The 72,089-nt window shown below is 44.5% G+C and overlaps 1 protein-coding gene across 1 annotated transcript; it reads left to right on the top strand.

Moving 5' to 3' along the window:
* Nucleotides 1–25,582: 25,582 nt before the first annotated feature.
* Nucleotides 25,583–62,415, top strand: LOC124775361 (protein odd-skipped-related 1-like). Its single transcript, XM_047250193.1, has 2 exons — nucleotides 25,583–25,785; nucleotides 62,205–62,415. The coding sequence occupies exons 1-2, from the start codon at nucleotides 25,583–25,585 to the stop codon at nucleotides 62,413–62,415; spliced, it is 414 nt and encodes a 137-aa protein (XP_047106149.1).
* The last annotated feature ends 9,674 nt before the right edge of the window (nucleotides 62,416–72,089 follow it).

The raw sequence follows: 72,089 nt of genomic DNA, 5'->3' as shown, positions 1-72,089 counted from the left end.
AGTGTTTTGATACAATGTAGCATTGGTCCCTCGAGACACGTTACCGAGTACCTGCCTTTCGTTAGACTTCTTCCTTCTCTCCCTGTTGCTGCACAGTCACAACGGTATGTGCTGTGTATCTTGTTTGGAAACAGATTTGTTTAATTCACTCGCAGCATTTGTTATTGACAACAATACTGCACATTTTACTCTTGGTCCTCAAACTTGCTCCGGCCGTTGTGGCCTAGCGGTTCTAGGCGCTTTAGTCCGGAACCGCGCTGCTGCTACAGTCGCAGGTTCGAATCCTGCCTCGGGCATGGAAGTGTGTGATGTCCTTAGGTTACTTAGGTTTAAGCAGTTCTAATTCTAGGGGACTGATGACCTCAGATGTTAAGTCCCATAGTGCTTAGAGCCATCTGAACCGCTCGGTCACAGCGGCCGGCCCGACTCATTCGGCTTCAGTCTACTGCGACATCTGCAAGAGCGAGAATAGAATGTGCGATTTACTCCATGCAAAACTTTAATGCGGAGCTCGCTCCCTCCACTACGTGCCTTTGTAAAACGCCAGGCAGCAGTGGTGAGTTAGTACTTCGTATCATTTCTCAAATGACATCTGGATCTCTTCAGAGTGGTATATTCTGTGGCTTCTGGATACTAACAGACTGAAGGCACGATATGAGCTCGGAGCGTTTGCTACGTAGAGCATGGTTAAGAAAAAGCAAATGACAGTTTCGAGTCCCGAGCGTACATTCAGCTTTAATCTGTTTTGATACTTCATTGCAGCTTACAACACGTTTCCCATTTATGGGTGCGCAAATGGTCACAGCTTTGTTTAATAGGCGCAACAGAAATGCTGAAAAATCTTAACTGGCAGATATCACTCGGGAGGCGCCGTATATCTCGCAGAAAGCGTACTTCGACAATTCCAAGAACCGTCTCCGCAGGTAGGTACTACAGACTACTAGCTTGTGGCAGGAAAGGTCGTGATGAAGTGTTAAGAAGTTGCCGAACCCATTGAACTGGCTGCTGATTTGGACTCTCCTGAGATAGTCCCCCTTCATATGGTTTTACCTCTTTATCACACTTCTTCCCGATTTCATTTGAGAATCTCAGTGTTTCGGTAAGATATTTTAGTAAACCTGATGCTGATCTTAACATTACATTTTGAAAGACGATCCAAGTTAACAGCCATAATTTAAAAAAAAATATTGCGTGTCAAATAACACAATAGCACTTGAAAGTCTTTTAAAGCGTTTCAGATGTAAATTTAATGACGGAGATGACTTTTTCGCCTATTGTTGGCAACTGTGTCACAGACAGCACCCTTTATATAAACATGGAACGTTATGGTGCAGTTCTTATGCCAGTAGAACTCTGTTCACAAGGTGCATGTTTGAAATTGATGTCTCGTAATGTTTTGTGTAGCTTTCCTCGGTATATTCAAGAGAATACTAGAATAATTACTTCAACAAAGGCATGACCAATTACTTAACTGTACGTACGTGGAACTAGTACCTCGTCTGTAGTGATGAGATCTAAAACCATCAGGTTTATTCTTTTTATTACATTAAAACAAGCCTCCGATGATTACAGTTGGGTGTTCGTGTGGGTTCCCAGTGCAGTATAATCTCACACATGTAGTTCCTTAGCTACATATCCTGCATATAAAGGCAAATAAGGAATCAGTTGTGGAACTGAGAACAAAAGACAAACGTGGCAGATAGAGTCCGGACCTGTGGAAAGCTTCTGACATGTTACGCAATATTGTTCACCGTGCCTTAAAACATGTCGCCGTTACTAGGTCGCTCATTTAGCAACGTTACCTGAGTATTGAAGATACAAACACCTGGGAGGAAGGCTAGACCGTAGCTCCCCGTCTACAGTTGGGCCGTTACAGTCGGAACATTAGCTCAGGTGGAGAACAGTGTGGGAGGGAATCGCCTGCGATCTTTGCGGAGGACCCGTCCCAGTATTTACTTTGATCGTTTTACAGAAGGTGCAGAATTCGGAAATCAGAATGATCGCAAGGAGATTTGAATCACATACGTCGAACGTCGAATGTAGTGTCAACTGCCGCACAGGTTGCTCGGTGAGATACTGGCATCCGCAAATAAGGGTGTAAGGTTTGGAACGTATTGCGCAACGTAGTTTGTGTTCTCGTAGAACATCTTCTCATCAGTGTGCCAGGATTAGCACTTTATTAGAAGATATTACTGATTCTTTCGATATGGCCTAGATTTTTCTTTGTTTTTTCTTTTGTTTTAGCTCGATATGTTTTTGTATCGTTTTGCATCTCTACGTGAAAGACTGCAGTATTATCGGTGTAGGACGTCGGATAGTTAGAGCTCTGCAGTGAAGCGTTCCTCGTCGAGAGTTCACGACAACTTTCTCGCAGTGATGCAAGTCTGGTTAGATAGCTGGTACGTAAGGATGATTAAAGTTTAACGTCTCACCGATACAAAAATCATTGAATGAGAAAGGAAATCACCCATTTGCTTTATGTCACTTGAGAAACCATGGAAAATCGAGTAGCAGAAAGAGAAAGGGATGAAGATTTAACTTCCTGTCGACGACGAAGTTACTAGAGACGGAGCGAAGCATGTATAGCAAAAGTTTCGGAGTCGAAATCTTACTAGTCTTCTTGAAGGAACCATACAAGCATTCGACTTAATCGCTTGGGGAAATAATGGAAAGAGCAGGTAGTGTTGCTAGAAGCAGATTTGAACCCTGCTCTTTCCAAACTCGAGTAGAGTGTGTTAAGTTCTCTGTGGACACTGAAAGAACGGGAGACAGAGTACCAGCAACAAGCTAGCGCTTCCAGTCGGCATTTTGATGATACCCCAGTACTGCAGACGGCAGATTATTACCTTTGAATGCCATAGATCTGTTTCTAAAATCGAGTAGCTCAGTTGTTAACATGTTTCTCACGAAATGTAGAGGTCCATGCCACAAGTATGTACAGGCACACATTGGGTCCACTCGCTGAATGGCACCTTGATCTCGACCACTGTAGCTCGTAGGCTAGACGTTGTTCTTGGTTGCTACCTCCAAATGAGCCATGTAGCAAAGTGGTTAATGTGTAGCTAAGTGGTTAATGCACTGGAGATTCATTAGAGAGAAATAGGGTTAAAATGGCGATCCGACATTCTTGATGAAGGTCTTTCATGTTTTCCCTAAGTCGATCAAAGCGAATTTAGGGATGGTTCATATGTCTAAACCCACAAACACACCCCTCAAGGCACCATATGCCGAGTCGCAGAGAGTACCCTGTACTGCTGCTAATTATTCCCCTTCCTGTTCCACTCGCAAATGGGCCAAGGGAAAAATGACGGTCTGTGTGCTTCCTTACGAGCCCTGATGTCTATTAACTTTCGTTTCTGGTCCCTCCACGAGAAGTGCACTGGTGGCAGTAAGATCGATGTGCATTACGTCGCAAATACCGGTCCTCTAAAATTTCTCAACAGCGTTACACGAAAAGAACATGTTCCACTAGGGATCCCATTCCATGGAGCATTTCCGTAAAGCACGCATCATGATCGAACCTACCGGTAACAGATCTCAGCAGCACGCCTCAGAATTGTCGCGTTGGTTTAGTTTACACTGAGGTGACAAAAGTCCTCGGATACTTCCTAATATTGGCTCGGGCCTCCTGCCCAGCGTAGTGCAGGAACGGAACGCGGTATGGACTCAGCAAGTCGTTGGAAGTTCCCTGCAGAAATATCGAGCGACGCTGACTCTATAGCCGTCTATAATGCTAAAACTGTTGCCGGTGCAGAATTTTGTGCACGAACTGACCGCCCGAGCAGGTCGCGGTGGCCGTGCGGTCCTAGGCACTTCAGTCCGGAACCGCGTGACTACTACGGTCGCAGGTTCGAATCCTGCCTCGGGCATGAATGTGTGTGATGTCCTTAGGTTAGTTAGGTTTAAGTAGTTCTAAGTTCTAGGGGACTGATGACCTCAGATGTTGAGTCCCATAGTGCTCAGAGCCATTTGAACCATTTTTTTGACCGCCCGATTACGTCCTACAAATGATAGATGGGTTTCATGTCGGGTGATCTGGGTGGCCACATCATTCGCTCGAACTGTGCAGAATTATCTTCAAACCAATGGCGAACAACTGTGGCCCGCTGACATTGTTCGCTAATACGCAATCCATGAATAGCTGCAAATGGTCACAAAGTAGCCGAACATCCATACCATGTAAATACAGCCCACACCATTAGGAAGCCAGCACCAGAGTGCACAGTGTCTCGTTGACAACTTGGATCCATGGCTTCGTCAGGACAGCGCCACACTCGAATCCTACCATTAACTGAAATTGGGACTCACCTGACAAGGCCACAGTTTCCCAGTCTTCTAGACATTGATTTCTGCTGTTATTTCATGCAGTGTTGCTTGTCTGTTAACACTGCCGACTACGCAAACGCCGCTGCTCTCGGTCGTTAACTGAAGGCCGTCGGCCACTGTGTTGTCCATGGTGAGAGGTAGTGCCTGAAATTTGGTGTTTCCGGCACACTGTTGACACTGTGGATCTCGCAGTGTTGAATTACGTAACGGGTTCCGAAGTTGAATGTACAATGTGTCTAGATCCAAGTATCATTTCGCGTTCAGAGTCTTTTAATTCCCGTCGTGCGGCCAGAATCACGTCGGAAACCTTTTCACACGAATCACCTAAGCACAACTGACAGTCTGTATGTGTGCATATCGCTATCCAATGACTTTGTCATCTCAGTGCACAGACATAAAATAACGACACTTTCGGTACAGTACATCGTCATCAGCAACCAGTCGCAGAATGCTGTTCAGCCTGTCTTTCAGATCGTTTATGTTCGTTTGGAAAAGAACATGGCTCATCTCTTTAGCGAGCTTTTACCAAACTTGCACATATCCATAATACTCTCACTATCAACATGACGTTAAAACCTAATCATCCTTTCCTTCTTTGCTAAGTTCGAACACGAATATGAGCTTATTCTGTCTGTAGGGTCCAATTTTACAGAAAACGCTTTACTTTGTTTAAATCAGGTGCAACAAGGTTAACATTCTCGTGAAGGAGAAGCTACAAAAGGGCAGGCGTGTCTTTAAAAAGGCATTCTAGTGTCCTCTCGTATCCTGTTGGCCGGGTGTGGTTCATCTAGTCGCTACAGTGGTCCCTGGAAAGCCCCTTTCGCTCGTGAAGAAGCTCCGCAGTATCCCTGGAAGAGGCGGCTGCGGTGAACGGTGGAGCGGCCGTCCTTAGCGACCGGATCGCCCGGAATGTGGGATTTTCGCACGAGCGGGCAAAAGCGGTCGCTTCCTGACATTCCGTGCGTTTGGAAAGGAATCGGCGGCCGTGGCATTTGGCGCCCCCTCGCTCCAGAAACATTCAGCGCCGGCCGCCCCCGCGACCTGTCAGTTCCGATCAGGCCGCCGCCTCCGCCGCTGCACACTGCGGTGTTGGCTCGCCTCTACACGGACAGCGGACAGCACGCTGCCGAGTCCCTGTCCCCTTCCACTGCTGTCGCCGCTTTGCTCTGTCGCTACCTGCGTCATTTCGCCCTCGTGGGTAAGACACCTGATTGACTTGAAGGCCTACTGTGCCTTCCCCTAGACCGCTGGCCTCTATTTTCTGTATCAGATGGTCGACAACAGATAACATTGTGCTTCACTTCTAATTGTCTAACTAGGGACGTTTCAGTACCACATTCGTTACTGTATTTGACATCCATACCAGTACCTAAAATTCCATCGATACCTCGACAATATCGGACACGTATTGATGGTTTATGTTTTTTTAACCTTCTCTTTAATTCTTTAGAATACGAGGTGAAATATAGAAATAATGTTTTCAGGAACCAACTGGAGCATAAAATCAAAGAGGAACGTATGTGATAAAGGACAAATATAGGTCTCGACATATATTATGTTTCCCACACATCATAAACTTTTCTTTAAGGGGTAAGCATTGATTTACAATCAGCTTCATTTTAAGACAAAAGCTCTTATTTTTAATACATGGCAAAGTGTAGAGCTTCTTCTGTGTTTGCATGAACAGCTCCCACTCGTATCTTTTTTTTTTTTTTTTTTTTTTAAATGTAGGTCTTACACCTTATGTGGTAAATTATTTATTATTTGCTGGATGTGTTCCAATCTCTGTCCTCCCATACAGTTCTTATCCTTTACAGTTCACTCTAGCATTGTGGCTGAGCGGTTCTAGGCGCTTCAATCTTGAATCGCGCTGCTGCTACGGTCGCAGGTTCGAATCCTGCCTCGAGCATGGATGTGTGTGATGTCCTTAGGTTAGTTAGGTTTACGTAGTTCTAAGTTCTAGGTGACTGATGACCTCAGATGTTAAGTCCCATAGTGCTTCGAGCCATTTGAACCATTTTTTTTCACTCTAGCATTACAGAGGTTACTAAAAAGTGGTTCAAATGTCTCTGAGCACTATGGGACTTAAAGTCTGAGGTCATCAGTCCCCTAGAACTTAGAACTACTTAAACCTAACTAACCTAAGGACATCACACACATCCATGCCCGAGGCAGGATTCGAACCTGCGACCGTAGCGGTCGCGCGGTTCCAGACTGTAGTGCATAGAACCGCTCGGCCACTCCGGCCGGGTACAGAGGTTACTCCCTGATGTCTTAACGCGTATCTTATCATCTTGTCCCCCCTCTTTTCCAGTGTTTTCCGTATGTTCCTTTCTTCGCCGATTCTAAGGAGAACATCCTCATTCTCCAGCTTATTAGTCCAACTAATTTTCAGCATTCTTCTGTAGCACCATCTCCTACACAAAATAGAAACTCGATCCACTTGGGAAGGTAACTGGTATTTATTTAATGTAACTGGTACATGTTGCTGGAATCTCTTGTGTTTATTGTGCACTGCACGTGGCATGTAATTTTTACCACTACACTTGTGTTTCCTGTATAATTACACAGGAGGTCGTTGCCTTTTAATTCTGATTAAACTAGCAGTGTAAGGTTATTTTCTGCAACACCATTCGATACTTCAGAAATATATATTTTGACATTTCGTTGGTTTTCTTATTATCAGTAGTCACAATCATATGTAAGTGTGTAAATCACAACGCTTTCGCCGTCTGACTGATTTAATTTCTTTCTGAACGCACTACTGCAATTTGGGTTTTGCAGTTGTTGTCTGCTATTCGTTATTGTCCTTTCGAAGTTAGTTACATAGGAAGAAAACCATATGCTTTATTTCGCCATGCAACGATTGTGTTGTTAATGTCACATGGTTTTTTAGAGTATAAATATGCCAAAGAATTAGTCAAATGGCGAAATCTCTGTAATTTAGATACCTCTGATATTGCTAACGACACACAGAAAATTTCTGAAAACGAGGGTTGGAACTTAAATAGTGGCAACTATTTATTCACAACCGATACAAAAGAGTTACATGTTTGCACCTGTTACTATCCCTCAGAGTAGTCACCAGCGTTGTGTAAGACCCGTTGCCAGCGATGTGGAAGGCGTAACATACCGTTAGCATAGCCTGTGCTGTTGATGTTGCGAATGGAGCGGTCTGCTGAGTGTCGAATCTCTGGAACAGTTCTGAAGCGAATGCCACGAAGTGTTTCCTTCATCTTCGGAATGAAATAAAAGTCACAAGGACTTAAGTCCGGGCAAAATGATGGGTGGATTGCGCAGAAAGTGTCGCCGCTTCTTTCCCAAAGCTAGTCGCAGGTGATGCTCCAAAAACGAACAGTAATACTATGCATTGACGGTCTGTCGCGGAGGAACGTAATGAGTTAGGATAACACAAACACAGTCGTACACGAGAATCACCAGTAACTTTAAGCTAGACCGCTCCATTCGCACCATCAACAAAACAGGCTACGCATTCCACATCGCTGGCAACGGGTTCTACACAACGCTGTTGTCCACTTCGAAGGACAGTAACAGGTGCAAACATGTAACTCTTTTGTATCGGTTGTGAATGAATTGATGCCACTATGTAAGTTCCAGTCCTCGTACTTCATACCACATGTGTCGTGACAAAAGTATCCGCACTCGCTCACATCACTGACACCGGAATGTTTTCAAGAGTATCGGTAAAGCTGCTTTGGTCAACCGTACATGAGACTAATGAAGCTATAATTATGGTCGCAGAAAGAAAACGGTTGTTGTTTGACTTTTATACTTGTTCCAGCATGCAAAGAGTGGACGAAACGTTAATCGTTTCACATTGTGTCCTTCGTTTCTGGGTGTCGATGTAGTTTTGGCAAATTTACGTGATTCGAACGATAGTTATCCGACTGATTTGACATCCTTTCTCTCTGAAAGTCTTCGGTATTGCCCAGAAAAGACATTCAGTTTTCTTGGTAACCTATGCTGAGTCCACTCGTCTCTCTATCTCTCTTTATCAGGTTTTCGCAGTGTGCTACTGATTTTCTCAAACAAAAAAGTAAAGCTTTGTATTTTACATCGGTACTAAGATCCAGTTACTTAACCTATGTGATGTCACAGAGTGGGTGTACCTAGCTTTGATAGTGAGAGAAAACCTGTTCTGTATCGGTTGGCATGAGGTGTCATATCTGCGATAGTTTAGCAGACTGTTTTGATAAAATAATCATGTTGTGTAACTGCGGGACTTTTCTTTGCCCTGAGTCAGGAATGTCAGCTATAATCTGATTTGAAACTAATGTAAAAAATCGGAAGTTCTCGATGGTTACTAACTTTGCATCAGTTATTCGTTGTTACACTTGTCCTGCAATTGTTTCGCTCACATCTGGTCTTGTTTTCGGTCATTCTCGTGGCTAACTTTGGAAACGTCCGCAACCTACTTCTGCAACAACCATTCTTTTTTTTTTACCATTTACAGCACTGCACTTCATTTGTTTCAAGTATTAGTAACTGTCCGAACAGGCTTCCAAGGCTTAACGGAGCCGACCGACCGCCGTGTTGTCGTCAGCCTAAAGATGTCATTGGAGGCATGTGAGCCTGACACCGCTCTTCACCCTGTTGTCGGTTTACGAGACCGGAGCCGCAACTTCTCAATCAAGTAGCTTTGGAATTTGCTTCACAAGGGCCGGGTGCATCCCACTTGCCAACAGCGCTCGGCAGATGCAGTCGGTCACCTATCCAATTGGTAGCCAATCCCGACAGCGCATAACTTAGGTAATCTGACGAGAACCGGTGTTACCACTACGGCAAGGCTGTTGGCTTGCATTATTACTGAAAATAGATATTTGTCATTGTCTTCATCCAGATAATTCTGCTGATTTCTCCGTGGAAAGCCGAAATCTACCTGAAACACGTGAAACGTATACGCTAGAACTGAACCTACCAGAAGGTGAAAAACTTCGTTCCTACGTGGCGGACTCAAATTTGCAATGCTGTCGCAGCACTGGCACATTCTTAATGATTTGGGACACCTTTATCGGAAACAAAAACCCAAAAGCATTTTCATCCGACTGTGTTTCGCCACTAATTTCAATTATTCTTAAGTACTACGCCATTCTCTGGTGTGACGGGCATATTCGACATTTACAGCTTACACATGCATGGTTAGAACATACCATGCGAAATACAGTCACGCGCATTACCAAGAATGGTCAAAATTTTCTCCTATTTCTTTCGTTCTCTCTTGCTAAAAATCACAATTGTATCTTATTTGATATTCGATGTGGAAACGTTAAAATTACTTACCCGTACACGGATAGAAGAATGTCAGGAACGTTAGCCATAGTTAATGGGTTGTTGCATAATGAAGTTTGCATTCTACAGAAGGAATGTGCCGGCCGCTGTGGCCGAGCGGTTCTAGGCGCTTCAGTCTGGACCCGCGCGACCGCTACGGTCGCAGGCTCGAATCCTGCCTCGGGCATGAATGTGTGTGATGTCCTTAGGCTAGTTGGGTTTAAGTAGTCCTAAGGTCTAGGGGACTGATGACCTCAGGTGTTAAGTCCCATAGTGCTCAGAGCCATTTGAACGAGGAGAAATGTGCTGTAACGCAACGTTCTGGCAGACAACTGTTTGGCGGATCAGTACTCGGCTCAGACCCTTGCCATCGATGCTAATTCTCTTGTCATCTGAGCTCTAGTTGTTTGTCTCACGATCTGTCTGCAAGTTTGTATGTATTAGAGTGTGTCTCGTACTTTCCTAACTGTTTGTCAGAAAGTTTCATTATGGCATGCAATCAGCTAGAACGCATAAGACGCGTTCTTAAAAACGTAATATATGCCGTAAGTCATTATTCTTCGTAAGTGTTAGACCAGCAAAGTACTCAGAAAAATCACTCCAGATTTCGAAAGGAGCAAGAGGGGTACGGACAAACGGAAGCATTCCGCCGAGCCGTGTAACTTCCAAGGGCACTTGGTAAGAGCTTTGCGCTCCTAGGACAAGGGTTTGGTATCTGGTCCCGCTATGCCTCACATGCTTTCTCCGTAAATTCTAGGTTATCAGTGGGGTGCGCAAAGCTGCCGGGTGCCGAGTTTCAGGTGTCTGGACAATTTGCAAGTGATCTAGCTCGATAATCTACCTCGATCCCTACTTGTCTGGCTAATAACTTGCAATTTTTCACGTCCGTTTGAATAAGTTGTACTACATTGTTCCACTGGCGTGGGTGTCCAGAGGTTACGCGCAGGTAATTGGTGGAGGCGCCCGCTCGTGGCCAGTGTCAGATGGTGGCCAGATAAGGACGTCAGGGGCTGTTGTGTTGCGCCCGCCCGGCCCTGAGCTCTGTGACACTGGACTCCAGCCAGAGGTCGCGCACGTGAGCCGATGAGCAGGAGACCGCACGGTTCCGTGATGGCTGCTTTGCATCATCTTCCCTGGGGATTTTCAGTCGCATGAGTGATGCATCCGGCTTTGAGGTGTCTGCTCGGTGCTTCGTAAACGCCCCTAGCTTACACGGTTTACTCTGTGACGGCATGCACAGGCTTGGGGGGGGGGGGGGGCTTTTTTGCCGCTTATGAAACTTCCTGGCATAGTAAACTTGTGTTCCATATCGAGACTCAAAACTGGGACCTTTGCCTTTTGTGGGTACGTGCTTTACCGACTGAACTGAAGCTGAAGTTTGGAAGTTAGGAGAAGCGGTAGTGTTGAAAGTAAAGTTGTGAGGGCGGTCAGTGAATCGTGCTGAGATAGCCCAGTCGGTAGAACACTTGTCCACGAAAAGCAAAGGCCCCAGGTCCAAGTACCTGTTCGACGTATGGTTCTAATCTTTCAGGAAGTTTCAAACCGGGGCGCACTCCATCGCAGAGTGCAAATTCATTCAGGAATTTAAGATGCCTCTAAAGATACGCTTTACATATAGGACAGATATTTTTATACTAACTCGTTTGTAACGGTGCCAAGTAACTGAGATCTGTAATAAAGACTTCGAACTTGTATTCATTAGAAGAAAAGTGAGAAGTTAGGGTTCAACGTACCGTTGACGATGTGATCATTAGGGACGGACTGCTGGCTCGGATTGGGGATGGATGGAGAGGTAAATCGACCGTGTCATTTTCGAGGGAGTTGTCACGTGTGTCTTTAGTGGTTTGATGAATCCACGAAAAACCAAATATGAATGATCGGAGGGGGATTTGAACTGCACACGAGGCAGACCAGGTCTCTAGGCTGGTCGTAGGTTGTGTTCCAAAAATGAACAGCATAGAGACAGAAGTGATGACACTTTCTGCAGGACCTCATCATCATTTTGCAGGACAATGCTCAACCACGTACAGTGAAAGCTGTTATTTGTTTGACTGATGGGGCTGCTAAGTGCTATACCACCTACTGCACTGCCGGCCGCGGTGGTCTCGCGGTTCTAGGCGCGCAGTCCGGAACCATGCGACTGCTACGGTCGCAGGTTCGAATCCTGCCTCGGGCATGGATGTGTGTGATGTCCTTAGGTTAGTTAGGTTTAAGTAGTTCTAAGTTCTAGGGGACTTATGACCACAGCAGTTGAGTCCCATAGTGCTCAGAGCCATGCATCCACCTACTGCACTCCCCCGACTTAAGCCCTCGTAGCTCGATTTCTAAGCTGAAGGAAACCCTTCACGGTATTCGCTTCAGAACTGCTACAAATTCGTCGGGCAATAGACCGCACCGCTCGAACTGTAAACACAAGTGGCACTGCTAAGAGTATCCTACGACTTCCACATCGCTGGCAACGGGTTATTCACAATCCTGGTGACTAATCTGAAGGTCAGTAAAACTTTAAAATACATATCTATTTTATACGAGCTGTAAATAAATAGTTGCCACTATTAAAGTTCCTACCCTCGGACTACCGGGCTAAAGTGTAAATGATTAGCCATTCACTTGATTGCGTAACACATGCTTTACATGAAGGACCAGCAGTGAACGATTGTATATACTGTAAACTGGACGACTGGCATTTGCTCGTTTCTAAGACAAGGCATTCTTCTGGCCCAGTTCATACGCCAAGCAAAGTACCCAAATATTCGCTCGTAGTATGATACGTGCAACATATTATACGTATACGTGAATAACGTGTGAACAATCACCACACTTGAAGCTGACGTGTGAACTGTCCAAAACACATGCAAACACTCTAAAGCCCTGAGAGGTTGTTGACCAAACGACCGTTCATTCTTTTGCTCGTAGTGCAACACATGCTTTACACGACGCAGAAACGTGTGAACTACAGGCCGCCTTGAGCTGGGTGGTATGCTGAAGTGCACACTAGCAAAATTACATGCAACTTTCTTCTAAATGTCTGCCAATTGACGGATTAACTTTCGACTCATAATATCCAGAGGTAGTCAAGTCGTTCTGTCATATGACGGCTTCTGCTTCGCCCAGTACACAAACGTGTGATATATCGACATGAAAGCAGTTGAGTGGTATTCTGATGTGTACACAAGACAAATTGTGCGCAAATCCTAGCAAGATTCTGAGGGTATATTGGCATGCCTCCCAGTTGCAGCCGAGCCAATCACTCAGTCACTCAGTAGGCAGTATGCTAGGGTGCAGAATGGACAAAAAAAAAAAAAAAAAAAAAAAAAACATTTGAGACATTGAGGGCTTATTGGCTACAACCCAGTTGTGGCCGAGCAGATCGTTCACTCATTCATTGTGTGGTATGCTAAGGCGTAAATTGCCAAAAATGTATCATAATATATTGGCATGCCACTCAGTTTCAGTCAAGCCGATCACTCGGTGGCTGGGTGGTATGCTGACATGTTACGAAACAGAGGGCCTAAACTTCACACCACACAGCTGCGGTCAAACCTATCAATCCTTCACTGAGTGGTATGCTGTAGTCTCTGGAGTTCAAAATGTACTGTTAGAAATGTGTGTAAACTCATCTAAGATCATAAAGGCCTATTGCCATACCACCACAATGTGGCAGAGCCAATCGTTCATTCATTCGACGTGTAAATTGCCCAAAACGTGTGAAAAAGCTATCTCATACCCTAATGACCTATAGGGAAATCACCCAACTGCAGCGTAACCGATGATTACCTCGTTCACTGAACGGTAAGATGGCGAGTGAACTGGTGGAAACTTATATATGCATCTAAGACGCTGTAGGCCTATTGGCAGACAATCTAGTTTGCCTGCTCGCTCACTCTAGGAAAGATCCATACCAAAAGACTGGAGAGCTGTACAAGTCACACCAATACTCAGAAAAAGGGAATAGGACTAATCAGCTGAATAACAGACTTACGTTGATTGGAAAGGTCTATTGACACATAGTCAGCACGGATTCAGAAAATACCGTTCTTGCGGAACACAGGTAGCTTCGTACGAAATGATGAGTAGTATCGGTAGGGGTTGTAAAGTGATCCTACACTTCTAGATTTCCAGAAATCTTTTGAAACCGTTCCTCACAAGAAACTTCTAATTAAATTTCATGTCTGTGGAGTATCGCTTCAGTTGTGCGACTGGATTCGTGATTTCCTGTCAGAAAGGCCACAGTACGTAATAATCGATGGAAAATCATAAACAGAATTGATATCCAGCGTTCCCCAAGGAAGTGTTATGGGCCCTCTGCTGTTCCTAATCTACGTAAACGATTTAGGAGACAACCCGAGGAGCCCTCTTAGATTGTTTGCAGATGGTGCTATAATTTACCATCTAGTAAAGTCATCAGAAGATCAAAAATAAATGGGAAATGACCTACACACGATATCTCTATGGTGCGGAAAGCGGCAATTGTATCTGAATAAGGAAAGCTGTGAGGTCATCCACTTGAGTACGAAAGAGAATCCGTTAAATTTCTGTTACACGATTAATAAAACAAATTTAAAAGCTGTCAATTCAACTAAATACCTAGGAATTACATTTACGAACAACTTAAACTGGTACGCTCACATTGATAATGATCTTAAGAAGGCTACCCAAAGACTGTGTTTTATTGGCGAAAATTTCGACGATGCAACAGGTCTACTAAATAGACTGCGTACACTATACCCTTTCGGCCTCTTCTAGACTACTGATGTGCGGTATGGGATTCTTACTGGACAGGATTGACGGAGGACATAGAAAATAACAAAAAAGGACACTTCGTTCTGTATTATTGTCAAACAGGCAGAAAGTGTCACGGATATGATAAGTGAGTTGGGTTGGCAATCATTAAAACAAAGACGGTTTGTTTGTGGCGAGACATCCTCACGAAATTCCAATCACAAACTCTCTTTTGAATGTGAAAATATTTTACTGTTGCCAGCGTGCATAGAGAGCAATGATCATCGTAATAAAATAAGAAATTTAAATCTTTCTATAAGAGTTCTAATGTTTGTGTTTTCCATGCACTGTTAGAGAGTGGATCGTACAGAAATGGTCTAGAGGTGGTTCGTAGAAACCTCTGCCTGGAACTTAAGAGTGAATTGAAGAGTAGTGACGTAGATGTAGATCTAGAAGGAGCTGAACTGATCGTTCGTTCGTTGACTGTATGAAATGCTGAGTTGTAAACTGGCCAAAATGTCCGAGAGCCCCATCGAGGCTCCTGAGCGCCTACTGGCATATCAGCCAGGTAATCGTTCACTTGTTGACAGGATGGTATGCTGATGTGTTAACTGGCCAAAATGTATAGAACCTCATCTAAGACATTAAGGGCCAATTGGCTTACCATCTATCTGCAACTGAGACGATTGTACGCTCGTTCACTGGATAGTACCCTGACGTGGAAACTGGCCAAAACGTATGAAAGCGTCATCAAGGGCCCTGAGGGCATACTGGAATGTCAGTCAGCTAGGGAGGAGCTGATCGTTCACTCTTTGACAGGATGGTATGGTGATGCGTTAACTGGCCAACATATACAGCGTGGTCCGTTGATAGTGATCGGGCCAAATATCTCACGAAATAAGCATCAAACGAAAAAACTACAAAGAACGAAACTCGTCTAACTTGAAGGGGGAAACCAGATGGGGCTATGGTTGGCCCGCTAGATGGCGCTGCCATAGGTCAAACGGATATCAACTGCGTTTTTTTTAGATAGGAACCCCCATTTTTATTACATATTCGTGTAGTAAGTAAAGAAATATGAATGTTTTAGTTGGACCACTTCTTTCGTTTTGTGATAGATGGCGCTGTAATAGTCACAAACGTATAAGTACGTGGTATCACGTAACATTCCGCCAGTGCGGACGGTATTTGCTTCGTGATACATTACCCGTGTTAAAATAGACCGTTTACCATTTGCGGAAAACGTCGATATCGTGTTTATGTATGGCTATTGTGATCAAAATGTCCAATGGGCGTGTGCTATGTATGCTGCTTGGTATCCTGGACGACATAATCCAAGTGTCCGGACTGTTCGCCGGATAGTTACGTTATTTAAGGAAACAGGAAGAGTTCAGCCACATGTGAAACGTCAACGACGACCTACAACAAATTATGATGCCCAAGTAGGTGTTTTAGCTGCTGTCGCGACTAATCCGCACATCAGTAGCAGACAAATTGTGCGAGAATCGGGAATCTGAAAAACGTCGGTGTTGAGAATACTACATCAACATCGATTGCACCCGTACCGTATTTCTATGCACCAGGAATTGCATGGCGACGACTTTGAACGTCGTGTACAGTTCTGCCACTGGGCACAAGAGAAATTACGGGACGATGACAGATTTTTTGCACGCGTTCTATTTAGCGACGAAGCGTCATTCACCAACAGCGGTGACGTAAGCCGGCATAATATGCAATACTGGGCAGCGGAAAATCCACGTTGGCTGCGACAAGTGGAACATCAGCGACGTTGGCGGGTTAACGTATGGTGCGGCATTATCGGAGGAAGGATAATTGGCCCCCATTTTATCGATGGCAATCTAAATGGTGCAATGTATGCTGATTTACTACGTAATGTTCTACCTATGTTTCTACAAGATGTTTCACTGCATGACAGAATGGCGATGTACATCCAACATGATGGATGTCCGTCTCATAGCTCGCGTGCGGTTGAAGCGGTATTGAATAGGATATTGCATGACAGGTGGATTGGTCGTCGAAGCACTTTACCATGGCCCTGACGTTCACCGGAACTGACGTCCCCGGATTTCTTTCCGTGGGGAAAGTTGAAGGATATTTGCCGTCGTGATCTACCGACAACGCCTGACAACATGCGTCAGCGCATTGTCAATGCATGTGCGAACATTACGGAAGACGAACTACTCGCTGTTGAGAGGAATGTCGTTACATGGATTGCCAAACGCATTGAGGCTGACAGACATCATTTTGAGCACTTATTGCATTAATGTGGTACTTACAGGTAATCACGCTGTAACAGCATGCGTTCTCAGAAATGATAAGTTCACAGAGGTACATGTATCACATTGGAACAACCGAAATGAAATGTTCAAACGTACCTACGTTCTGTATTTTAATTTAAAAAACCTGCCTGTTACCAACTGTTCGTCTAAAATTGTGAGCAATATGTTTGTGACTATTACAGCGCCATCTATTACAAAGCGAAAAAGTGTTCCAACTAAAACATTCATAATTCTTTATGTAGTAGGCGAATATGTAATAAAAAATGGGGGTTCCTATTTAAAAAAAACGCAGTTGATATCCGTTTGATCTATGGCGGCGTCATCTAGCGGACCAACATTAGCGCCATCTGGTTTACCCCTTCAAACTAGACGAGTTCCGTTGTTTGTAGTTTTTTCGTTTGACGCTTATTTCGTGAGATACTTGGCTCGGTCACGATCAATGGACCGCCCTCTATACACACCTTATCTGAGGCGTTAAACGCCAATTGGCTTACTATCTAGCTGCAATTGAGTAGGTCGTTCACTCGTTTACTGGTGGAATGCTGACGTGTCAAGGGACCAGAATGTATGGAAACACGTAAGAGGTTGAGAGTGCGCTGGTATACCATTCAACCGCGGCCAGACAGACCGTTCGGTCGACTATTCGTCGCGCAGCACTGTCAGTGAGGCGCGGCGCGGAGCTGGCCGCAGTGGTGGGTGACACTTGCCGATCCGGCCGCGAGGCGGCGCGCGCTCCCGGCGCAGCCGCTGCTGGCGTGGGCGGTGGCTCTCGCGAATTTCGCGTCCGGCCGCGGCGGCGCTCGGTGGACCGGGCCGGTGCAGGCCGCAGCGCGGTGCAGCGCGACGTCACGCGTGACTCAGGGGCTGGCGGCGGCGGCGGCTGCAGCAGCGCCAGCGGCAGCCACCAGTCTGTCGCCAGCGCCGCTCCGGTCTGCACGCAGCCGCCAGCCACCAGCCAGCAGCAGCCGCAGCGCACCGCACGGCCATGGCGGCGTCACATGTCTCGCACGGTACGCGAGCGCACCCGCCGCTGCACTGCCGGCTCCGCGCCCGCGGTCTGTGCGCGACCTGCTCGTGACGGTATAGAAGTCGAGCTCTGTAGCAGGTAGGGATTTCCGCGGACATTCTGTCGACCGTGCCAGTCGGTGCCTGAAGACGCCTCGTGTGTACAGCGAAATGTGTTCCCTTAACGTCGTCTTAAATGTTACGTTGAGTACGTGAAACGACTGCATACCAAAATCCAACTCCTGCGAACAGTACCGTGACAGATATAGCCTTTGCAATTGCTTTTTATATCCACCTGTACGCCTTTTCTTTGTATACTGGCTTAACACCGAAGTCGTATCACAATGTATGTAATACCACATAATTATATCCCTGCTAATCTGTCTTAATATTGGAGACAATATAGCAAACGATCAATTATTAAATCATTTAAGGTAGTCCTTCGTTGAACTATTGATATTGTCGAGGGCGTTCGTTCGTTTGCCGGGGAAGAGAATGACATCCTTAATAGATGCGAGGCACTAGATGCACTGTGATATTGAGCGGCCAAGCCAACTCGGAACTTTTACTAGCGTGTCAAAATATATGTGACGTTGCAGTTATGAAAATTCTTCGAAGAGAAATGCATTGCTAAATTAACTTCGAAAACTGAGAGGATTTTTTTTCTTTTTTTTACGTGAGCAGCTTTTTACTTTTGTAATGTTCTTGTGTTGCGAGTTCTATTCAAAAGCACGGTATCCATGATTTACGATCCATTTAGTGTCATTTTTTATCGCATACAAATAATAAGGTTCAAAATGGTTAAATGGCTCTGAGCACTATGGGACTTAACTTCCGAGGTCATCAGTCCTCTAGAACTTAGAACTACTTAAACCTAACCAACCTAAGGACTTCACACACATCCGTGCCCCAGGCAGGATTCGAACCTGCGACCGTAGCGGTCGCACGGTTCTATACTGATGCGCCTAGAACCGCTCGGCCACATACGCCGGCTCAAATAATAAGGGTCGAGGGGACTGATGACCTCAGATGTTAACTCCCATAGTGCTCAGAGCCATTTGAATAAGGTCCGATTTTGTTTAATTAATGTCTGACATTGCGTACTTCATGTATGTCGCGTGAAAAGCATACCCTCTAGTTTAGCGGAAGTTTTCGTGAATCTACCCGAATAGAACAGAACAGAATAGAATTTGCGAACCGGTATGGGGCTACGCGAGCTTTCAATACTAACCGAAAATTACACTCGTTCGGGGCATATTCTGTAATTTGTAGTTACGCCAACTCGTTTTTTTAAAACAAACCTTGTTCCCCAACGGCACGAGCTTAATGCCTCTTACAGTATAGAAGTAATTTCACCTTCGTATGACTAATTATATCTTTGTAACGGAAAATAATTTTCGAGGATTGCAGTTATGGCACAGCGCAATGATACTATAGAAAGAAGAAAGGCCATATACCTTCGAATCATAAGTTTTCTTCAAATAATACACGAATTGTGTTCAAAACTCAGCGCACCAAGTCTGGAGTTAGCATCATTTGAAATGGATTTATGACTTTCATTCCAATCGTAGTTTTTGTTTTCATGATTTTTCCACGTTCCATGAGTAAAAACATCTTCCCATTTCAAAGTTATCACGTAGCCGGCCGCCAACTAGGCGAGACTCGTGGAGAAAGCTGCTACCTGAGATTCAAGTAACCAAACTAACACAAGATAAGAAATAATACACAAACGTGGGCGACTCTAGATCGGCTTCTTGTATTGTCTTGTCTCTGATTTAATGACGTCATCTCACAGAGATTCAAAAGCGACTATTCTGGAAGTATTAAATCCATTTTCAATTATCCTTACGGTACAAGTACTGAACTGAGCAAATATAGTGTTTCTGCTCAAATAGCGGTTCTGTCCTGGTGGTTACTTTACTTCATCGTTGTGCTTCCCGTCAAATATCACGTCTTTTCATTCATCCTCTGACTGCCCAGGAAATGCTATCGTGAACATGTTTGAATATTCATACATTACTTTATGAATTCCTAATAAAGGGTGCGAGGTGGTCCAGTTGCATCCCACTGCTTTCGAATACGAGGTAGGTGTCGACTTCACTACGCCATATCGCTCAGTGCGATTCCCACTGCGGACGAGGAACAGCTCAGTTTTCGGCAGGTTGTGGGTAAAGAGTAGTCGTGATCTGCTCGACAAATCCTCCACTAACTTAGTAGAAATAACATTGCGGAGACGCAGGACACCTACCTGTAAGTGATGATTTGTGACTTGTGTTTGAAAATAGCCGCTGCAGATTAAGAATGTAGTGCCCAACTACCCAGCTATCACCCTCGCTGACACAACTGCATTTGGAGTCATTTGAAGAGATGAGTTTTTCACAGTTACTTCGGTACTTTAATAAACTTATTCGGAGTTGAAAATATGAACCACCTTCGGCTGTGTGTCAGAGTGACGAGAGTGAAAATTCGTGCTGGACCGCGACTCGAAGGCGTATTTCCGTCTTTAGCGAGCGATCGCCTTAATCGGTTCGGCTACCCGTCCACAAATCACAGCCAGACCCAAACTTCCACATGTCGTCGCCCTTATGTCACAACCTGCACTCGCACGTTAAGTACATTCCCAGCCGGGAATGACATATTTATCGAAGAGTGCAGCGCCAGGTATTAGAGAATAAATACGAAACAGCAGTGCTAGTGTTATAAACTGAATACTCATTTGGAAATGGAAATTACACGTCCACTTGGAAGTGATATACACACGTCATGTTTCGTCTTCTGAACAACTTTTCTCTCTCCTACGGCAGAAGGAAGCAGGTTTGTTGCAAGTGGTTTAATATTCTTAAAGCCAAAGCACTATGTTTTAGTTACTCCTACAGCGATGGTATATCTCCCTTTCTCTCCGATTCCTTAAGCAGCACCCTCATTCATGAGCTTTAAAGGGACCTTCGATGGTACGAAGAGATAAGAAGCGCTCTCGATTTCAGTTTACGCTGTGAGAAGCGACAGAGTGAAATTGTGTCGAGTAAATTGCTCCTACGGGTCCACGGCGATGGTTTTGCAGCGCGGCGCAAACCTGTCTTCATTCTAGACGCCATAGGTCCGCCTGTGGGCACTCGCGTTACCGCGCGGCCGAGGAAGACGCACACTGTTGCGCTACCGGTCTTCGCTGGGTACGCCGCGCCGATGTCTGGGGGGCCCGTTATCGAGCAGGCTCGTGTGACCCCGCGTAGCAGTAAACACCGGAGCGTCTCCAGCCCGGTGTCTGCGTTGTCTTCTTTTATGTTGCGAAATACCGGGAAAAGGCGAGTCATACAGCTGCGGGAAGCTGTGCAATAAACGCGGCGTGCCGATCTTCCCCAGCCGCAGACGCAGACAGCAACGCTGGTGGAGAGCCGCTACGCATGCGTTGCGAAGTTTCATCGTTACTATCGGCTGTTGTACACGACCTTTTTTGTCGCGTTTCATTCCTCGGCCTTATAGGTAGTATGCACTGTTGTACGAGCTATGGATGTTTTTCAGCCAGGTGCCAACCAGCTGGGACGCTGCCAAGAGTGGTCCCATTCGACAATGTGTAAATGTGTAGGTGGGGCTTTCCGTTTCCGTTGTTCGGCTTTCAATCAAGAGAAACCGATTTCGAGGACTTGCAGACTACTGACGTACAAGTCTACTGTGTGTGCCTGTGAACCTTTTGGCGGGTATGAAGGCAGTCAAATAGATAACTCTTTCGAACTTTACTGGAGTCTGCCAGATAACCTCTTTTATACCTCTCAAACAGAGAGTTCCAAACGAACTCGACTTATTAGGAAATTCATTTTTATGTCAAACCAAGACTTTTATAAATCTGAGCTGTATATCATACAGTTTTGTTCATCTCTAGTCAATTAATTATTACATACCGTTATTGTTATTAAGTACTCTGCCTTACGGCAAGCCAAATAATAAGATCTTTTATTTTCCCAGCCGGCCGGGGTGGCAGAGTGGTTCTAGGCACTTCAGTCTGGAACCGCGCGACCGCTACCAAAAAAATGGTTCAAATGGCTCTGAGCACTATGGGACTTAACATCTGTGGTCATCAGTCCCCTAGAACTTAGAACTACTTAAACCTAACTAACCTAACGACATCACACATCCATGCCCGAGGCAGGATTCGAACCTGCGACCGTAGCGGTCACGCGGTTCCAGACTGAAGCGCCTAGAACGGCACGGCCACACCGGCCGGCGAAACCGCTACGGTCGCAGGTTCGAATCCTGCCTCGGGCATGGATGTGTGTGATGTCCTTAGGTTAGTTAGGTTTAAGTAGTTCTGTTCTAGGGGACTGATGACCTCAGATGTTAAGTCCCATAGTGCTCAGAGCCATTTGAACCATTTTATTTTCCCCCTCTAAGTCTCCCGATATCCTCAGATCTTCTGCATCAAGAGCGCCGACTTCTTTCTTGTAAATCATACGCTAATTAGATTCATTGCTTCACTTTCTTTGCAGTATCTACATATGGTAACATTTACTTCTTGAGATGAGCCATGTTACCATAGGCGGCACCTATCTTCCTTCCCCGACTCTGCTGTGCATACCTTCATTAGAAACCTTACCCCTTCAGTTTAGTAATTCCATAATTTTCTACCCCACGTCTTAGAACCCCGTGCGGCCACCCTGACGCAGGTTTCTTCAAAGTCACGGCTACATCTGCTCCGTATCCCTTTTCAACTGAGCTCCTACGTCTCAAATTCATCGTGTCTAATTTCCAATTTCTATTTGTATTTCAAAACTCACTTTAGGTTTGTAACTAGTTTTAATTCAGTCATAGGTATTCGAACAATTCGAGTTCTTAAATTGAACTGTCTTCTTTTCATCCTTGAGTGAATGATTAGGCTAATACATAAACTGTATTACCAGTTACAGGCTTAAAGGGCCAAGATAATCTGTTGCCCAGCGATGTAGCAAGCCTATACCGTTAGATTAGAGCGCAAAATTTCGGTTGCTACTTGCTTGATTCTGGGTAACAAGAAATGTTTCTCTTTCAGATTTCATTTAGCAGATGGCGCGCTTCAGTTGTCCAAATGTAGCCACAAAAAATTCAGCCTCTTTCAAATTCGGTTCCATTGCATAAAAACGCAGGTGTTCGCGTCCTTGGGGTGGTTGGTTAGGGTAGGCTCGAGGCAGGGTTGCAGGCACCCAGCCCCCTCCCCTGCGAGGTTGACGTGTCTGGGACGGGACCCCCTCAGCGTGATAAGACCGGCTAAGGAATTACTCGGGTCAAGAAGCAGCCTCATCATGACTCAACTTCTCGCCGTAACTCTCGAAGTGACGTGGCCGATCACGTGACTCCCTTGAGCGGGCCAGTCGCGACAACTCACGGCTGTGATTCGTGGAATGAAGAACTCACCTCTTCCTCGATTCATTCCTGACTATTGTAAGAAATTAACGGAGAACGGTATTGTCTTCATCAGTATCAAGGCTGCTGCCGCCGCCAATATGCCTTTGCTATGAGAAAACAGATAGGACTTTCGAGAACTGCTCTTTAATACGGATGATACTGTGTCAGGAGAGAAACAAGATAACACTTTTCCCCTCCATAAATTCGTTCTGTTTCACTGCGTTAGAAATTCAGCAATTTTCTCTGCCTCTCTCACTACATTTGTACATGTTGTATGGTAGTAACTGTCCATGAGCCTTAATTACGCTCGCATTCGGGAGGACGACGGTTCAATCCCACGTCCGGCTATCCTGATTTAGGTTTTCCGTGATTTCTCTAAATCACTCCAGGCAAATGTCGGGATGGTTCCTTTGAAAGGGTACGGCAGACTTCCTTCCCCGTCCTTCCCCGTCCTCGCTGTCTGGTCTCCTCCCCCAAACAACCCCAACCCCTTAATTGCTATCAACAGAGTAGTTTATAGGGTTCTAGTGTCTGTGACTGACTCATAACACGAGTCAATAGTACCAAAATGATGACACAGACATTTTTAATTATATGGTTCGGATTTTCGTTTTTTAGTATATCTTCTGCACAATATTTACACTTAACTGCAAGAGCTATGCTCTATTATGGACTACTGATGTCTGAATTAAATTAGAGAAATGAATTTATGAGAGCTTCACCTGCATCGTATGTTGACCCAGTCAAACCTATAGACAGATTGTTGCATAGTGGTTGTGGCACTGGTATTTAAGGGGAGCTGGTTGCTTTGCCCGGCGTCTAAACAGGGCAGCTATCACAATGTCTCTTCTAAAAGTGACAAGAGAACTTCAGTAAAGTATTATCGATGTTTCAAACCGACTTCCAGTTTCTCGGCAGTATAGGCAATGGCAGAGATGTGTCAACTGGCTACACTTTTTATCGTCTTGAACTTGGTATTAGCAAAAGACACCTCCCATAGGACGATAATATAGCAGTTAAATACCTACTCTGCTTGCAGTTGAAGAGTATGCTTGACGTTGGTTTTACTTCCGTTGCCCAATGGATTTAAGTTCTTTCTGACGCACAGAACTTTGCTCAGATGCCTGATTCCACCTCTCCTTCGGTCGCTCAAGCTGTTGTTTTACAAGCCCTTTTATTGTATCCATACAAGTTTCGGAAGTTGAAGACGTTACCAGAATCCAAATGTTCCTGTATTCATTCGCGCAAATGAGCGGAATTACATGTTCTCTAAGCCATGCACCTGAAACGGTGATTATATCTTGCAACACAAGTGCAGACTGCAGCCGGCCGCGGTGGTCTCGCGGTTCTAGGCGCGCAGTCCGGAACCGCGCGACTGCTACGGTCGCAGGTTCGAATCCTGCCTCGGGCATGGATGTGTGTGATGTCCTTAGGTTCGTTAGGTTTAACTAGTTCTAAGTTCTAGGGGACTGATGACCTAAGATGTTAAGTCCCATAGTGCTCAGGGCCATTTTTTTTTTTTTTTTTTGCAGACTGAAGCACAGAAACACAGTGTGCATGCAGTCTGACGTGTTCATTATAGTGTGCCGTCTATATTCATATTAAAGCTTTTATAATATTTACGCTAACGGTTTGGTAAATAAAAATAAGTCGTGAGGCTAGGGCCTTCCGTCGGGTAGACCGTTCGCCAGTTGTAGGTATTTCGAGTTGACGCCACCTGCGCGACGATGGGGATGAAATATGATGATGATCAGGACAACACAACACCCTGAGCGGAGAAAATTCTCCGACCCAGCCGGGAATCGAACCCGGGCCCTGAGGATTGACATTCTGTCGCGCTGACCGCTCAGCTACCGAGGGGGGGAGGGGGAGGGGTGGACAACGGTTTGGTTATAATGCGCTTTATTCATCCAAATTCAGGCATTTGTTATTGCACACAATACGAAACACTGTAATATGCATTGCATATCTATTATGCGCTATGTAATAAACTTCCCCGCTGAAGCACTGCTGACAGAATTAAATACATACTTATTTTACTGGTTAGAATATGCAAGTTTTTGTAGGTTGAAATTTTAATTACAGTGTGCAGTTAGTATACATATTGAAGTCATTTCCGTAACTTGTAATACGCGTACAAGTCGAAATGTTGTTGACAGCATGCAAACTGCGTTCAGGATGTGTTGTTCAGGATGTGCTATATGGATGCAAGTTGAAGTGCTCACTGGAACTTACAATACAGACGCATGAATGTATATCCCATGACAATACAAACCAATAAAATATCCATAAGCTTTCGGACGAGTGCTTCTCGCCCTTTGTCACTATTTGAAAAAGGCGGAGCTGTACTCGCCCGAAAGCTTGTGGATATTTAAACGCATGACAAGGTTGCAAGTTAAAAAATTTTATTGTTATATGGCCATACTGAGCTTACACCAAGGCGAAACTCGAGCCGCAGCCGACGACAGTGTGCTCCCACCTGACAGCCCCTCTCTATCTCTTTGTTGCAGATGCCCAAACAGCGAACGCACGCGCTCTGATACACGGCCGCGGCAATGTTCGCCATAATGCCCATTGAGACGGACGAGCGGCGAGAGTTCCGACGCAAGATGCGCGCCAAGTGCGAATTCGTGTGCAAGTACTGCCAGCGCCGCTTCACCAAGCCGTACAACCTGATGATCCACGAGCGCACGCACAAGGACGACGTCACCTTCACCTGCGAGACCTGCGGCAAGACCTTCAAGCGGCAGGACAACCTCAAACAGCACAGGTGGGCCACCAGCCGATCGGCCGCGATACGGCGAGCAGGCGCGCTCGGCACGTGATGCTGCGATTTATGCGCTGGCACTGCCTTAACGCGCCCGCCACTTTCTTCACCCAGCCTGTGAAACCTGTTCTCGCATCGTAACACAGTCTATTTGCACTGGAGTGTGCTCCGATCGCTGTCCCCGCGTGGTTGCAAGGCCACAGCTCCTTGGCGATTGTGCCACTGAGCTCCTTACAACCTAACTCCCCCGTGTACGATGGTCACCGACTCGACACAAAATAGGCACAAATTTTCAGTACAAAACGGTGACCATCGGAAATATGTCTAGGGAACAAACACGGTTGGATGACACTTTTACGCGGCTCACCCCGTCGGAGGTTCGAGTCCTCCCTCGGGCATGGGTGTCTGTGTTGTCCCTAGCCTAAGTTAGATTAAGTTGCATGTAAGCCTAGGGACCGATGACCTCCCCAGTTTGGAAATTTGCGGTAGGTTCCTGTGGGACCAATGACATTTTTACCATGAAGTGCTTCACATTGAGATGGCAAATGTCGTGAGATACCTCATAATAGTTTTTACGTAACTTAAAGTCAAAACCCCATAGAATTCATTGACGATGCAACATGTCGAAATAAGGTAGTGCAAGGCGCAACCTTTTTACTTTGAGGTGACATCATACCGGACCTCCTTTTGCCCGTCTTAGAGCAGCAACTCAAATGGCATGGGCTCAACAAAATCGTTGCAAGTACCCTGTAGAAACACTGAGCTATGCTGACTTTTGCGAAAGTATTACCAATCCAGTATTTTCTGCACGGACTGACTTCTCGATTATGTCCCACAAATAATCGATGGAATTCATGTTGGGCTATCAGGGTGGCCAAATGGTCCTATCGAATTGCACAGAATGTTCTTTACATCAATCGCGAAAAATAGTAGCCCGGTGACATGGCATAGTTGGTAACATGAAGTCCATGAATGGCTGCAAACCGTCTCCAGTCAATTATCAGTTTATTTGGACCAGAGGACCCAGTCCATTCCATGTAAACATTGCCAACACCATTACGGAGCCATAACCAGCTTGCACAGTGTCTTGTTGACAACGTGGATCCATGGTTTCGTGCGGTCTGCGCCACACTCGAATGTTAACATCAGCTCTAACCAAATGAAATCGGGACAGGTCTGATCAGGTCATAGTTTTCCAGTCGTCTGGTATCCAATCGATATGGTCACGAGCCCAGAAGAGACGCTGCAGGCGATATCGTGCTGTTAGCAAAGGTACTCGTTTTGTTCGCGTACTGCCATAGCCCATCAACTCCAAATTTCACAGCTCTGTCCGTTAGGACACTGATTTCTGCGATTGCTGAAAGCAGTGTTGCTTGTCTGTTATCACTGACAACTCTACGCAAATGCCACTGCTCTTGGATCCTTCAGTGAAGTCCGTCTGGCACTGCGTTGTCCGTGTTAAGAGGTAATGCATGAAATCTAGTATTCTCGGCACTCTCTTGACACTATGAGTCTCGCAATATTGAATTCCCTAATGATTTCCGAAATGGTATATCTCATGCATCTAGTTTCAAACACCATTTTGCGTTCAAAGTTTGGTAATTCCCGTTGTGCTTTCATAAACTTTTCATATGAATCACATCTGTACAAATGACGGCTCCATCAATGCACTGCCCTTTTATAGTTGGTGTACGCGATACTACCACCATCTGTATATATGCAAATAGTTGTCTCTTGCCTTTTGTCACCACAGTGTATTTGACTTATTACTATACAAAATTGTAACCATTCGGTCATGAAAGAAACTAACTCAGAAATGTCACCTATCAAATTCACACTACTGTCGACATTAGTGTTGAAAATTACGTGTTTGTTTCTATGTTTGCCGGCCGGAGTGGCCGAGCGGTTCTAGGCGCTACAGGTTGGAGCCGCGCGACCGCAACGGTCGCAGGTTCACATTCTGTCTCGGGCATGGATGTGTGTCATGTCCTTAGGTTAGTTAGGTTTAAGTAGTTCTAAGTTGTAGGGGACTGATGACCTCACATGTTAAGTCCCATAGTGCTCAGAGCCATTTGAACCATTTTTTGTTTGTTTTGTTTCTATGTTTATCTTGCCAAAAGATCTGCCGTGAAAATGGTTAGTTCCTGGGAAGGGCTTCGCAATGAAAAATTAAGCGCTTGTCACAATGTGAAACAAGTTATGCCGGATTGCCACCAATAAAACAAAACAAATAATTAGCTCTGATTATGGTCGTGTAGAACTGAAACGAAAAGTATTCAAATGTCCCGTTACACATTGCATTCATACATAGCTACACTCCACAAAATACTTTCTGTACAGACGTCCTAAAACTTAAATCTATATCTATATCTTCGTCATAAACGCTTTTCTTTCCATTGCCACTCAACATTTTGTATACTGTGTATTTCGGCTTTAATCAGTTATTTTACTGTTCAAATAGCAAAACTCGTTTTCTAATTTATGTGTCTTGTTTCCTAATCTAATTCCCTCCCATCACCTGACTTAATTCTACTACATTCAATTAACCTTTTTGGCTTTTGTTCATGATCATCTTATATCCGCCTTTCAACACACTGTCCATTCAGCTCAACTGCTCTTCCAATTCCTTTGCTGTCACTGACAGAATTACAATATAATCGTCAAACCTCAAAGTTTTTATTCCTTCTCTATGAACTTTAATTCCTTCTACAAATTTTTCTTTGATTTCCTTTACTGCTTGATCAGTGCACAGATTGAATAACATCGGGGATAGACTACTACTCTGTTTCACTCCCTTCCCAACCACTGCTTCCCTTTCATGCCCCTCGACTCATTATAACTCTTGTCCAGTCGCTGTACAAGTTGTAAATAGCCTTTCGCTCCCTATGTTTTCCCCCTGACACCTTCAGAATTTGCCCGTCGGAGGTTCGAGTCCTCCCTCGGGCATGGGTCTATGTGTTGTCCATAGCGTAAGTTAGTTTCAGTTAGATTAAGCAGTGTGTAAGCTTAGGGACCGGTGATCCCAGCAGTTTGGTCCCATAAGACCTTACCACAAATTTGCTTTCCTTCAGAATTTCAAAGAGTGTATTCCTGTCAACATTGTCAGAAACTTTGCCTAAGTCCTCAAACGCTAGAAACATACGTTTGCCTTTCCTTAACCAGCTTTGTAAACAAGTCGTAGGGTCAGTAATACCTCGAGTGTTCCAACATTTCTGTGGAATGCAAACTGGTCTTCTCCCTTGCCGCTTTTTATCAGTTTTTCCATTCTTCTGTATAGAATTCGTGTTAGTATTTTGCAACCATAACTTATTCAACTGATAGTTTGGTAATATTCACACGTGTCAGCACCTGCTTTCAGTGGAATTGGAATTATTACATTCTTCTTGAAGTCTGAGGGTATTTCACCTGTCTCATATACCATGTACACCAGGTGGAAGAGTTTTGTCATAACTGGCTCTCCCAAGGCTATCACTAGGTCAGACGGAACGTTGTATTGTTTCGATTCAGGTCTTTTAAGTGCTCAGTCAAATTCTTCTCGTAATATCATGCCTCCCATCTCCTCTACATCTACGTCCATTTTCATTTCTGTAATATTGCCTGCAAGTTCATCTCCCTTGTATAGACCCTCTCTGTATTCCTTCCACCTTTCAGCTTTCCATTCTTTGGTTGGAATTGGTTTCCCATCTGAGCTCTTTATTTTCATACAGCTGTTTCTCCGGAGGCATCTTTAATTGTCCTGTAGGCAGTATCTATCTTTGCCGTAGTCATATATGCTTCTAAATCCTTACATTTGTCCTCTAGCGAATCCTGATTAGCCATTTACACTTCCTGCCAGTTTCATTTTTAGGCGTCTGTTATCCCTTTCGCCTACCTCATTTGCTGCAATTTTTTTATTTTCTTATTTCATCAATTAATTTCAATATCTTCTGCGTTGACCAAGGATTTCACTAGGCCTTGTCTTATTTATCTATTTGATCCGCAGCAGCCTTCACTATCTCATCTCTCAAAGCTACCCATACACTTTCTGCTGTAATCCTTTCCACTGCTCTAGTCAAAATTTTGGCCAGAGTCTGCATCAGCCTCTGGTAATGTCTTACAATTTAAAATCTGATTCCAAAATCTCTGTCTTACTATTGTGTAATCAATCTGTAACATTCCACGTATACAGGCTTCTTTCATGACTCTTTAATGAAGTGTTAGCAGTGATTAAACTACGCTCTGAGGAAAATTCTACCATGCGGCTTCCTCTTTCACTTCTTTCCCCCAATCCCTGTTCACCTACAAATTTTCCTTAACTTCCTTTCTCTACTATCGAATTTCAGTCCCCCATAACAATTAAATTTTCTTCTTCCTTAACTAGCTGAATAATTTCTTTTATCTCATCATACATTTTTCTTCGACCTCTTTATCATCTGCAGAGTTAATTGGTGTAGAAACCTGTACTACTGTGGTAGGCGTGGGCTTCGTGTTTCCCTGTATTTTGGCTACGATAATGCCTTCAATATGCTGTTCGTTGTAGCTTGCACGCATTCCTGTTTTCTTATTCATTATTAAACCTACTCCGCAGAAATGTTGGAACACGTGAGGCAAAGGCAAACCGACGTTTCTAGCATTTGTAGACTTAGAGAAAGCTTTCGACAATGTTGACTGGAATACTCTCTTTCAAATTCTAAAGATGGCAGTGGTAAAATACAGGGAGCGAAAGGCTATTTACAATTGGTACAGAAAGCAGATGGCAGTTATAAGAGTCGAGGGGCATGAAAGGGAAGCAGCGGTTGGGAAGGGAGTAAGACAGGGTTGTAGCCTGTCCCCGATGTTGTTCAATCTGTATATTGAGCAAGCAGTAAAGGAAACAAAAGAAAAATTTGGAGTAGGTATTAAAATCCATGGAGAAGAAATAAAAACTTTGAGCTTTGCCGATGACACTGTAATTCTGTCAGAGACAGCAAAGGACTTGGAACAGCAGTTGAACGGAATGGACAGTGTCTTGAAAGGAGGGTATAAGATGAACATCAACAAAAGCAAAACAAGGATAATGGAATGTAGTCGAATTAAGTCGGGTGATGCTGAGGGAATTAGATTAGGAAATGAGACACTTAAAGTGGTAAAGGAGTTTTGCTGTTTGGGGAGCAAAATAATTGATGATGGTCGAAGTAGAGAGGATATAAAATGTAGACTGGCAATGGCAAGGAAAGCATTTCTGAAGAAGAGAAATTTGTTAAGATCGAGTATTGATTTAAGTGTCAGGAAGTCGTTTCTGAAAGTATTTGTATGGAGTGTAGCCATGTATGGAAGAGAAACATGGACAATAAATAGTTTAGACAAGAAGAGAATAGAAGCTTTAGAAATGTGGTGCTACAGAAGAATGCTGAAGATTAGATGGGTAGATCACATAACTAATGAGGAGGTATTGAACAGAATTGGGGAGAAGAGGAGTTTGTGGCACAACTTGACAAGAAGAAGGGACCGGTTGGTAGGACATGTTCTGAGGCATCAACGGATCACAAATTTAGCATTGGAGGGCAGCGTGGAGGGTAAAAATCGTAGAAGGAGACCAAGAGATGAATACACTAAGCAGATTCAGAAGGATGTAGGTTGTAGTAAGTACTGGGAGATGAAGAAGCTTGCACAGGAGCATGGAGAGCTGCATCAAACCAGTGTCAGGACTGAAGACAACAACAACAACTCCTGCCTTACTCCTATTTGATTTTTTATTTGTAATCCTTTATTCACCTGACCAAAAGTATGGTTCTGCTGCCAACGCACTTCACTAATTGACGCTATATCTAACTTCAACCAATCCATTTCCCTTTTTAAAATTTTTAACCTTTCTGCCGGATTAAGGGATCCAACATTCCACGCTCCGATCTGCGAACGGCAGTTTCGTGTCTCCTGATGACGACATCCTCTTGAGTAGCCCCTACCCAGAGATCCGAATGGGGGACTATTTTACCTCCGAAACATTTTACCCAAGAGGATGCCATCATCATTTTACCATACAGCAGAGCTCTATGCTCTCGGGAAGAATTACGTCTGTAGTTTCCTCTTGCTTTCACCCGTTCGCAATACCAGCACAGCAAGGCCGTTTTGGTTGGTGCTACAAGACCAAATCAATCATCCAGATTGTTTCCCCTGCAACTACTGAAAAGGTTGCTGCTCCTCTTCAAGAACCATATGTTATTCTGGCCTCTCAACAGACACCCCTCCGATGTTGTTGCACCAATGGTGGGGCTGTCTGTATCGCTGAGGCACCAAGCCACCCCAGCAACGGCGAGGTCCATTGTTCACGTCAAATTAGCGGAAGGCAACAGAAAATTCCCACTCAAGCTACTGAGAAATGCATGTTACGGTTCCTTAGATTGGTACTGGTACCAAAGTGTCGGACAGCATCTTTTGCTCTGTCTGGTGGTGACGTGAACAATAGACCTCGCCGTTGCTGGGGTGGCTTGGTGCCTCAGCGATACAGACAGCCCCACCATTGATGCAACAACATCGGAGGGGTGTCTGTCGAGAGGCCAGAATAACATATGGTTCCTGAAGAGGAGCAGCAGCCTTTTCAGTAGTTGCAGGGGAAACAATCTGGATGATTGATTTGGTCTTGTAGCATCAACCAAAACGGCCTTGCTGTGCTGGTATTGCGAACGGGTGAAAGCAAGAGGAAACTACAGACGTAATTCTTCCCGAGAGCATAGAGCTCTGCTGTATGGTAAAATGATGATGGCATCCTCTTGGGTAAAATGTTTCGGAGGTAAAATAGTCCCCCATTCGGATCTCTGGGTAGGGGCTACTCAAGAGGATGTCGTCATCAGGAGACACGAAACTGCCATTCGCAGATCGGAGCGTGGAATGTTGGATCCCTTAATCCGGCAGATACTTTGAGTGGACAGTGTGTAAACTGGAGGGAAAGCAGTGACCTTTCTCGCGTGGCTAGGGTGGCACTGGTAGGAAGTTCTTTCTGATGTGCAAACAGAAAGCGAAATTTCGTGCTTACATATCCACAGGGAAACGGTGTGTTGACCGGTGGCGCTGTGCATGCTGAGTGGATTAGCGCCAGGAACTGACCACGATAACATTTCGGGAAACAGGTCCTTCCTGCGAAAACTGGGCGCCTCCGCGCTACTGAGAACCAGTTAAACCCTTACCCGGACTCACTCCTATCCTGTGAGAAGTCGAATAACTCCCCCAACAAAAGTTTAAAGTTCACACAATAAATTATCACGCCCAGAATTGAAACAAAAATCATGAAGTGATGTGACTGTATGTTCCAATTTCATGAATAGAATGACCTTATCCTGAAAACAAAGGTATGTATATTTCTCAGAGTTTACATACTACATACCACCGTACAATGATGAGCCAAACATCATGATCACGTTCTTACACCTTTAGAACACAACAAAGCAGTGGCTCTGTGTGGCATGGATTAATAAGTCCGTGGTATATTTCTCGGTGTTTGTGACACTTGATGTCTGCGCACAGATCAAGCAATTCCAGTAAATTCCAAGCCGGTGGTTTGCGGTCAACAATATAATCTGCTTGAATCCTGTTCTCTTCGCAAGAGGGACTCATCGCCTCATAAAGATTTCGACGTGTTTATTTCCGTTCTAAGGTGAGTATCAGCCGGTACAGGTGCTTGTTAGTCAACTCGACTTTCCTGTGCGACTTGGGGTCCTATTTTCGGAGTTTTCGTGATCAATGGATGTTAGTTGCCATGAGCAGAGGTACAGTTGTGGGAAGATGGCTACTATGCCCTATACATACCTTACGTTGGGAGGAGGTAGTCTGGATGGCATTGTTACTTACCAGTTATTCTTGTGCAGCATTACATTGGCCAGTAATTTGAGGCACTGTGGTCTGTCTATCTGCTCTTGCAATCCACAGTAGCCAACAATAGCCCCTGTCATCAAAACTTAGTTTCCACGGCCTTTAGCTCCGATACCAAAGTTCTGCCGAATTGAGGCAGTTACAGTTCATCGTTGACATGGCAGGAAGCCTGCACGATTTCAGATATAGGATGTGTCGGCCTGCGTTCAAATGCACTGATGTGTCTCTTTGCAACAGACAAAAAAGTTTACTAGTGAGGATAATGCCCCAGCATGCTACTACTAACGCAAATGTAGAAGGTAAAATATAATATTGCAAAACGTGCATGAGATTGTGCGCTGTAAATGATGTGAATGCTTGCCAAGCATATTATTTTGTTTGACGAAATATCATATGAGGTAGAACGGTGCTTGAAACACTGGTCTCGCATTCGGAAGGACTGGGGTTCAAAGCCTCATCAGGCCTTCCAGGATTATGTTTTAATCAGTACCCCAAAATTTCTTAAGGTAAATGCCCGGATGGTTGCTTTAAAAGAACACGAGAGGTTCCCTTTTCTTTCCTATCCTATTCTTTCTTAATGGGAGTTTGCTCCCTCTCTAATGATCTTGTTATTGACAACACGTTTAATATTAATCATCGTTACTAGTGTGTTCGATAACAGTGCCCAACTGCATAGCGTCGCTACAATCCAATAAATTAATAACTACTTTTAGATTTCAACAGTTTCTATTCCCTCTCTACAGACAATATTTGACTGACAGTGATTTTCACATTTTTCTGCATTAAATATATTATATTGCTGTATCAGGCTTTGAAGACAATGTGAGAGATACTGTTAGGGCCGAAAAAAAAGAAAAAAGAAATATCTGGCCTCGCGCTAAGATTCGTGTCTCAAAAATGGACGCAATTGTGAGGAAAATATGGGGCAACATGTACAATAAATATTAATGTCATTGTTGTTAGTGTGTGTTTCCTAGATCTACTCACGAATTTACTTTCCGAAAGACACTAAAGCTGCAAAATGTGGGTCCTAGAGAACCTGGAAGAATGCAGAATACGATCTTCGCGAATTGGAAGATAATAGAAACAAACTGGAGACTGCAATAAGCCATGAGGAAATATATTGTGATCCAGAACACAAAACATCCACAAAAATGCTGACAAATTCTTGACTGAATACCATCGCCAGAAAGGGTAAACACTTGGAAAAAAATGGAAATAGGTATCAGAAGCGTCATTTTATAAAACCTCAAGCAGCTGAATGGGCACAAAAATGCTGACAAATTCTTGACTGAATACCATCGCCAGAAAGGGTAAACACTTGGAAAAAAATGGAAATAGGTATCAGAAGCGTCATTTTATAAAACCTCAAGCAGCTGAATGGGCTGACAGGCATTCGCTTTTCGGGGATTTTGAGTATTAATGGAAGGGAGATGCTGGAAATTACTATCAGTGGAAATTCAAATACGTATAGTAAAAATTGAGCGTAGTGAATGCGTCATCAGCCACTCGATGAACCTGAAATACTGCAACTTACAACTTCATGCTGTTTCTGTAGTTAGGAGGCACCACTACAGCCTCATAAAACAGAGATTAATTATTAAGAGTCTTGAGTTGTAACTCAAAGTGGATTTTAAATGTACAGTTACTATGTGTATCCATGAAATATGTTAGATTCAGAATTTACGTACTGTATCGCTTAAAGATATAAGAAAGTCATTCGCAGAACACTCTGAATTCTAGCTTCAGTTGTTAAAGGGTGGATGAATGATGTACAGAGGCCAAATAAAAATAAATAAGTAAATAAAAAGTGAACGAGCATTTTCTGTTTTATCTCGGTAGAGGGAGACTCGTATTTGGTGAGCAATATATTCAGGTTCTGACCTACGGTTGCTGCATGCAGGGGTAGATACCAAGTCACGACCAGTTCATTCTAATCCTCATCCAAATGAAATAGTATTCCCTCAGTTATGGACCTAGTGTCAACGAGACGTTAAAAGGCAGAAATGTAAATTACGGTAGTTCAGTCTTAATCAGTTATGCTAATCGTTTCTTCACAATTTTCACTATTTATTCTTGTTTGTACGACATATTATTTCGTTTGAGAGATGGTGACTTTAGTGGCTTAGGAATGTGATTAATCCCTCGAGGTTACCAAGTAAAGCTCCGCACATTAATTAATTACAAACAGCATTTCACATGTCTATTTGCTTATAGCAGTCGGCCGGTTCCCTTTATGGAGATCAGGTAGCCACGGAATGTTGTACAAGGCTAACCGTGAGGTTCATTGAGTCCGCTGCTTGTATTTCCAAAGTAACTCTTACCTATTGGCCAATTTACTCCTCGTGTAGAAGTAAAGCGAGTACTCTCTATTCTAAATGTTCGAGGACACCAATGATTTTTTAATGACTTAATACTGATCATTCTTTTATTTTAGTATAGGTATTCGGCAATTTGTCACGAAAAATGCACTGGCGGGATGTAAACAGACAAAGTTAGTGCCTACATTCGCGGCTAAAGATGCAAAAAAGAAGTAGCGTGGTAACACTGGTCTCAGGTTCTATGATATGGTAGAAATTTCAACTACCATAATTTAAAGGGATGACAGTCTATGGTATGCATTCCTCGTCATCACGCTGTACTTCAGTGTACTCCATTATTCCATACCGTATTTCGCCGCAAGAACGTAGAGTATGGCTGATGGTAACCTTTCCGTAGTAAGAACAGGCGACGGCTTATTGATTTTCGAGAACAACAGATGACGTGTCATTCTGTCCTAATCCATACTCATCCTTTACGTGACACAAGAAACGCTATTACCAAGAAACCAATCGTTAATTGTCGACCGTAGGATACAGTTACAGACTATAAGCATCATTCACTGCTAGGGAAAATCCGAAATTTAGGTATAACTAAGATGTTGCGATAAACCCTGTAGTTATAGCAGGGCTTATAAGAGACAATTACGGTCGTTTTTCATCGAGTCTATTTTAGAAACGATCAAATGTGCAGTAGACAGGTCAGGCTTGTGGATAATACTTTTTGGTGCATTCAGTAGGATATCAACATTATGTGTAGCCGAACTGAATAATAATAATAACAACATAGTGTTATAGTCTTGGAAACAGCAATACAACAGTTGGAAGAACGATCTGTTTTTATAGTTGTCATCTGCACCCATGTAGAAAAGGGGGCGGTAGATGCTGACGTCGAAACACTCTTGAAAGTATTATCAAGCTTTAATTAGATATTGCAATTTCACTGCTAGCTGCTACATACCATAGCTCTGTCAGTACTTACCACTACTGCTGATTTCTTACGTCGGAAAGAAATTGTCGTTACAGTCGAATTTCGGTGTTCGAAGACGTCAGAGGATAATTATTAGAATTAGTCTGAAGAGATTAACAAGCGTTGGACAACAACTAACAACAATAGATCTATACTGCAGTCTAAGAGGAACGTATTATATTTTATTTAATCGTCTTCACATACATGCTAATATAAAGTAGTAGTTTCTGCTCTTTCAATTGCTGGTTGAATTAAGTTCTTCTGATTCTGGGTGCCTCACCTTCCGTTGTTCTGAACATTATTTCTGCGTTCAGAAAATAAACCGTTCTCATTGCATACCCTCGTGCTCGATTTGTACTCTAAGTTTGTTCAAGTGCTTAAGATGGATATCATGCAAAAATAAAAATACTAACGTCAGAGAAATTGATTTCCTACCGTACATTTCTGTGGCTTATGGAGTGCTGGATACGAACACCAATAAGTACGTAAGCAATATTCTGTGTTACTGGTATAGGGTGTTTGAAGTCTAACTTTGCTCTTCGATGCGGCATCATGTGGAAGTACGGTTCCACAAAGCCCGTCTGGCTAGCCGCGAGGTCTTAAGCGCTACTTCGCGAGCGGGAAGGCGTGCCGGTCCCCGGCACGAATCCGCCCGGCGGATTTGTGTCGAGTTCCGGTGTGCCGGACAGTCTTTGGATGGTTTTTAATGCGGTTTTCCATCTACCTCGGCGAATGTGGGCTGGTTCCCCCTTACTCCGCCTCAGTTACACTATGTCGGCGATTACTGCGCAAGCAAATACTGTCTCCACATACGTGTGTACTGCATAATTACTATACCACGCAAACATTTGCCCGGGCGAGGGAGGGGGGGCACTGGGGGGCCGAAACACACGATAACCTTGGTTTCGGTGTGGGGTGGCGATGGGGTGGATGGACTGCTGTGGTCTGTTGTGGGGTTGTGGATCACTGAAGACTATGGCGGGACGAAGCCTCTTCGTCGTTTTTAGGTCCGCGGCTTAATACACAATACACACACTGTTCCACAGTACGGTGAAAATGTTTGAGATTCAACATAGATTCAGTAGAATTCAAAGGTGCAACATAAGCTGTCCGTGGGAAGTGTTTAGGAGGAATAAACCTAAAGCATTTAAGTTGCTCGACCACGAAGAAGAGGATCGACCATTGCATTCCCATCATCACTATCAAAAACACGACATCTTCAATAAAACGTTCCCAGGGGAGTGATCACGCAACTAGAGCAAGTTGTCATCAGCATCATGATGACAGTACTAGAAAATTTAGTTTTATAACCTACTAGGGAGAGGCCGCAATCGGTACCCATGTCAACGAGATACGGGCAAAACATATGCGTAGTTCTATGGTGACGAGAAGTCGTCAACTCACCTGGTTGAACACAGGCCAGTGGTCACATATCTGGAAACGTGTTTTATTGAAGATAACCAGCCTCAGAGGATGCCTACTTTCGGTCAAAACCGACACCCTAAATTGCACAGTCGCACCTAAGAAAGAGTAAGAAAGATACTCAACGAGTACGAATAAAGAAAGCTCTTCTAATTCGGGTGACTGGACCCCTATGCTAGACGATAATTCCATAATCATATATTGCTCATGTGCTACTGTGCTGGTTATACAAAATACGAAAGTGGCTCTTATGTGGCGAAAATACGTTTCCCACTAAAAATTCGGCGCTATCCCTTGAAGAAATTCAGTAAATAGATATTTACATAATCTAGGTAAAAGGTCGCTTTTAAGAAGGAGCAATCGAATCAAACATGTATGTTTAATACTTGCCCACAATTTCATGCTAAAATACACACATCAAAAAAAGTTTTGCTTCACCTCGGTTCCGAGAGTTCTGGAACCTGTACAGAAAATTGAATAGAGATCAACATTATTTCCGCTCTTTTTATTGCTCATGAAAATCACTTATTGCATGTTGTACCGCCATACAGCGGGACATTCAGAGGTGGTTGTCCAGATTGCTGTACACACCGGTACCTCTAATGCCCAGTAGCACGTCTTCCTGCATTGATGCACGCCTGTATTCGTCGTGGCATACTATCCACAAGTTCATCAAGCCACTGTTTATCCGTATTGTCTCACTCCTCAACGACGATTCGGCGTGCATACCTCAGAGTGGTTGGTGGGTCACGACGTACATAAACAGCCCTTTTACATCTATCAAAGGCATGTTCGATAGGGTTCATGTCTGGAGAACATGCTGGCCACTCTAGTCGAGCGATGTCGCTATACTGAAGGAAGTCATTCACAAGATGTGCACGATAGGGGCGCGAACTGTCGTCCATGAAGACGAATGCCTCGCCAATATGCTAGCCATATGGTTGCACTGTCGGTCGGAGGATGGCATTCACGTATCGTACAGCCGTTACGGCGCCTTCCACGACGACCAGCGGCGCAAGTCGGCCCCACAAAATGCCACACCAAAACATCACCACACCTTGCTGCACTTGCTGGGCAGTGTGTCTAAGGCGTTCAGCCTGACCGGGTTGCCTCCAGACACGTCTACGACTATTGGCTGGTTCAAGGCGTATGTGACACTCACCGGTGAAGAGAACGTGATACCAATCATGAGCGGTCCATTCGGCATGTTGTTGGGACGATCTGTTCTGCGCTGCTTGGTGTCGTGGCTGCAAAGATGGATCTAGCCATAGACGTCGGGAGTGAAGTTGCGCATCATGCAGCCTATTGCGCACAGTTTGAGTCACAACACGACGTCCTGTGGCTGCACGATAAGGTGACGTTCAACGGTGACGTTGCTGTCAGGGTTCTTCCGAGCCATAATCCGTTGGTAGCGGTCATCCACTGCAGTAGCAGCCTTTGGGCGGCCTGAGCGAGTCATGTCATCGACATTTCCTGTCTCCCGGTATCTCCTACATGTCCGAACATCATCGCTTTGGTTCACACCTAGACGAATGGACACTTCCCTTGTTGAGAAGAGTTCCTGGCACAAAGTAACAATGCGGACGCTATCGAACCGCGGTATTGACCATCTAGGCATAGTTGAACTACAGGCAACACGAGCTACGTACCTCCTCCCTGGTGGAATGACTGGAACTGATCGCCTGTCGGACCCCATCCGTCTAATGGACACTTCTCTGGAAACCCAGAACCTACTCTGTAGAAATCAACATGGATTCCGGAAACAGCGATCGTGTGAGACCCACCTCGCTTTATTTGTTCATGAGACCCAGAAAATATTAGATTCAGGCTCCCAGGTAGATCCCATTTTCCTTGACTTCCAGAAGGCGTTCGATACAGTTCCGCACTGTCGCCTGATAAACAAAGTAAGAGCCTACGGAATATCAGACCAGCTGTGTGGCTGGATTGAAGAGTTTTTAGCAAACAGAACACAGCATGTTTTTCTCAGTGGAGAGACGTCTACAGACGTTAAAGTAACCTCTGGCGTGCCACAAGGGAGAGTTACGGGACCATTGCTTTTCACAATATACAGGGTGAGTCACTTAACATTACCGCTGGATATATTTCGTAAACCACATCAAATACTGACGAATCGATTCCACAGACCGAACGTGAGGAGAGGGGCTAGTGTAATTGGTTAATACAAACCATACAAAAAGCACGGAAGTATGTTTTTTAACACAAACCTACGTTTTTTTTAAATGGAACACCGTTAGTTTTGTTACCACATCTGAACATATGAACAAATACGTAATCAGTGCCGTTTGTTGCATTGTAAAGTGTTAATTACATCCGGAGATATTGTAACCTAAAGTTGACGCTTGAGTACCACTCCTCCGCTGTTCGATCGTGTGTATCGGAGAGCACCGAATTACGTAGGGATCCAAAGGGAACGGTGATGGACCTTAGGTACAGAAGAGGCTGGAACAGCACATTACGTCCACATGCTAACACCTTTTTATTGGTCTTTTTCACTGACGCACATGTACATTACCATGAGGGGTGAGGTACACGTACACACGTGGTTTCCGTTTTCAATTACGGAGTGGAATAGAGTGTGTCCCGACATGTCAGGCCAATAGATGTTCAATGTGGTGGCCATCATTTGCTGCACACAATTGCAATCTCTGGCGTAATGAATGTCGTACACGCCGCAGTACATCTGGTGTAATGTCTCCGCAGGCTGCCACAATACGTTGTTTCATATCCTCTGGGGTTGTAGGCACATCACGGTAAACATTCTCCTTTAACGTACCCCACAGAAAGAAGTCCAGAGGTGAGGTGTAAGATCAGGAGAACGGGCTGGCCAATTTATGCGTCCTCCACGTCCAATGAAACGCCCGTCGAACATCCTGTCAAGGGTCAGCCTAGTGTTAATTGCGGAATGTGCAGGTGCACCATCATGCTGATACCACATACGTCGACGCGTTTCCAGTGGGACATTTTCGAGCAACGTTGGCAGATCATTCTGTAGAAACGCGATGTATGTTGCAGCTGTTTGGGCCCCTGCAATGAAGTGAGGACCAATGAAGTGGTCGCCAATGATTCCGCACCATACATTTACAGTCCACGGTCGCTGTCGCTCTACCTGTCTGAGTCAGCGAGGGGTGTCCACGGATCAGTAATGCATGTTCGGTAGATTCACTGCCCCGTGGTTTGTGAAACCCGCTTCATCGGTAAACAGGTAGAACTGCACCGCATTCTCTGTTAACGCCCATTGACAGAATTGCACTCGATGATTAAAGTCATCACCATGTAATTGCTGATGTAGCGACACATGAAGCGGGTGAAAGCGGTGACGATGCAGTATGCGCATGGCACTACTTTGACTTAGTCCACCGGCTCTCGCAATGTCCCGTGTACTCATGTGTGGGTTCATGGCAACAGCAGCTAACACACCAACTGCACCCGCTTCTCCTGTGACGGGCCTGTTACGGACCCGTTTGTGTGCTACGACCATACCTGTTGCATACAGTTGGCGGTAGATGTTTTGCAATGTGCGGCACGTTGGATGCTCTCTGTCCGGGTACCGTTCTGCATACACCCTGCAGGCTTCAGCTGCATTTCGTCGACAGTCGCCATAGATGAGTATCATCTCCGCCTTTTCAGAGTTCGAATACACCATGGTCACAGTTCCTACAACACTACACTATCACAGACGTCTGGTAACACGGTGTACTACAGTTGGTCTGCGTGCGTAGACGAATGCAGAATTATCCAGCGGTAACGTTAGGTGACTCACCCTGGCCGGCCGAGGTGGCCGTGCGGTTAAAGGCGCTGCAGTCTGGAACCGCAAGACCGCTACGGTCGCAGGTTCGAATCCTGCCTCGGGCATGGATGTTTGTGATGTCCTTAGGTTAGTTAGGTTTAACTAGTTCTAAGTTCTAGGGGACTAATGACCTCAGCAGTTGAGTCCCATAGTGCTCAGAGCCATTTGAACCATTTGACTCACCCTGTATATAAATGATCTAGTAGATAGTGTCGAAAGTTCCATGCGGCTTTTCGCGAATGATGCTGTAGTATACAGAGAAGTTGCGAAATGCAGGAAGATCTGCAGCGGATAGGTACTTAGTGCAGGGAGTGGCAACTGACCCTTAACATAGACAAATGTAGTGTATTGGGAATACACAGAAAGAAGAATTCTTTATTGTATGATTATATGATAGCGGAACAAACACTGGTAGCAGTTACTTGTGTAAAATATCTGGGAGTATGCGTGTGGAACGATTTGAAGTGGAATGATCATATAAAATTAATTGTTGGTAATGCGGGTACCAGATTGAGATTCATTGGGACAGTCCTTGGAAAATGTAGTCCATCAACAAAGGAGGTGGCTTACAAAACACTCGTTCGGCCTATACTTGAGTATTGCTCATCAGTGTGGGATCCGTACCAGGTCGGGTTGACAGAGGAGATAGAGAAGATCCAAAGAAGAGCGGCGCGTTTCGTCACAGGGTTATTTGGTAAGCGTAATAGCGTTACGGAGACGTTTAGCAAACTCTAGTGGTAGAGTCTGCAAGAGAGGCGCTCTGCATCGCGGTGTAGCTTGCTGTCCAGGTTTCGAGAGGGTGCGTTTCTGGATGAGGTTCAAATGGCTCTGAGCACTATGGGACTTAAGTTCTGAGGTCATCAGTCCCCTATAACTTGGAACTACTTAATCCTAACTAACCGTAGCGGTCGCGCGGTTCCAGACTTTAGCGCCTAGAACCGCTCGGCCACCCCGGCCGGCCTGCATGAGGTATGGAATATATTGCTTCCCCCTACTTATACCTCCATAGGAATTCACGAATGTAAAATTAGAGAGATTCGAGCGCGCATGGATGCTTTCCGGCAGTCGTTCTTTTCGCGAACCATACGCGACTGGAACAGGAAAGGGAGGTAATTACAGTGGCACGTAAAGTGCCCTCCGCCACACACCGTTGGGTGGCTTGCGGAGTATAAATGTAGATGTAGACATCTTTGAACAGTCAAAGGGACTGTGTCTGTGATAAAATATCCACAGTCAACGTCTATTTTCAGGAGTTCTGGGAACCGGGGTGTGTGTATTTTGTTACGTGCAATAAGACTGCAGTCTCGTGTTCCTTGGGTTCAACGATGATTGTTATGATAGTGATTATCAAATGTGTCTTTAGACAGTACATGTAAGGGAATGTTATAGCTACTTCGATTAAATTGTCTAACACGAGTTAAACGACGACGTCAGTTGAAGATATTCACAGAGAGGAATCCACCCACCTACGTAGAAAGTTGTGAAGGAAGAGCTCCGTTCCACCGCACTCACTGTATCTGTATATTTACAACAGTGATTACGCTCCAGACACGACATAATAAAGAGACTGTTGTCAGCAGTAGCGCCTCAGAGAAATCTCTTACCTCCTCGCAGTGAATACCGATTTGCTTCGGTGCAGTAGAGGTGAAAGTAAGTACAGGCGGAGGTATCGTTAGCGTAGAATGAGATATGCGCGCCAGTGAATCAGACGGCGGCTACCGGCCGTGACCTTGATGAGACAGCAGCGCCTGCACTGACTCAGGAAGGAATGCAAAGAGAAGCCCAAGCGAGCCGGGGCTCGATCCCGCGACCAGCTGAGCGGCTCTCTGGGTCACTGGGTGCGCTTTAAAAGCTCCTCACCTCACCTCAGCTAACCTCCGCTCTCTCGCTGAGCAACACGCGCCGGCGGCGCCTTTAAAACAGGTAACGCGGGGCACGGAGGGGGATACCGTGCAGCGTTGCGTGCAACGGCAAGAGCAGGTAGGAAAACGCTGTAAATACCTTCCCACCGCGAACGGACAGGTTGCGATCAAGTTAGCATTACTGCAACGATTCTGAAAATATCGGCCATGCACAACCCATCTCGCACTTTCTTACGTGACATCCTGAAACGCAAGAATCGTGGCAATCAAGTAGATGCACTATTTGTTGTCTTCGAAAAACCGTTTGACACCAAACCATATCAACACTTACTAACGAAATAAAGATCTGACTGGACTGAGGATTATCTTGTTTCCTGGATGGCAAATCTTCAACGTAGGCAGAAGTTGACTTCAGGCGTACCTCAGGGAACTGTGTTCGGACCGTTGTTATTCATGTTGTATGTCAATAACTTGGCACACAATATTAATAGTAGCTTCCGACTTTCCCCAAATTACGCATTTATTCATAATAATGTACTACCTGAAAAAGTTACGCAATTAAGCTAATCAGTCAGGTATTCATCAAATTTCAAAGTTCTGTAAATGTTCAGAAATATTAAATTTGGCACGCACAAATGTCCGCAAATTGCACTTTGTACGGATATGGAATTGATCGACGCAGAAGCTCTGTTGTAGATAAAGTTCCTGGCAGACTTGGGTTCGCTGGTAGCATATTGGAAAAATGCAATCAGTTTACTAAGATACCAAATAGGATTAACAGGAAAACTGAACGTATGTGCTATAACGCCCCCCCCCCCCCCGCCCGCCCCCTTCCCAGCGATTACCTCGCTCGACCCCCTCTGCGCATCGCTTGGGGACCCAAAGAGAAAATTAGATTCGTTGTTGCGGGGGCAAAAACGTTTATGCAATAATTCCTCTGGAGCTCCATACCCGAGTGGAAAGGGGGGTAGGCGCTTATGTCAGTGGATTTCCCCATTCGCTGCCCCTTGTCGCTATAATCATTCCGCACCCGGCTGCTTGCTATACTTTCCTTACAGCGTCATGAGCAAGGCCAGCAGACGGGATTCATCCTCGCAAAGGACAGAGCTCATAATATTTCGTCTTACGATGAAATATGAGCAATAGATAGCGGTGATTTCCATTGACTGACCAGCTTCCGGAGACTGGCAGCAATTATACCGTCCAGTATGTTTTGTATTTGTTCAACCCATCGCATATCACGCCACGCCAGAGTAGGAGTCAAAAGCTTTATATATACAGGGTGTCCCAGAAACGTTGCTGGAAACTTCTGTGTGACGTAGGGCACTTAATGGCCTACAAACAGCCAGTCCAAAGTCAGGACATGCCCAGTCATGTTGGAACCACAATCTGCGCCTCGCATTTGCTGCAACATCTTCATGCAAGCCGGGAAACATCTGATAGAGTACGGCGGTCAAGCGGGTTGGTAAGAGGTACAGCGCGACTATGCAGTCGCTGACCAAACCCGCCCAGACAGTAACTTTGAAGCGATGTTGTGCCGCATGGTGCTGCAAATCGTGGGGATTTTCTGGTGCTCACAAATGCTCGTTCTGGTATTAAATGCATGCCTGAAGTCACGCCCTTCGTATACTGTTTCATGCTCCTCATATGCTGGCCAGCACTCGATTGAGTAAATCCTCACATTCCCTTCCAATACTCCCGTGTACAGCTCCACTAAGTGGCGTTCCTCTCTAATTCTGTCGTGTAGTCTACAGCACCTCCTAGAGGCATACGACGACATTTGTGTCCATGGTTTCCTATGCAATTCTCAGTCCTTATGATGTGCCTCACATCCCTTGGAAGTTAGCGGCTACATTTCTGGGAAACTTTGCGTAGCGGAACTCTTTGCAGTCTCGAAACAGTTCTGTGGAAAACAGTGTGCTTCAAGTGCTTTCGGTGAGTGTGTCTGTGCATATCATAATATGTACCATAGATGGCAGTACCTTTTGCTTTCATTGTCTTAGAACCTCAATATTTTTACATCGCCAATGGACTGTAGACTTAGTTCAAATGTGTGTGAAATCTTATGGGACTTAACTGCTAAGGTCATCAGTCCCTAAGCTTACACACTACTTAACCTAAAGTATCCTAAGGACATACACACACGCCCGAGGGAGGACTCGAACCTCCGGCTAATCCCACGCGGCTGTAGGCTTAGTATGCGGCATAAATTTCAATTTTATATCTCTACAAGTTCCTGAGATAAGGCACCTTAACTAACGGAGAGGCACACGGACGGACAACACAGTAATCGAATAACGGTTCCATTTTTACTAGTTGAGGTATGGAACCCTAAAAAGAAATCATTCGTAATTTTTCTCTTCACTGACCAACTGATAAAACACGTAGCAGAGAAAATAGTATTAGTCACTGGATAACTCCTAATATTTCCCTGGCAGAACCAGCTTCACATGGCATGGACTCAACAAGTCGTTCGAAGTCCCCTGCAGAGATATTGAGCCTTGTTGCCTCTGTAGCCGTCCATAATTGCGAATGTGTTGCCGGTGCAGGGTTTTGTGGGCGAACTGACCTCTCGATTATGTATCAAACATGTTCGGCTGGATTCGTGACGGACGATCTGGTGGCCAACCCATTCACTCAAACTGTCCAGAATGTTCTTCAAACAAATCGCGAATAAGTGTGGCCTAGCCGGACGTTGTGGCCCAGCCAGCAGCTTAAGGAGGTACGCCTATACCAGTCTCTCCTGAACCCTGAGTGCGCCCTTACGCGATAACGACAGGTCGAAAGGAAGGATGACGTGAGTTCGACAGTCACCTTGTGGTTTGTGATCTCCAGCTCCAGACTGAAACTTTGTTTTAACTAGCCAGAACTTTACCAGGATTGACAGGTTTAGATGCGATTTGCCTCTCCTTTGATCTGTAGACTGACTCACCCTGCCAGTTAATACCAGAGTTTGCCCACGGCACAAGTTTTCCGCATTCAGCAACCATTGCCAGATGTAAGCTTCGAATGGAAGACGATAATAGAAGCCAGACTTGTTCGCACTGTAAAATGATATTTATCCACTGAGCCACGAAATTAAACACGTTCCGAGTGGCCTTAGGCTATTGAGCACAGTTGATGCTGGCCTTCACTTGAGATGCGGGCAGGCAGTGGCTGGTCTAATTAAACACTCGGCAGTGCCTCAGCGGCTCTAGAATGCCAAGCGAGCTGAGCTGGCCTGATCTGAGTTGAGGTACGACGGGCTGGCGTGAGGCGCCGTGAAAGCTGACAGCCGCGTCGGCCGACCTCGAGGCCGCATCGGCTGCAGTGCCAGCGACAGCGGTCGCTCTCACACGGGACGCCGGGGGCAGGACAAGGGAGGGCCAGGCAAGGCCTCCTAATTGGGAAACGAGAAGAGACTAGGCCAGACGAGATCAGTGTCGGCGCCTCCACGGGAAGTTTCCAAAATCACAGCGGGGGCGGTGTTCCCATTCGCTCCTCGGACGTGCGTACAGGGTCTCAGCACTTTCCTTTCCGACATTCCACCTGTGAACGCTCCAGTCGTAATCAGTCCGAGTTGACTTCCGAGTGTGCTTCTTTACTCTATGATATGCCATAACCACTTCAGTCCAAGCTGCTATGGGGAGTCCAAAGAGTCACATGTGACTTAGTAAGAACAACGGCACCACTCACAGATACGAGGCTAATCCGGAAATTAAGGTTACAAGAATTTTTTTTTGAAGTACAGAAAATGAATTTATTTTAATAAAATTTACCTGTTTTGTAGTATAGGGCTTGCATTATTTTTCCGCATAATGACCATTTACCTCGATAAATTTTTTCATCCATGGGACGAGTTTTTGACTCCTGTTTCATAGACGTCTTCGGTTGTCTTTTTCAGCCTGTTCTTCACTTTGATTTTCACCTCGTCGTCGTCGGAAAAGTGTTTTCCCCGAATGTGTTTCATCAATTTAGTGAACAGATGATACTCACCAGGTGCGCGATCGGGGCTGTGAGAGGGGTGGCTTAAAATATCCCAACCAAAGGAAGTCAACAACTCTTGTGTTGCATGAGCGGTGCCAGGACGCAAATTGTCATGAAGGAGACAGACTCCTGTTGTCAGCACCCCGCTACGTTTGTTCTGCATAGCTCTGCGACGGTTCTTCATGATCTCACAATATCTTGCAACATTTATAATTTCACATCTTTCCGAAAAATCAACAAGCAGAACCCCATTTGTCCGAAAACACTGACACCATGATTTTCCTCGTAGTTTACTGAGTTTTGAATTTTTTGGCTGAACGAGCATGGGCATGGCTTCACTGATTGTCGTTTGCCCTCTAGAGTATGGTGATAAGCCCGAGATTCATCTCCTGTCACAATAGACTTGAGAAAAGCCTCGCTTTCAATCTGAAAACTGTCAAGAAATACACGAGTGGCACTGACTCTGTTGATTTTGTGTGTTTCGGTAAGCATCTTGGGCACTATCGCGCATACAACTTGTGATAATTTAGTCAACCAGTTACGATTTCTAAATGAGATGTCGTGCCTTACCGAGTACATCCGAGAAGGACCGAGCGCCGGCCGGTGTGGCCGAGCGGTTCTAGGCGCTACAGTCTGGAACCGCGCGATCGCTACGGTCGCAGGTTCGAATCCTGCCTCGGGCATGGATGTGTGTGATGTCCTTAGGTTAGTTAGGTTTAAGTAATTCTAAGTTCTAGGGGACTGATGACGTCAGAAGTTAAGTCCCATGGTGCTCAGAGCCATTTGAACCTAGACCGGCTGCTGAAAATGTGGCAGTGAGTCTGTTGTGTATTCTTGGAAGGCAGGTGTGGATGTTCTTGAGTTTTGATGTCCTTTGTGCACAGTGCCACTATCATCCGTTGTGGTCGTCCAACATGGTCGAACAGAATCTTGAGAACAAGTGCGTCTGCTTTCACGTTCCCACAAAGTCCAACATTGAGTCACTCACACATCTGAATGCCCCTCAGATCTTGACTTATATCTACATTTACAGCTACGTCATGCTCCTCAAGCCACATAACGGTGTGTGCCAGAGAGTGCTTCTGGTACCATTAACTGATCCTCCCTTCCCTGTTCCAGTCGCGAATGGCGTGCGGAAAGAATGTTTGTCTATCAGCGTCTGTATTAGCTCAAATTTTTCGAATTATCTCGACGTCGTCTTTTCGCAAGATGTGGTGTGGAAGGAAGTAATACGTTGTCTAATTCTTCCCAGAAAGAGGTGCCCCGAAATTTCAATAGTAAACCTCTCTGTGATGCACAATACTTCTCTTGTAATGTCGGCCACTGGAGTTTGTTGAGCATCTATGTAACGCTCTGGCATCGACTAAACGATCCGGCAACGAAACACGCCGCTCTTCATTGGACCTTCTCTATCTCTTCTACCAGTTCCACTTGGTAAGGATCCTGTATTGATGAACAGTACTCAAGAATCGTCAGGACATGCGCATTCTAAGCCACTTACTTCGTGGACGCCGGCCACTGTGGCACTGGTCGCAGGTTCGAATCCTGCCTCGGGCATGGATGTGTGTGTTGTCTTTAGGTTAGTTAGGTTTAATTAGTTCTAAGTCTATGGGACTGATGACCTCAGATTTTAAGTCCCAGAGTGCTTAGAGCCATTTGAACCATTTTACTTCGTGGATGAGTTACATTTCCTTAAGAATGTCAGTATGGCACCTACTTCTCCTACTAATTTTTCTATGTGACGAATCCACTTCAGGTCGCTCTGGATAGTTGCTCCTAGATATTTTACGGTAGATACTGGGTCCAGCAGTTTGTCATCAACAGTGTAGTTGTATAGTAGCCGATTTCTTTTCCTGTTTATGATCTATACATTGCATTTATTTACGTTCAGAGTCAACTGCCAGAGCCTTCACCATTCATCAACCCTCTGAAGCTCATTCAACAGTTCGATACCGTCTTCTGGCATTGCTGTTTGCTTATAGACAACCACATTACCCGCGAAGAAAGAGCTTCTGATGCTCTCTACTAGATCATTTATATACTTTGTGAACAGTAACGGACCTTACATACCTCCTTGGGGGTACTTCGGAAATTACCTTTACATCTGTCGATTTTGTTCCATTAGGAGCCATTTGCTGAGTCCTGTCTGCAGGGACGTTTGAATCCAGTAGCAAATATCGCGCGATTCGACTAGCCGGAGAAATGGAGACGCGCAATGAGGTCCCTTTCAACCTCTGCAGATTCAGATAATGCTCTCTCTCTCTCTCTTTGGTATGTAGTGTCTCGGTATTCTTTGTAGTGGTCACTTAACATCTGACGTAATTCAGGACCTCATATACACTACCACGCCTGGTAACAACACTAAATACGATCAAAAATAATGCACCGTGTGTGCAGTTCTACTTGTCAGAGAATTGCAACTCTAGCTATTTACATACCAACCGAAGGTGTGTAGGTGAAAGAAATTACATCGACATCCGACCGTATCTTCTGGAGTTTCACATATTTTATGAGGCAGTGTGCACTGGAATGCATGGATTTGGGCTCAGACAGTATCATCAGTTGAGGAGGAGAAGTTATGGAAATAAGGTAATTCAATTTAGCTACCAAGGATCTCTGCCAGTCGTTGCCACAAGTAGACGTTATGTCAGATCTTTAGTTAGCTCCGTCTAGCCGAGTCTTCACGAGAGTGGCATTACGCTGTTGGAAAGGTCTGAGGTAATCTGACGTGGTTGGGCACGTCTTGTCGCTGGCGACACTGCAGGGATTTTCCGCGGCGGACAGTGGCTGAGCGACCGCAGAAACACGTTCTGCTGCCGGAGAAGCGCGAGGAGCGGTCGCCGGGCCGCTCATTTGAATAGAAATCCCGCGACGCTCCCGTGATGGTCGGCGCACTAATCCCCACACCTACAGCGACGCGGCTTCTGCAGGCTGCGTTCCCAGCCAGCACTGCCGCGCGGACGCCCCCAGTGAGATCCGGCCAGCAGGTGTTCACCCTCACTCTCTAAACGCTGGGAAACGAGCTTCGCCACCAGTTACCCACATCATCCACAATCATGTCTGTACACTGGGAATCAATATGTCTAGATGGTGGTAGCTCACTCTAGTGTGACTCATGTTTGACACGGGTAGATGTCAGGAGCTTACACTTCTCCCCTCCTTGCGTCCGCAACTCGGAACGACTTCTTTCTTGTGACAATTAGTCTGATATGACATTGTCGTATTACATTTGCCCCTCTATTGCATTATTGGTTGATAAAAGACACATGAGATGAAATATCATCTTAATTAGTGTAATTGCGACATTATATTTCCATAACTGTTTGTTGCTGTTGTTGTTGTGGTCTTCAGTCCTGAGACTGGTTTGATGCAGGTCTCCATGCTACTCTATCCTGTGCAACCTTCTTCATCTCCCAGTACCTACTGCAGCCTACATCCTTCTGAATCTGCTTAGTGCATTCATCTCTTGGTCCCCTCTACGATTTTTACCCTCCACGCTGCCCTCCAATACTAAATTGGTGATCCCTCGATGTCTCAGAACATGTTCTACCAACTGATCCCTTCTTCTAGTCAAGTTGTGCCACAAGCTCCTCTTCTCCCCAATTCTATTCAATACCTCCTCATTAGTTATGTGATCTACCCATCTAAGCTTCAGCATTCTTCTGTAGCACCCCATATCAAAAGCTTCTAGTCTCTTCTTGTCTAAACTATTCATCGTCCACGTTTCACATCGATACATGGCTACACTCCATACAAATACTTTCAGAAACGACTTCCTTACTTACTGTAAGGGCAGTATGAACATTTTTTAATTATTATGCATACAGGTTGTTACAAAAAGGTACGGCAAAACTTTCAGGAAACATTCCTCACACACAAATAAAGAAAAGACGTTATGTGGACATGTATCCGGAAACGCTTAGTTTCCACGTTAGAGCTCATTTTAGTTTAGTCGGTATGTACTGTACTTCCTCGATTCACCGCCAGTCGGCCAATTGAAGGAAGGTAATGTTGACTTCGGTGCTTGTGTTGACATGCGACTCATTGCGCTACAGTACTAGCATAAAGCACATCAGTACGTAGCATCAACAGGTTAGTGTTCATCACGAACGTGATTTTGCAGTCAGTGCAATGTTTACAAATGCGGAGTTGGCAGATGCCCATTTGATGTATGGATTAGCACGGGGCAATAGCCGTGGCGCGTTCCTTTTTATCGTGACAGATTTCCAGGACGAAGGTGTCCCGACAGGAAGACGTTCGAAGCAATTGATCGGTGTCTTAGGGAGCACGGAACATTCCAGCCTATGACTCGCGACTGGGGAAGACCTAGAACGAGGAGGACACCTGCAATGGACGAGGCAATTCTTCGTGCAGTTGACGATAACCCTAATGTCAGCGTCAGAGAAGTTGCTGCTGTACAAGGTAACGTTGACCACGTCACTGTATGGAGAGTGCTACGGGAGAACCAGTTGTTTCCGTACCGTGTACAGCTTCTGCAGGTACAATCAGCAGCTGATTGGCCTCCACGGGTACGCTTCTGCGAATGGTTCATCCAACAATGTGTCAATCCTCATTTCAGTGCAAATGTTCTCTTTACGGATGAGGCTTCATTCCAACGTGATCAAATTGTAAATTTTCACAATCAACATGTGTGGGCTGACGAGAATCCTCACGCAGTTGTGCAATCACGTCATCAACACAGATTATCTGTGAACGTTCGGGCAGGCATTGTTGGTGATGTCTCGATTGGGCCCCATGTTCTTCCACCTACGCTCAATGGAGCACGTTATCATGATTTCATACGGGATACTCTACCTGTGCTGCTAGAACATGGGCCTTTACAAGTACGACACAACATGTGGTTCATGCACGATGGAGTTCCTGCGCATTTCAGTCGAAGTGTTCGTACGCTTCTCAACAACAGATTCGGTGACCGATGGATTGGTAGAAGCGGACCAATTCCATGGCCTCCACGCTCTCCTGACCTCAACCCTCTTGCCTTTCGTTTATGGGGGCATTTGAAAGCTCATGTCTACGCAACCCCGGTACCAAATGTAGAGACTCTTCGTGCTCGTATTGTGGACGGCTGTGGTACAATACGCCATTCTCTAGGGCTGCATCAGCGCATCAGGGATTCCATGCGACGGAGGGTAGATGCATGTATCCTCGCTAACGGACAGGCATTTTGAACATTACTTGTAACAAAGTGTTTGAAGTCACGCTGGTACGTTCTGTTGCTGTGTGTTTCCATTCCATGATTAATGTGATTTGAAGAGAAGTAATAAAATGTGCTCTAACATGGAAAGTAAGCGTTTCCGGACACATGTCAACATAACATATTGTCTTTCTTTGTGTGTGAGGAATGTTTCCTGAAAGTTAGGCCGTACCTTTTTGTAACACCCTGTATATCAAAGGTATTTCCTTTACTGTTTATTGTACGCAGCTCGTGGTCGTGCGGTAGCGTTCTCGCTTCCCGCGCCCAGGTTCCCGGGTTCGATTCCCGGTGGGGTCAGGGATTTTCTCTGCCTCGTGATGACTGGGTGTCGTGTGATGTCCTTAGGTTAGTTAGGTTTAAGTAGTTCTAAGTTCTAGGGGACTGATGACCGTAGATGTTAAGTCCCATAGTGCTCAGAGCCATTTGAACCATTTTTTTTTACTGCTTATTCAATTTGTATATTGAGCAAGCAGTAAAGGAAATACCTTTGATATATGCATAATAATTAATAAATGTTCATGCTGCCCTTACAGTAAGCATTTGAAAGACGTTACATTTGTTATGTTGGTTTACTTGAAACCACATTTTCAATCCTTTAATTACACAAGCTACTGCAGTATTGCTATTTCAAAAATAATTACAATACATATTCTTTGTACAAACGCTACCACAGTACCAAATGTACCTTACACTGTCACAGTTCTTACTGGTGTTCGAAACACCGACTGCCTCTGCCTTTTGATACATTTCATTCATTTAATTTTTCACCATTTCATCCCTACATCCTCTTTAGATAGAATTTTAAGTCTGGTATGTTATGTACTCCATATGTTTTGTTTGATTTAGGAAAAAATAAGTAATATGCATTGGGATGAGGTATATCAGCCATCTCAAAGGGACTTTTGTATGTATCAAAAAATCTTAGAAATTATTTAGTAGTTTGTTTAGATTTTTTGTGGGATTTGACCATCACGAGGTCCTCTATCTCTACTTTAGTTAATTTCCTTTCTCATCATGTCTTTTCTTACGCTTCAACATCTGTTTTTCCTTATGCTCTTTTACTAACTCTTTCTTTTCTGCGAATGTTATATCCTTTCTGAAAGGAAATACAACATTTTCTTCTATAATGTTAGCTTCTTTTTCTCCCATTATTATTTCATTGGTTTTAAATCCTGTGCTTTCATGTCTCAGATTATCCAAAATATTTTCTACTTCAGATATATATTTTCCCCAACTGCTATGCCTGTCAAGACAAAATGTCCCACAACGCCTCGCTGTCTCCCTCACATAGAGCTTTGTTGGATTGCCAGTGGCATGATATGCTGCTATATACCTTAGTTCTACTCCTTGTTCCTGCATATTGCACTTTCATTTCGGGGAAGTGAATTGAGACCCACTGTCTGATAGTACGTCACCTGATTTACCTACTTTTACAAAATAGTCTTTAACAGGGTATAACTTTATAAATTTAGAAAATACATCAAGTGCTACTCGAATATAACAAAAACACCCTGACGTCTTTGCTAGTGGACCATAGAAATCCAAAGCCACGATTCCTAGCATTTCTTTGGTTGGCGTAGATTGCATCAGACCCCTACTCTTTTGATTACTTACTTTGATTTTCTGGCAAAGGTCATATGTTTTCTCCTAGACATATTCTTAAAGTACACTCACTCGATTACGTTTTCTAAATACTTCTCTGTTCCACAGTGTCCATAACTGAAATGGATACAAGCAGTTAATGTTACATGTTCCTCTGGCCAGCATGTTCTCCAAATATCAATTGTTTCCTCTTTCCTTCTAAACAATAGTCCATTAAAAATACAGCAATATTTCTGAATCTTGACATTACATTTTTGCCTAAGTTCTGTCTCAACTAGTACCAAGGTTGGTCCTCATTTTGATCGTCTCTTAAATTTTTACAAATGTGTTTGATTTCTTTTTTGGTGTTTCACCGCTTTTATATAACAGATTCTCTTATAGCCCTCTTCTCCTAATACTCCATCCTCTGGTCTTATTCCTGAGGGTAACCTGGACAAAGCATCTGGTAGAATGTTTTGTTCACCTTTCATATAGTTCATTTCAATGTCAACTTGTTATAAATATAACAAACATCATGTCAGTCTAGTATGTACTAGCTAACATTTGTTAAGAATTGTTAGTGCCTGAGGGTCTGTATACACTATCACTTTGTGTCCCCACGAAAAGTTGTAAAATTTTTTAAATGTCCAAATTATTACTGAAGCATCCTTTTCTGAAATGGTGTTCAATGTTGTGCTTGCAAATGCTACGGATTTTCTTTCTTCATGCCCGTCTCGATTAACTATTTGCAATAAGTGTACTCCTTATTCGTATGCACAGTGTTGGTCTCTAAGCAAAATGGAAATCTTGAGTCTTGATGGTTCAGATACCGTCTTCGCCGAGTTTTTGTTTCAACTGTTCAAATGCTGTCATTCTTATGTCCAAATAAAGGCTTTACTTTTCTTTTCTGAGTAATTCAGTGCTGTACTATTAAAAGTCTGATATCACACAAATTTTTGAAAGCATCTGCATAATCCTAGAAATGTCTTCTACATTTGGGGACCAGGAATTCTTTAACTGCTCTAATTTTCTCATGGTCTTCAGTGATTCCCTGACTACTAATTAGATATCCTACAAACATAATTTCACTTTTCACGAATTCAGATTTCCTTAATTGTAAAGTCATTCCTGCTTTATGCGAGGCCTGAAACACTTATCTTAACAAATTACTGTTCCTCCCAACTCTTCGTCGTTCTCACTATATATCATTCATGTATACAGTAATTGTGCTTCTCAGCTCATTGCCTAATACTTTATCGAAAGCCTGTATAAATATGGATACTGATATGTTTAAGTGAAATGGCACTACACAATATTAGTACCATTTCGTTCCAAATAAAAAAGCTGCCCATTCCCTATATTCTTTAGCCAAGTGCATCTACCAGTGCTCCACTATTAAATCGATGCTGCTCAGATATTTAATTCCATAAAAATTTTGTATTATGTCATCTAAACTATCCAGTTCGTTGCACCCTCTTTCAGTTATTGAATTCACTTTTGTGGCATATAGTACCACTCTGTTTCCACTATCCTTTTTTTGTACACACATTATGTGGTTATTATAGTTGCTTTTACTTATTTCTATAACTTATAACTTTTCTTCTTTCTGCCATTCAGTAATATCAGTTACTTCATGCACCTCTTGTTGAAATAATTTCTCTTTGTCTAACCTGAGCCTATAATAATTTTTATGATTAAATTAACAACTACCAAAACCACATTTTCCATCGAACAGTTACCAGTTTTAAAAGACAAATACACTTGTTTCCTCACAAGATTGCATAATTTTCCTGTGTCACTCACAGTCTTAAGTCCAGATACAGACATTACTGGAATTTCATATTTACCAGTTACCTGTTTCCACAGAGATTCAGAAATACATGCTGTTTCAATACCAGTATCTATTTAATACATATTCACTCACAGCATATAACTGTACACTTATTAAAGGTCAACTTAAGCTAATTGAGTATCAATCTTCCTCTTCGATCGTGTAGGCCAGGGTGGAAAGGGCTATAGCACGATTGTTTTGTTATTGATTTTTTTCCCTTCCGACCCAACACTTTCATTACCCATTTTATCATTATCGTACTGGTCTTCACTTGAATCACACCCATTGGACGACTCCTCTTGCATTTCCTGTCTATTGTGTGCACTCTCACTACACACTCTGTTCTATTACCGCCTCATCACTCTCGCCGCTACTAGTTTCATTATCATCACTTTGATCATAGGAATTCCCTACTGATTCCTCCTCCTCACTAAAGGCTTCGAGGATATCCTCAGTATTCTCCTCTAATTAATTATAACACCTTTCTTCAATTTTCTCATTTCTACTTCGCATGTCTTCTCTTCTTTCCCCCCTATACTCAGTTACACCTGTACACATTAGTTTCTTACCCACTGAACATATGCTTCCTTTTCACTAGTATTTTTATGGCAGTTATTCTCTATAGCCTCTTCTCCTACTACTTTTCCTGTGCTACTATTAGTTACTTTCCCTATTAATTTGCAAGTCTCAGATTTCTGCTTTTTGGGGATTCCCTCTTTATTATTGGTTTTGTTACTTTGTTCCTTCCATTCTCAAAATGGCAAGATATTATTTACATTCACATTATATACACTTCTTAACTTATAATACCTCTTCAGCTCCTTTTATCCACAAAATTCCGGTAGACCTCATACCCACTTTAATTTAGAGTCCCTTTCTCTTTTCCTCCACTGATTTATATCTTTTGGTACCAAGCGTGGTATTCATTATTCCTACTTTTATTGCAATAATTTACTCGCTACTTACTGTACTAAATATTATTATTAAAATTATTATTCTAGTGATAATGTTGGTTCTCCTGATGCTGCTGTTGGGGCCTACCCCTATGTTCCACTCCAGCTCAACTCTTCACTTTGGCGGACCCTCATTTTCTGACGTGCTGGGGTCTGCAATTGTGACTACATCTATTTCCATAATCTCTTTGGCCTCTCCTACCTCTGTTGGTTCTCACTGATCTCATTCCATATTCTTGTTTGTTGTCATTTATACCGTTATTGTTATTGCTATTATTATAATACTATCTAGTCTCGTTATGGTTTTGGGGCCTATTTTCATTGGCCCTATTCCACACATGAAGTTCACCTACTGGCCTCAAGAAATCTTTCCTATCAGAATCTCCCAAACTAATGTAACCTTCACGGTTCAGTGATTCCAGAGGAAAAATTCGTAAACAATTCGGTAAATGGAGCGTTGTATACGTATTTAAGGCCTTTTAAGGAGCACCATGGCAAACTGCGAAACTGTTCGTCGCCCAGTCTCACCTGGGTGGTTGATCTTTTACGTGTCCCTAAAGACGATGTGACATTTATTCGACTTACAAAGTAGAGGGCAAGCTTATCCCTAAATAACATCCCATCGCCAACACGTTTCCAGTATCGATACTGTCGAACATCCTCAAGTCTTCTTCGACTGTATGTAGTGGCTACCCTGCAGGCGGGTACTACTGTGAAGTCATTTTTTCAACATGGGTGTCTGAAAATCTTTGTCGGCTATGTATTGCAAAACACGAGATGTATTTGCATGGCAACTTCGCCGATTCATTGAATTATTACTCCAAGAACGTATAACGTAAATTTCGAGGTTTGTCGAATACTGATGTGGTAGGTTGTAGGAACGTACGCCGAGTCACGCTGAATCGGCATTAGGCGACTAGGCGTTTGACTTCCACGATACAATGTGAACAATGGAAGTGTGTAGGCTATGTGAAAGAGCGTAAATCGATCGTGTATAATAAGGTACCTAGTTGAGTACACTGCTTGCTTTGCTTTGGAAAGTTTGCTTTGCAGCACAAGATTGGCCGGAGATTGCTACTGCTGGGGTACCACAGAAGACGACTCATATTTGTGCCAATGTTGGCGTAACGCCGTAGTCAGGGGACGTGTGGCTAACGTTTCGAACCTTAGTCAACGGGAGAGGGTTTCTGATGGCATGAACCATAGTTCCTTCTGCATGAAATCAATGGTTCCAACAACGTGGAGAGGAAGGAAGCGCTAGAGTTTAACATCTCGTATACAGCTACATCCACATGCGCATTCCACAAACCACTGTACAGTGCATGGCGGAGGACACACCGTACCAATCTAATCGATTTCTTTCTACTTCATTCGACTGGTGGCTGAGGGCAAACAGTCTGTATGCTGTCGCCTTGCTTTCGTGATGCCTACTCAAGATATACGATTCTGCCAAAACAAAAAACAAAAAAAAACAAAAAAAAAAAAACAAAAAAACTGTTACACAGTCTTCGTCAAGTGCAGTTTCTCTAAATTTATTCAACAGGGTTTGATGAAAACTATGTCGTCTTTCCTGCAAGGATTCCCATTTAAATTGCTCAAGTATTTCTATTAGAGTTTCGTATGGACTACAGTGCTATACCGACCAATTAGGAGCCTAGCGGTGCTTCACTGAATTAGTTCGATATTATTTACCAAGGGTGCTTGATGATAACTCTAAAACTTCAAACAGTATTGTAGAATTGGCCGCAGTAACGTCATATATGCCAATTTCCTTCGTAGAAACGTTAAATTTTCCCACAACCCTGACGAAAAATCAAAGCCTCTCCTCCACCTTTCCTGATACTGACTTGGCAAGATCGTTTCCTTAATATTGCATGTCAGTGTTGCTTCTAGATACTTACACGATGTAAGATGCTCAAGATATTCACCACTAATCGTCTACCCAGTACAGGGTTCTTCCTCTGTTTTACGCGTCATTCTACATTCGCCTACATTTGAAAGGAACCATTCAATACTTAACTGGGAATTTCGTCGAAGCCTTTCTGCAATTCCTTACGATCACATCGTCAATGAATCTGTGTGATAAGTCGTATATGTTAAGTGAAAACATCAGATCTGCAGTTACTCTTCCAGTGAAACAGATTACGTGCAGTATAAGACACTGAGTTCTATTAATCAAATATTCCTTGAGCCATTCCTACACTCTGTGTGAGCATATGTTGATTAGTAGCCGATGACGTAACGTACGCTATCTGATCAGGGGATCCATACCGAAACCAGAGAAGGTAGTGATATTGTACGCTGTGGTCTCCAGCAAAGTCGACTTTCTAACTCATTGCAAAAATGTTCCACTGGGTCCAGATCGATTCTCTAGGCAGGCCAGTCCATCTGATGTTTTGTCCATTCTCATGGATGCTGCTCTATGACAGGGTGCAGTGTCAGACCCATGCAAACATTTATCGTCTCCGAACCCTTCCTCTGCTATGCCAAACACACAGTGCTGTAAAATGTATATACATCCTTCCACAATTGGCGTCTTCTTCAGCGCATTGGGGGACCACATCCTAAGCACGAACAATACTCCCATACTGTAACACTACCTCCTTCGTGCTCCAGCGTTGGCACTATTCGCGATGGCAGGTAAGGTTCTCCAGGCATTCGCCAAAACCAAACCTTTCCTTCAGATTCATCGCACCAAGTCACTCGTTACCAGTCATACACTGTCCAGCGGCGTCCCGCTTTACATCATCACAAGCATCGCTTTGCGCTGACAACAGAAATGTATGGCTTCTGAGGACCTGCTAGGTATTGTGCCCCATTGTTTTTAACTCCTTACGCATAGTCACTGTGCTAGTTACGCTGGTGCTAGCATCTCGGAATTCACGGCTGATTCCATCCGCTGATTTCATACGATTTTTTATAACCACTGTCTGCAGTTTTCGATGGTCACTGTCCGACAGTACATGAGGCCAACTTAATCTTGGTTTAGCTGTGGTTCTTCCTTCCCGTTTACACTTCACAATCACAACACCAATAGTCGACTTGGGCTGCTTTAAAATGGTTGAAATGTCTGTGATTGATTTGTTTGTCAGGTGACATCCAAAGACCAGTCGACGCTCGAGGTCACTGAGCTATCCTGCTGTTACTGTTTCAATACTGACAAGAGAATGTTGTTCGATACAGTTCCGCACTGTCGCCTGATAAACAAAGTAAGAGCCTACGGAACAACAGACCATCTGAGTGGCTGGATTGAAGAGTTTTTAGCAAACAGAACACAGCATGTTGTTCTCAATGGAGAGACGTCTACAGACGTAGAAGTAACCTCTGGCGTGCCTCAGGGGAGTGTTATGGGACCATTGCTTTTCACAATATATATAAATGACCTAGTAGATAGTGTCAGAAGTTCCATGCGGCTTTTCGCGGATGATGCTGTAGTATACAGAGAAATTGCATCGAAATGCAGAAAGATCTGCAGCGGATAGGCACTTGGTGCAGGGAGTGGCAACTGACCCTTAACATAGACAAATGTAATGTATTGCGAATACATAGAAAGAAGGATCCTTTACTGTATGATTATATGATAGCGGAACAAACACTGGTAGCAGTTACTTCTGTAAAATATCTGGGAGTATGTGTACGGAATGATTTGAAGTCGAATGATCATATAAAATTAATTGTTGGTAAGGCGGGTGTCAGGTTGAGATTCATTATGAGAGTCCTTGGAAAATGTAGTCCATCAACAAAAGAGGTGGCTTACAAAACACTCGTTCGACATATACTTGAGTATTGCTCATCAGTGTGTGATCCGTACCAGGTCGGGTTGACGGAGAGATAGAGAAGATCCAAAGAAGAGCGGCATGTTTCGTGATAGCGTTACGGAGATGTTTAGCAAACTCAAGTGGCAGACTCTGCAAGAGAGGCGCTCTGCATCGCGGTGTAGCTTACTGTCCAGGTTTCGAGAGGGTGCGTTTCTGGATGAGGTATCAAATATATTGGTTCAAATGGCTCTGAGCACTATGGGACTTAAGTTCTGAGGTCATCAGTCCCCTAGAACTTAGAACTACTTAAACCTAACTAGTCTAAGGACATCACACACATCCATGCCCGAGGCAGGATTCGAACCTGCGACCGTAGTGGTCGCGCGGTTCCAGACTGTAGTCCTAGAACCGCTCGGCCACTCCGGCCGGCTCGAATATATTGCTTTCCCCTACTTATACCTCCCGAGGAGATCACGAATGTAAAATTAGAGAGATTCGAACGCGCAAGGAGGCTTTCCGGCGGTCGCTCTTCCCGCGAACCATGCGCGACTTTAACAGGAAAGGGAGGTAATGACAGTGGCACGTAAAGTGCCCTCCGCCACACACCGTTGGGTGGCTTGCGTAGTATAAATGTAGATGTAGAATTCTCGCGGCCTGCGTTGATACTGGCGGGCCCCCTCTCATGACATCTAGTGGTCAGTTCTCCATTACACGCGAGTATCCAGATACTTTTCATCAGATACTGTACACGCCCACGTAGACAGGAATGGGGAAGGAAAGTGGCCTTGCGTATTGAGACGAACCATCCCGGAATTTGCCAAAACATAATTAGAGGGAAAGGAACGAAAATTTAACCAGAAGGACTGTCGAAAGTTTGCAGTTCGTAACTGCCAGTGGCTTCGCAGACTCTATAGGTGGGTTAGAAGACGTGGAGCCTGTGAGGAGAATGTAACCAGTGGGAACGTGTGTGGAAGAAGCGCCGCGAATCGCGGAGAAAACGGCGGCTGCGCACTGGCTGACCTGGAGGTTGGTGGAGGCGGCGGCCCGGGGTCGTGGCATTCCGGGATGACACCACAGCCGCAGCCGCGGAGAAAGCCGCTGCCGCTGGAGGCCCGCGAGGCGTGACCCCGCCGCGCACAGTGGCTCTTCGCCTCTTCGCGGGTCACCGGGCCAAGCGGCCGCTCCCAGCACGGCGCCCACGCGCCAACTCGGCGATCCGCCCCGCAGAAGCCACGGGTGCAGGCCGCGGGTCGCCCCTGCTAATCCCTGCAGTCACCAGCTGTCCCGCCGCTTTCTACGGCTCTTGCTACGCACGCCGGAGAATTTTTATTGTCTTCCTTATGTGCTCGTCACACACGTCTCGTCACATTCAACGTACATTGAAGCGCCAAAGAAAGTGGTATAGGTATGCGTGTTCAAATACAGAGATATGTAAACAGGCAGAAAACGTCACTGCACTCGGCAACGCCTAAATAAGATAACAAGTATCCAACTTTTTGATTTCCAGGTCCTTGTATTGACCGTGTTTGCAGTTAAAATTTTTGGATGTGAGGTCCGCCAGTTATGCAAAACACCGTTTTTCACAGTACCCAAACATGTTTCGGCACAACTGTGCTATCATTAGTGGGTTGTCAGCAGCTCGTGGTCTTGCGGTAGCGTTCTCGCTTCCCGCGCACGGGGCCCCGGGTTCGATTCCCGGCGGGGTCGGGGATTTTCTCTGCCTCGTGATGACTGGATGTTGTGTCTCTTTCATCATCATTTCATCATCATTGACTTGCAAGTCGCCGAAGTGGCGTTAAAGGACTTGCAGTACGGCGGCCGAACTTCCCCGCATGGGGCCTCCCGGCCAACAATGCCATACGATCGTTTCATCAGTGGTTTTTCGTTTTTATTTATAACAAGTGTCTGGCGCAGTTGTTAGATCGGTTATTACTGCTGCCATGGGAGGTTAGCAAGATTTAAGTAAGTTTGAGCGTCGTGCTACAGTCGGCGCACGAGCGATGGGACACAGCATCACCGAGGTAGCGATGAACTGGGGATCTTCCCTAAGACCATTTCACTAGTGTGCCGTCAATATCAGGAATCCGGTAAAGCTTCAAATCTCCGACATTGCTGCCGCCGGATAAAGATCCTGCAAGAACGGGACCAACGACGACCGAACAGAATCGTTCAGAGTGACAGAACTGCAACCCTTCCGCAAACTGCTGCGGATTAAGAAACTTCCTGGCAGATTAAAACTGTGTGCCGGACCGAGACTTGAAGTCGGGACCTTTCCCTTTTGCGACCAAGTGCTCTACCAACTGAGCTACCCAAGCACGATTCACGCCTCGTCCTCACAGCTTTACTTCTGCCAGTACCTCGTCTCCTATCTTCCAAACTTTACAGAAGCTCCCCTGCGAACCTTGCAGAACTAGCACTCCTGAAAGAAAGGATATTGCGAAGACATGGCTTAGCCACAGCCTGGGGGATGTTTCCAGAATGAGATTTTTACTCTGCAGCGGAGTGTGCGCTGATACGAAATTTGCTGCAGATTAAATTGTTGGGCCACAAACAAGTGTAACCTTTCGAACCATTCAGCGAAACATCAAGGATATTGGCTTTCAGAGTCAAAGGCCCAGTCGTGTACCCTTGATAACTGCACGACACATTGCTTGACGCCTCGCCTGGGCCCGTCAACACCGATATTGGACTGTTGGTGACTGGAAACAAGTTACCTGGTCGTACGACTCTCGTTTCACGTTGTAGCGAGTGGATGGTCGTGTACGGGTATGGAGGCAACCTCATGAATCTAAGGACCCTGCATGTCAGCAGGGGACTGTTCAAGCTGGTGGAGATTCTGTAATGGTGTGGGGTGAGTGCAGCTGGAGTGATATGGGACCCCTGATATGTCTAGATACGACTCTGACAGATAACACATACGTAAGCATCCTGTCTGACCACCTCCATCCGCTCATGTGCATTGTGCATTCCGACGGACTAGGGCATTTCCAGCTGGGCAATGCGACACCCCGCACGTCCAGAATTGCTGCAGAGTGGCTGGAGGAACACTCTCCTGAGTTTAAACATTTCTGCTGCCCACCAAACTCCCCAGACATGAACATTGTTGACCATATTTGGGATGCCTTGCAACGTGCTGTTCAGAAGAAATCTACACCCTCTCGTACTCTTTCAAATTTATGAATAGCCCTGCAGATCTCATGGTGTCAATTGCTTCCATCACTCCTTCAGACATTAGTCGAGACCACTCCAGGTCGCGTTGCGGCACTTCTGCGAGCTCGCGGGGGCCCCACACGATATTAGGGTTTAAACACTTTCACAAAACACAAAAATTTTTTTTTTCAAGGTCCGATAGTCGCCAAACGCGAAACAACAGCGAAAATAAAAAAAATGTTTTATATGCAAAGTTTAACTACACCTTCTAGCTACTTCTCTACATAGTCGTCTCTCCAACTAAGACACGTGTCGTAGCGTTGTGCCAACTTTCCTATACTCTCGTCACAAAAGGAGACGCCTGTGCTTCCCACCAGTTCTCTACGCTGGTTCGAAACTCGCTGTCTGTTCCAAAATACTATCCTCATAGACAGCGGTTCATATGAGCAGAGAGATGAAAATAGAGGGAGCCGACTCCGGGCTGTATGGTGGATGATCAAACACTTCTCTCCAGAAACGCTGCAGGAAAGTCTTGGTTGGAGTTGCCGTGTGCGGACGAGCGTTCTCATGAAGAATGGTAGTGCCTGACGACAACATTTCTCTTCATTTGTTCTGAACTGTCCTTCTTAGACAATTTTCTCGAATCACATGATCCGTACACTAGATAAGACCATCGGTTGACTCTCCCTTCTTTCTCACCGGCATTATGAACGTTTGTACGCACTGCTCCAAAGTTCCTGCTCCACTGCGGCACCTTGTTGTCATGCATGACAGTTGCTTTAAGTGGGCTGCAGGAAATCACGCAGAACCACTCAATGTGAAGAAATCGAATGGCAACACGCACCTCACATTTGACAGGAGAGACTATTGTTCTAGAAATCTTTACTTGGTCACTGAGTACCCAGAAATGAAAAGCACGATGTGACGCCATGGTGTACTGAAGACACTACTACAAAATCATTAGATTTTCAGTGTGATTTTAATTTTACGACCGATCGGACGTTGAAGAAAAGATAGCCCTCGTAAATATACTGATGGTAATATAAAATATTACAGAGACTGCCGTATTTCCTGGACGGAAAAATAAAAGGATCGCCTGCCCGCAAATGTTTGTAAATGATTGAACAGAACAGCAATTGTCCTACTTGACAATCAGTACTCTGTACATATGACAACCTCTGCAAGGTTACTGCAAAGTACATGAGTTACTCATAAGCACCAGGGCGTGCTGAAAATTAATGTCTCCGAATTCTTTACCTGAAAACTCTTAAAGCTTGTTACATAAATTTAACGTTATTAACGTACTCCACCTTTATTCTTCATGTTTAAGTATTTATTTCTCAACATAGTCACCCCAGCGACGAACACATTTTTCCCATATAGAGACCAGTTTGTTGATACCGTCACTCTAGAATATTTGACTTAGTTGACAGAGCCACAACCTCACCTCTACTTGCACGGCTTCATCACTATCAAAGTGAATCCCTCGAAGATGTTCTTTAAGGTTTCGAAACAGATGAAAGTTGGATGGGCCAGGTCGGGACCGTATGGAGGATGGTCGATGACAGTGAGCCCAAGGCGTCGGATTGTTGTAGCGCTCGTGTGTGTTCTGGAAATGTCATGCTAAAGTGCAGGATGCTTCGTGTGTCGACGTACTCTTCCAATTCAAAAATGGATTACAACACGCTGTTTTTCATGCACCGACGTATATTAACTTAAAGTATTCGGAGACATTAATTTTCGGCACTCCGTCATAACTCCTGGGATTCAAAAGACGACTGCGCGAGAATTACCAGACGTGTACAAAAATGACTCATATCAGTGGATACAGTGTCTTTCCAAATTTTGATACATAATACGCATCAAGGTGTAGTTGCATAGCGCACCACTGGAGGGTGGAAGTCGTGTCAGAAAATGCAGAAAAACCAGCTTCTCTTTGTCACATCGGATCAGTTCGCACCCCGAAGGTAGACAACCTTTGGAACAGTTCCCAAATCAGGCAGCTGTCTCTACGCCTTCCCACACAGCAGCAGCAACTGCAGTCAACTGCATACGCGTACTGCTATTTGCTGGGTCATCAGTGGCGCTCATATTGAATACCCGCAGTGTGAATTACAGACTCGGAGAGATGTTCTGTCCATAAGTTTGTATCTTCTGTATGTCTAGTAGTAGTAGTCCAGTCATATCCTGATACACAGGAGGACACTGAATAAATATGTATAAAATACACTAATTTCATAGTTATTTGTTCATCCTTCGCCAGAAAAGAACGAATTCAGTCAAAGAGCTGGACTGCGCAGTTAATTGCGCCGTCATATTTTGGATAAAATTTCTGCATACAAAACTATTCTACTGGTATGAGTTTTCATGTCCCGTATACCATATGCAAACTACTACATTGCTGACACGGTTTTTGCTTTCCACCTGACATCATATTCTTCAGGCGCTGAAATTATCGTTGATCAATGTTTTTATTCTATGAAATCTTAAGAAATTATATCTCATTGAATCATATCTACGTACTTCTTACATTGCGAACCGAGAATAAATTTCTTAAGGTAGCTACTCGTAAGCGGATTTATAAAGTCAGACCACTTTCGTAATTTACTTCAACTAAATGAAATAGTTTCAGCTTTGTCTAAAATTCACTTGTGTAACGTCTGCAGCGCTACCACGCAGTTATGACGTTCCGCGAAATATAATCTTGGGATTGCAGGTACAGAGCCTACACCATATTTATGTATGTGATGTGCAGAAAAGAAATTTGCCTTCTAAAATGGAACACAAAGTAATATATCTCCATTGTTGAGGTAGGGACGATACTAACGGGAATGGAAAGCATTACCCTTGAAAAAATGAAGGAATACTGCTAGAACGATACTCCAGTATTTCCGTACCTACAGGGTATGTCGATTAAAAGTTAATCCTTTCTTAACAGATTACAGAATAAAATAACGGAGCTGACGAAGTTTTCATTTTCATTAGAATATCATCGAGGGGAGTAAGGTAAGAAAGTATTCAACATTGTAGTAATCGCAGACGGTGTGTGGAATATGAGAACTCAGACAAGTTCCCCCCCTCCCCCACCCCTACATCCCACCCCCAAATCTCTATACAAATCGAAATTCTATGTATAAAATGCTATTTGAGTCGTAGAATGATTTGTAAGCACATTCAGCGGTATATGTTAATACTGTTTTCAAAATGTGGTACGAATAAAGTTAATAATAAAAAAGTAATAAATTGGAAGGTCATGCCCGAGGCTAAATTTTTTACTGCATGAAGAGCTACGTAATAATGCAGTGAGCGATAAACATTTTCCTTTTAATCGTTTGTGGCCGAGCAGTTCTAGGCGCTACAGTCCGGAACCGCGCGACCGCTACGGTCGCAGGTTCGAATCCTGCCTCAGGCATGGATGTGTGTGATATCCTTAGGTTAGTTAGGTTTAAGTAGTTCCAAGTTCAAGGGTCCTGATGACCTCAGCAATTAAGTCCCATAGTGCTCAGAGCCATTTGAACCATTTTTTAAAAATCGTTTTGTGGGTGTTTCAGCGAGAAAAAAGTATTGACCATCTTCTAAATTATGTGCAAAATTTGAAGTCGCGAAATATTCCCATTCTCAAATCCTGAATGAATATAATGTGAACGATTTTCGCACCATGTTTCACGCCGTCTTAAGACATGTACACTGTTTCTAATTTTAATGTTTGACTCTTGTGTTGAACATTTAACGGAAGATCGTACCTCTTAACAAGTAAAATTATGACAACATATTAAATTTGTAAATTCGATCAATAGTTGTAAGAAATATTGAAATTCAAGATTTTGTTGAACCCGTAAACCATTAGATGGGCTGCCCGTAACTGCGACCGTGCACCGGTTTAGCCATTTATTAATAAAGGTCTAGCATTGGTGTCTGAAATGTCTCTATATAGTTATTTTCCCAGTTAGAATTTAGGTAACCTTCTTTGCAGTACTTGAGTCCTGAACTGCACGACAGTACATCTCGCTGTAAGCTTTTATGAGCTCTCGTATGTAACGACTAGAGAAAGGTACCTTGGACGATTGCTGGTACTATTGAGTTCTTTACGAGTCTTCACAGGTACATTATTTTTCCAATCGCCTGTTAAGGAAATATGACCATCTCCGTAACTGATAATGTTGTTTGGGTTGTTATACACGTCTGATACGCTATACGCGAGTGAATACAAAACTGTACTCTTGTGATATTGGGACAAAAGGGATGTCTTGGCACCTGAGTGTGTGACTGCTTCTCTGTTTGTCGGTGGCGCTGAGCGCTCTGCAGCACTGACCCATGTCTCGCTTTCTGCTTACAGATGCGGCTGGCGGTGATGAGTCTCGGACCCGCGGGCTCATGGTGAGTACTGGCGGGTTGCTGGCCGTCTTTCGCCGCGCTGCAGCAATAGCCGCCTCTCTCAGTAATGAACATACGATTCTTGTCGAGCGAAACTCTTTTAGATGGTTGAAATAGCTATGACCTCACAAAGAAACCATCCCCCGTAACGGATGGATGAATTGCAGTCCGGTACTCATAGCCTTCATCATCTTGCAAAGTGTCGTTGCAGCTGTGCTTGCGCTAGCGTTTGCCTATTTTTCCAGTGGTCACTTGGCAAGGACTCTTGATGTTCTGCGTGTTAAATGGATGACAGAATCAGAGACGGGGGATATCAAACGTTTGTATTTAAAAGTTTTTACCTAACGTGGATTGTAAATTGATGCCGTGACGTTTGCCTCATTACACAGCGTTTACATTGGCGGGACGGGGCAGAAAGCGTAGTCGGCCGCTGACGTCCAGTCACTGGCAATCAGACCAGAAAGAGCTATATTCTCTCTGTTGATTTCAGAAGATGCCCATCCCACCAGATACAGTGCTGAATCACATGCCGAATTTGATATGAACTGAAGCACGAAAATTGTGTACTGTTGTGTGATTTAGGTCTTCAGTAACCTTTGCTCCAGGAAGTGTCGTATGAGAACTGCTACGAATTTAGGACAAAGGAGGCAAGGTACTGGCAGAAGCAAAACTGTGAGGGCGTTTTGTAAGTCGTGCCTAGATAGTTTGGTCGCTAAGAGCCTTACCCCAGAAGTTAAGGTTCCTGGTTCGAGTGCCGACTTGGCACGCAGTTTTAACCTGCCAAGTAGTTTCACAATAAAAAATTTGTAACACTCCGAGCCTGCTGGAGCATTTGGCAGAAAAGAACCTCTCCATCCTATGAGGTTTCAACAGCTGTCACTATATCCCACAAATGAATTGCCTTCGGTTTCTATCTTCCAAAATTTCCTCGTATTCTTCTACTTCTCTTCTCGTGGCCTTCTTTACCTTATCTAACCGGTCAAGCTTCGTTCTTCCTTGAGGAAGGTACATCAAAATTTTCTTTCGCCGTCTATCATTTGCATTGTATGTCCGTACCAGGCGAGCTGCCGTTCTTCAGTTCTATCTGTGATGCTTTCTTGAGTTTCCGTTACATCCCTAATCCTTGTATTCTACACGATCTTCTGAGACAGTCCATTTCTAGAACAATAAATCTGTTTTTATTTTTTCCAGGAATCTCCCAATAGTCGCATTCACAGCTCGTTATAGGCTCTGCAGTACTTCTACAAAGCATCCTCTGTACCGATTTCCAGCATGCTGCATCTTCTTTACTTTCCAACATATCTTAGAAGACCACAACAGACTATTTAGCCTGTGGATTTCTGTTTTTCCATCGGGTATATTCACAATTACTTGTTCCATCTTCCGATAGGAGGCTACACAAATATTTACCATTTGTACAAATCTTGAGGCGCTGGGCCTCTACTATCAAGTTTCCTACGTTTTCTTCACTCCATAAGTATTCTGAAAATTTTCATTCCATCTCCACTTTTCATATCCTTATAATAATTATCAGAGCAGAAAGCAGGTATCATCCTATCCACTGGTCACCGCGAACAAGGTGTACAAACATTCATCCTTTGTTATCTGAATACCTTTTCCTGTACATTTACTACTTCGCAAGTCTAAGTGTGTGTATATTTTAAACAATGTGGGAGATAAGCAGCACCCCTGTCTCAATCGTTTTGTAGTTGTGAAAGGCTATGACGAAATTTTATTCCCCACATTGATTACACACACTGCGTATACCTATAACACATGTCTTTTCAAGACCACTTCCTCTCAGAATTTCAAACCATTTCGCTAGCGGCACTTTGTCATCTGTCTTTTCGAAAACTTTGAACAATAAATGACTACGCACATTCCTTTCCTCTTTGCAACTCTTTAACCCCATGGGGCAGGTATCTGCTGCAGTGGATGTGGGGTCCTGCCCACTCGACTCGTATAGGGTGCCTACAGGATGCTGCGTTCTCGGAATGCTATGCAATAATTCAAGCGAATCACATCAATAGTTTTTATTCCAAATAAAGAAATTTGACAATACTTAACTTTGAATTTACAACAGTGTCGCAAGCGATGGGCGACATGCAAACAAGTAATGTTCTTCGCTATAGACAATGTCCATGTAACCAGTTGATATGGGTCACACTTCACTTCTGTCGTAGTGCTCTCTGATAGTACTGAGCGAATACTGTCCTATACTGTCCCCGAAGCTTGCAGGAGCGGCGCTTATATTCACTTCGGCCAGAGGGAGCTCCTCTAGTGGTGCGGTCCTTGTCAGCGGGCTGTTGGCTGACGTCGTCTCACAGCCTTCTAACCTCTTGCGATCTTCGTCTTCGTGCCGGCACTTGTAGCTGTGCCGCAACAGTGGACACCGTTAATGTCGCTTCTTTGTCGTTCTTTATCAGTCCCGAGGCTGCAATCACAAACAGGCCACAGCACTAATAGGGAGTGTACCGTTTGCATTCGCAGCTTCAGGACTGATTAAAAACGCCCTAGAAGGGACATTAAAAGCTATCCACTGCAGCAGACACGTGCACCACGGGGCTAATGGGCCACATCTCAAACAGCCTGCTATGTTACGTGGAACAGTGGATGAACAAAAGTACTTTCTCGTAAGTTCGTGGCTTTCGGGTGTCTAATGTACAAGTAAGAGGATTGGTACAAGTAGCGGTATACCTGGAAATATGAAGTCCCCGAACTACATTCCACAAGCTGCTTGTTTGTATTCGATGACAGCTAGCCTCTGTCATAAAGTATTTCCGTTCGAGCTTCCCAATTATCTTGTTACGTCTCATTTCCGGACCACGCCCTATTACTAGTTTCTTCGGCCTCTGATTACGCCAGCGCAAGAGATTTTCTCCTGTCGGCAAGTAATGAGCCGGTCTCTTCCTCATCCCCAGAAACGGGTAGTGGTCTGGGCGTAAGGACCAACTCACTGTCCTCATGAAAGCCATTGTAGAGAAACTTCTAAGACAACTGGCAGCAGGCAGCACCTTAGAGATTGGCCAAGGGGTTCTAGGCGCTTCAGTCTGGAACCGCGCGGCCGCTACGGTCGCAGGTTCGAATCCTGCCTCGGGCATGGATGTGTGTGATGTCCTTAGGTTTAAGTAGTTCTAAGTTCTAGGGGACTGATGACCTCAGATGTTAAGTCCCATAGTGCAAAGAGCCATTTGAGCCAGCACCTTAGAGAAGCAGAGAGCAGGAAAATGTGAATGAAAATGCCAAAATTCTGCTCTTGCTTCTCATTAGCTGGA

Source organism: Schistocerca piceifrons, chromosome 2 (assembly GCF_021461385.2).
Source record: "Schistocerca piceifrons isolate TAMUIC-IGC-003096 chromosome 2, iqSchPice1.1, whole genome shotgun sequence".
In the NCBI taxonomy this organism is placed as follows: Eukaryota; Metazoa; Arthropoda; class Insecta; order Orthoptera; family Acrididae; genus Schistocerca; species Schistocerca piceifrons.
Note: the sequence above shows the minus strand (reverse complement) of the source record. Positions and strands in the feature narration are given on the sequence as shown.

Bases quoted from the DNA above. Each gene is read 5' to 3' on its own strand.
- LOC124775361 (XM_047250193.1), top strand. From the start codon at position 25,583: ATGCCCATTGAGACGGACGAGCGGCGAGAGTTCCGACGCAAGATGCGC. The intron at 25,786-62,204 runs GTGGGCCACCAG...CAGACTCTATAG, and splicing joins GACAACCTCAAACAGCACAG to GTGGGTTAGAAGACGTGGAG.